This window comes from Magnolia sinica, chromosome 12 (assembly GCF_029962835.1).
Source record: "Magnolia sinica isolate HGM2019 chromosome 12, MsV1, whole genome shotgun sequence".
Taxonomy (NCBI): Eukaryota; Viridiplantae; Streptophyta; class Magnoliopsida; order Magnoliales; family Magnoliaceae; genus Magnolia; species Magnolia sinica.
The window spans coordinates 30,003,040-30,075,128 of NC_080584.1; the positions used below are offsets into that span (position 1 = coordinate 30,003,040).

The 72,089-nt window shown below is 40.3% G+C and overlaps 1 non-coding gene and 1 pseudogene across 1 annotated transcript; one reads left to right on the forward strand and one right to left on the reverse strand.

Annotated features, from left to right (window-relative positions):
• Window positions 1-31,679: 31,679 nt before the first annotated feature.
• LOC131220006 (beta-galactosidase 11-like) lies at window positions 31,680-38,925 on the reverse strand (annotated as a pseudogene).
• Window positions 38,926-45,004: 6,079 nt separating this feature from the next.
• On the forward strand, window positions 45,005-45,111 carry LOC131222161 (small nucleolar RNA R71). The gene has a single exon (XR_009159869.1). It is a non-coding gene; the product is annotated as a small nucleolar RNA R71 (small nucleolar RNA).
• The last annotated feature ends 26,978 nt before the right edge of the window (window positions 45,112-72,089 follow it).

Genomic DNA, 72,089 nt, shown 5'->3' on the forward strand with positions numbered 1-72,089 from the left:
AAATCTCTACATTTGATGTGCTACTATTATTTTTGTTACGAAATCACATTGGTGTTTTGTTACCATGAGGTATAAGGAAACAATATGGTCGACGAGTTAATGCATCATGCAAAACACGAGTATCAGATGCCGAACCATCTTAACCCGCAAGCACGTATACAAATTTCATATCAAAAGTACAGCTGACATTACATTCTGAGACAGATAACTTTTTCGATTTCAAAATGTGGCACTTGCTTCCTTAGGCAAATGTGCAGGTGTATGAGTCTCATTGAGTGCCCCAATACAATCCTACAAAAATGTTGTTATGACTTTTAGGTTGTTATTTACAAATTAGCACATAGTTAATTCCATTCAAATATGTAAATCACTAATTATTTTACCTGAAAATATGATGACCACATAGGATTATCAGATATCTCTTTCGGTGTATGTAAGCCTGAAAACTTCACATATTCAGGATAAAGTCTAATCACAGCATTAAGAACTCTTCAGAAATGATGACTAACGGTCTCACCAGACCTGGAAAAGCGGTGACCAATGACCCAGTTTCTTACATTGTGGCCTATTATATACAGGAATAATATCACTTGTTCCTCTAAACTATATCTCCTTGAATCCGAAAGTAAATTTCAATCTCTTAGTAGAGAGCATATTTTAAAGAACTTATCCCAACCCATCCTTAACTGTGCTAAACAGTCAACATCACTCTTTTTAATGATTCCATTTATGAATCTATTTCTCTCAATATCACTACCTCTAGGCATTGCCTTCATACAATATCGCTGGTAATATTCAACAGCTCCCATAACACACGTAGACGCTGCGATAATGGTTAATGCAGTAGCTATTTCATTTTCATTCCATTCACTACTAGAAGACTGATCTCCGCTGTTTTCCCCAGAATGAGACACCATTTTGTCAAATGGGGGCTTCGCCTATTATTATTCTTAGTTATTTTGTAATATTAATGCATATGACATAACTTGAGTAAATGTACAATGATGAATACAAGTGTACTAAAAAAGAAAAAAGGGAACACAACATACGAGTTCTTAACAGGAAAGGCACATATGAGATATATGTAAATTTGGGGATTAAAAAAATGCAAGCAGTCTTTGCAATTTCGCATGATACAGTGGAAAGAAATGAGTCATTGATTATGGAAATTTTAACAATTGCCGGACAGGAAATTACATATATGAGGAAATAGATGATGGCCTCATACACATGTATTGAATTTAGGCATGATTAGACAGAGTATAGATATAGACCTCTGCTCATTGTTAATCAACTGATTTGTATGACAATCTGCAAGTATGCAAATAGTGGATTTTGCATTAATGGTTGTCAGAAAATTCTGTAAAACAATCTAATTTCAACAAGACATTTGAAAGTAGAATGGAAACAATATTCCGTCTAAAATTAAAAAATTTGCTTACAAAATGCTAGAAATTTGATCTTATAGTCTTTCAGACAGATGTATCATATGCGATGAGTATTTATAGCATTATGGACAACATTATCTATAAACAGTAGGTTTCGACTTGCATTTTCTGGGTTACTATATTGAGACATTGTAACATATTGAGGTTGGAGTATTACCTTCTACATTCAACACAGCACTATACGAAACAAACCCTTGAAAAAGACAATAGAACAGTGGTTTTTGGGTGGAAGGAAATGGGTGAGGGAAGCATCTGATATAGGCAGAAACTTGAAAAAGAGTAAGCATCGGTAGATGGATATCATAAATATTCGCACAATGTATGACATGCAGTGGTCATGTCCCACAAGTCATGAGGTGAATCCATCAATAGGATTCAGTTCAGATACGATTTCACCTCATGTAGATCTAGACATGGCAGAAAATCGGATTGAAAAGTTTCACTGGATAGACCCTCTACGCAGGGTATAGGAGAGAGGTGTATACGGAAGTACTCATCTCCTCCTGTAAAAGAGGGTACATGGAGAGAAATGGTATCCATGAATGAGGGGATGGATACGGTCCTTTTAGAACAAGGATCAGCTGTTGTCCCAGAATGTATAGTGGGAAGAGAAACCCATACCTTCTTTCACTTCTGCCCTTAGGGTAAGATATTTTGAGCATAAGAAAAATCATGTTTGTGGAATGATGGCGCTAAGATGAGCACATCCCATCTTCAATGCAGGTAAAGAAGACGAAGTAAACAACTGCGTCTACGTCTAAGATGTCGCCGGAAACCCATCCATTCCTTTTACAAGAGGGTTGAAAATGACGGAGAAGAAGAAAGATGGCGCAGGAAGAGGAGATGGAACAATGAAGCACACAGCCGATGGAAAGAGTTCTCTGGTGAAAGAGGCGGTGCAGTGCAATGACTTCGCTACATTGCCCGATGTCTTCGTAATGTACGTCCGAACTGCATGTCCACGCAGTTCTGGTTCGGCGTTGTATTCGCGTGCCATGTACAGATGCGGATTTCAAATCCAATTCAAACAACGTATATTGTATTTATTAATAATAAAACAATGCATTACGTCAGGTCCCGGCGATCCAAACACGCCCTTATTATATCCATCAGCTCTCTAAGCCATGAGTGTTTGGCATCATCTAATCGAAATGATTCATCCAAACATGACGTGATCAATGTGAGGCTGAAATGGGACCGGTCCTATTTTTTCTGAATGATTTCAGACCCTTTATTTCATTAATGGTATCAGTGTAAAAATTAAGCTCAAAAGAAGTGTAAACATATATATCTCCAAGTAGAAACATATTGCATGAACAATCAAATAATGTTCACGGAGTGTGTATAAGGTTAGGCCATTAATGTTGCACAATTGCAGGAGAAACATTGATGGTCATAAGAAAATTCCTATGGCCCATGTTTAGGATACACAAGTGGACCATCTTACCAGTTGACAAGCATGAATTTTGGACCAATGGTATGTTCGTGATGATTGTAATAATCTAAATATAAGAAGTTTATATTTAATAAGCCTCTATCTAGCAAACGTACATAGAGATAAATAACTTTATGATAATAAAATAGATTCCAATCCCCACACGTATCCAAGGTTTAAATATCATGGAGAATCAGTACCTATGATACCAGTATCATTCATGAATGATATAGCTATATCAGAGTGCTTCATCCATATTGATGGTGAATGATACAACACACCAAAACTGATTTTTAATCATTGCAAATTCCAATCTTTAAGTTTGTAAGGTGATCAGTTAGAAAAGCATTGCATGTCCATGAAAAAAATGAAGCCCAAAAGAAGTGTGAACATAGCTCCAAGTAGAAATAGATTAATGTGATGTTCAATCAAAGGTTTATGGATATGTGTGCTAAGTTGGGGTCATCCACATTTGGTGGTCCAAAGTGTTGGCTTTACAAAGCCCAATTGATGACAAGTGCAGCTCCACTTGCAAGGAAGAGAAAGAAAATATACTATATTATATTTTTCAAAACCAAGTTAATGCTGTAAAAAGAAAACACTTGCTATTTTTTTGATTTTTCTACACTTCACAACATTGCTATTTATAAGATTAGTTAGTGTTTACAAAAGACATTGCTGCCCCTGTATGATACATTCACCGGGAGTAAATACACTACACATTTCTAAAAATAATAAATAGCATTAGGTAGCCAAACATTTTTCTAGATGAATCTGTATTAAACAGGGAAGATGAATTTGCTAGATGAATCTAAAATTCTAGGGAGAATGCATTTGTTGGATGAATCTGAAATTCCAGGGAGAATGGATCTGGATGAACCTGGAAAATGCTAGGGGAGGATGTATCTGGTTGAATCTAGAAATTAGTAAGAAGCATGTATCTGGATGAATATGAACAGATTGGTTTGGACATTCCAACATTCCCCTTGAAACCATAACTGGCTTCATTCCGAGCATCGACCTTAGTTGCCGAAATTCGATCGAGAGGATCGCAAGAACCTACGGAACCGTATGGAGTAGGATACGGGCCTTACATTTTCTACTTTACTTGATCTCTTAGGAAGTGATATCTAGTATCAATGTGCTTGTTCCTCCCATGTTACATTGGATTTTTGGCAAGTTTAATTGCCAACTTGTTATCCACGTATATAATTGTGGAATCCTCTTATAGATGGTTCAGCTCCTTTAGCATGTTCTTCAACCATATTGCTTCATAGACTGTGGACGATGCTGCCACATACTCTGCTTCACATGTGGACAAAGCGACCACACTTTGTTCCTTTGAGTTCCATGTAAAGGCAGTCGACTCAAGATAGAATACATATCCTGTGGTGCTTTTTCTTTCATCTTGATCACGTCCCCAATCACTGTCTAAGTATCCATATAATATTGCTTCATCATTGTATGGATAGAAGAGACTAAACTCTATGGTTCCTTTGACGTACCTGAGGATTCTTTTTGCAGCAAGCCAGTGTGACTCTATTGGTGCTTCCATGTACCTACTTAGAAGCCCAACACTGTGGAAAATATCTAGCCTAGTTATTGTGAGGTATCTGAGACTTCCAATCAGACTCTTGAATAGATTCGAGTCCACGCTTCTTGCCTCTCATTCCTTTGTCAGCTTTAGGCCCATTGCTACAGGCATATTTACGGCATTATAGTCAGTCATCTTGAACTTTTCAAGAAGTTCCTTTGCATATTTCTTCTGAGATATATAGATGTCATTAGCTTGTTACTTCACCTTAATGTCGAGAAAGAAGGACATAAGTCCTGCATCAATCATTTCGAATTCCTGAAACATGGCATGCTTGAATTCTTGGAACATCTGCTGGCTATTTCTTATGAATAACATATCATCAACATATAGGCATGCTATGAGGATGTCGCCATGAGCATTTTTCTTGATGTAGACTACATGCTCATATGGACATTAGGCGAAGCTATTTTCTTGAAGATAGTTGCTGATGCATGTATTTCAGGCACATGGAGCTTCCTTTAACTCATAGAGAGCTTTCTTCAGCCGATACACCTTGTGTTGCTCCCCTTGCATGACAAAGCCTTCAGACTGTCAACATAGATTTCTTCTTTGAGTATTCCATTTAAGAATATGGATTTCACATCCAGTTGGTAGATCATCCAACTGTGATGAGGTGCAAGGGAGATAATTATCCTCACAATGTCAAGGCGAGCAATTGGGGCAAAAACTTCTTCATAGTCTACCCCATATTTCTATTTGTAGCCCTTTGCTACGAGTCTTGCCTTATATCATTTGATCTTACCATCAACATTTTGCTTGATTTTATACACTCATTTGAGACCAATGGTTATCCAGCCTTTAAGGAGTGAGATCAGCTCTCATGTGCGATTCTTCTCGATAGCATGGATCTCTTCCTCCATAGCCTTTCTCCAACATTCTTCATTCACGGCCTCCTCGAATATGAGAGGCTCATGGTCTGCATACATGCAGAGAAAATTCATTTCCTCAGTTTCTTCATAGATGTCGTTGAGGCTTCTCATTTTGACAGGAGCTAAGGGTGAAGGAAAATTAGATGAAGATGTGCTGACTGAATTCTGATTTGATGAAGTACTTCCAGGGGAGATGGAATGTACTCTGGGACTTTTACGATCTGAAGGAGGTGATGTAGGTGTTTGCTCCTAATTCACTTGCCTCTCTTCTTCATATTCTTCGGCCTCGACTTGATTTTCTTTGGCCGAATATTCCTGGTTCCACTTCCAGGCTTCTTCCTCGCAGAACACCACATCTCTACTTACCACCACTTTATTAGTTAGTGGGTTGTAGAGCTTGTATGCCTTTGACTCTTCGCTGTAGCCGATGAAGATACACTTTTCACCACGATCATCAAATTTTTTCCTTCTTGCTTCTAGAGCTTGAGCATAAGAAACACACCCAAAGATTTTAAGGTGTGCCACGCTCAGCTTGTAGTTGCTCCATGCCTCCTATGGTGTTATGCACCTGATGTTCTTAGTGGGACATTGATTGAGCAGATATGCAGTACGTGAAACTGCCTCTTCCCAGAAGCTCTTCGGTAGGCCTTTTTCCTTCAACATGGTCCTCATCATGTCAAGGATGATGCAGTTCTTCTGTTTCGCAATTTCATTTTGTTGTGGCGTATAAGCTGCAGTGTTTTACTACTTAATGTCATGTTCCCTCCAATATTCTCGAAAAACATTTGAGTTGTACTTCCCACCTCTGTTAGATCTGAGGACCTTGATTTTGTAGCCACCTTCATTTTCAACTCGGGCTTTGAAGTTTTTAAAGATAGAAAAGGCTGCAAACTTTTCTTTAATGTAAAATAACCAGAGTTTTCTATTGCAATGGCTTCTTTACTCTTCAGGATACTCAAACTGGGAAGGAGTTCCTTTGTTGCTTGCCAAGTGTACACGTCTCACATACATGTTCTGGAGCTTCAATAACAAGCAAGCCATACACCATACTTGATGAGGACAAGAGCTTAAGGCCATTAAAGTTTATATATCCAAAGCAAAGATGCCGCTTCCATGATTCGTTATCAACACATCCATAAAGATACTTCTCGAGCCTTGTGTTTATATGGAGTGGGAACATTCGATTTTTCGTCATTTAGACCTGTGCCACATGTTTACCGCATGTATCTTTTAATGACATAACTGAGTTCTCCATGTGTATCACATATCCCTTTTCAAGTAGTTGGCCGATACTGAGGATGTTACTTTTCATGTTAGGTACGTAATATACATTAGAGATGAATTGTGGCTCACTATTTTTCTAGTAAATTTTGATTTTACCTTTACCTTTCACCGGAGTTTTTGATAAGTCTTCGAATGTCATATCGCGATGAACTCCTTTTGTGAGTTCCATAAATAGCTTTTTGTCACCATACATGTGATTGCTTGCACCCGTGTCAAGAAACCACACATCTGACTGATCACGACATTTCTCTTGTACAAGGAAGAGTGTAGTTTTTTCCTCTTCATGGTTTCATGCTTCGGCATAGTTGGATCATTCATCTTGATTTACTGGCTTGCTCCAACAATCTGATACATAATGGTCGAACTTGTTGCAATTTTGGCACTAAATATTTTTCATATTTCCTCTACCATTTCCTCTACCACGGAAATTGATAAAATTTTGTTGATTTTGTAGATTAATTGGATTATATCCACACCCTCTTCCTCTTGCATGATCGCTATTGGTGTGACCACCTCGAAAATGGGAGCTTTCATGACCATGACCGGTCTTTTGTTCATTTAGAGTCAATCTTGACTTCAATGCTTGTTCTAGCATCATAGCTCTGACATTCTTTTGCATTCATTGCTCATGAACTTGCAATGATCCCATCAATTCTTCAATGGAGAGATTTTTCAGATATTTGGATTCTTCAATGGCCACAACCACATGTTCAAACTTGGCTGTGGGGGATCGAAAAACCTTTTTAACCACACGAATGTCTTCTATCTTTTCTCCATTTCTTTTCAAGTTATTAACAATAATGAATAGTCATGAAAAATAGTCTAAGATACTCTCACCTTCCTTTATGTGAGCGGCCTCGAACTCAGCTCTAAGTGTCTGTAGCCGGATTCTATTTACACGATCAACACCCTTGAAGATGGTACTTAGTGTCTCCTATGCTTGCTTGCTTGATGTCGCTTCAGTGATCCTTTCAAAGGTGGATTCATCCAACCCTTGATAGACAAGAAACAATGCTTTCTTATCCTTCTTTCTTTGATCTTTGAGGGTGGTCTTTTGTTCGCCGGAGTAGGTGGCTTCTAACTCCGTTGTGGGCTCTACGTACCCGTTGATGACGATCTCCCATAGATCTTGTGACCCGAACAGAGCCTTCATCTAGATGCACCAATTTCCATAGTTGTCCTTAGACAACTTTGAAATTCGTGGATGGATTGTGGTGGCCATCTTAACATGAGCAAGTTCTTGATGGATAAAACAAATTTGCTTTGCTAAGCCTTAAGATGACCCAAAACAATCTGATTTTTGGAGAAGGAAAAATAGATTTTTTTTTTTTTTTAAAATCTTCAACAGGCTGAAAACTGTTGCCAACTTTAACCAGAAACCTGACGCTTTGATACGAGTTTGTTGGCTTTACAAACCCAATTGGTGACAAGTGCAGCTCCACTTGCAAGGGAGAGAAAGAAAATATACTATATTATATTTTTCAAAACCAAGCTACTACTGTAAAAAGAAAAACACTTGCTATTTTTTTGATTTTTCTACACTTCACAACACAGCTATTTATAAGATTTGCTGGTGTTTACAAAAGACATTGCTGCCCCTATATGATACATTCACCAGGAGTAAATACACTACACATTTCTCAAAATAATAAATAACAATAGGCAGCCAAACATTTTTCTGGATGAATCTGTATTAAACAGGGAAGATGAATTTGCCGGATGAATCTGAAATTCCAAGGAGAATGCATCTGGATGAACCTGGAAAATGCTAGGGGAGGATGTATCCGGTTGAGTCTAGAAATTAGTAAGAAGCATGTATGTGGATGAATATGAACAGATTGGTTTGGACGTTCCAACACAAAGTGCAAGAGAAAAATGGATGGTCATAAGAAAAAAACCAACGGTACATATTCAGGATGCATACGTGGCCTATTTTATCAATCGATAAGCATGAATTTTGGACCAATGACATGTTCATGGTAATTATAATAATATAGATATAGAAAATTCATATTTGGTAAAGCTTCATACATCTGCAAAACCCTCATAAAGGTAAAGAAACGATAAACAACCCAATAATAATAAAATGGATTCCAAGTTCCACAATCCCAAGGTTTAAAGAATCGTCCAAATTGGTACATATGTTGCTAGTGATATTCAAATTCTTCGATTATCAAATTGATTGTCCATGTTAAATGCTCTTGACAGTTCATTAAACCACATACACCAACAAATTCTTCCACCCTGTGAAATTTCATGAATCTTGAGACTTATTACATTTATTTCATGAATCTTGGACAGTTCCATTCAACCTTCAGACATTTGTTACATCCCATTGATTACACCCCATTGTAGCTCTTGGAGCGAAACAATCAATTCCACTTGAAACAATATTTAAGATGGTCTAATTCTTTTTCCGACCACACCTTGCTTGAACTGCAAGAGTCTTCGAAATCCCCAAGCATGTGTGCCCACTAAACATATCATGCATAATTGGTATAATGCAGCTAGTCTTCCCCAAGCAAGCCTGATTGTAGTCCATAAAAAAAGCAATGTAGTCTTCATGCTGAGTTGCAGACACTTTTGATCTTGAAGAAAACAATAACACCCACCCACCCACCCATGCATATAAGTGCATCAAAGAAAGGAAGAAATACCTTCTCGACCACACTCTTAGCTCCCGGATAATTGCAAGTTCCCATGGTGTAGTTCCCACATATATCGAGCGGATCACCAAAGCTTGCAAATTGTATTGATTTGATGATCTTGTGGTTAGGGCATTTCAAGTGAGCATGTGGTTTCATTATTTCTGCAACCACGTGAATCTTGCCATGCTTCCTTTCGCATGACTTCACATGTGGAGGGTGAAATTCAGAGATGTAGCTGCAGATTGTATCTCTATTTACAGTCACAATGGTTATCTATTCAGGGTTTCCTCTAGTTTCCTCAAAGAGAATGAGAAGGTTTCCGATTGGCTTCAGGAATGCTCTCAGAACGTGATATCTGAAACATACATAGATAATCTTTAGATGAACTTCTTCTGTTTTTCATGGTCATGGAACATGTTGCATTATATGGAAAATTCATGAGATAACATAGTTGAATTGAATTGAATTAAAATTCCCTTGTTTTAGCTTCCTAATGAAACATTTAATTATGCATATTGTTCTCTCTCTCTCTCTCTCTCTCTCTCTCTCTCTCTCTCTCTCTCTCTCTTTTCTTTTTTAAACTCAAGAGTTGGATGTACAGTGTTTAAGAAAGAAAAAAAAAATCAAGTCACTCTTCAAGTTGATTTGAATGACTCTTCAATTCGAGTGACCTGGATGAACATCAAATGGAGTTGGGCTTTTTTAATTTTTAAACAACCACAGAGCTTGTTTACTTGTTTGGACACTAGAGAATCAAAACAAATGCATGTTCTGATCATGGTTAAATCATGCCTTACTGATACTTACATTGATTGAGAAGGCTTCCCCAAAGGACTGAGGTAGGCCTATGTTTTCACCATTGACCCAAGCCTGTCCTTTTCCCATGCTGCTTAGGTCTAGAGCGACAGGTTCATCTCCATGAGGAGCATCAAAGTATCTCTGTAACAAAAAATGTAAATGGAGTTCAGATCATTTAGTGATGCTTTCCAGAGAATGTAGTTAAAATGTACATCTTTGCCAGTGTTTCTGCAATCATGTAGAGATTAAGATTACACAAAAATGATATTCATTAAAATCAAGAGCATTTGGATGTGAGAAATCTTTGGAAGTGTGTACTATAGTTTGAAATATTGAAGTGTTTTGCTTTAGGAAGAATAAGAGATTAATGTAGTATGTTTATGTACCTTGTACCATGTAAGTGGCTTGCCTTCAGATCCCTTGGAGTTTGACCAGCCGACCCTTTGAGATCGATGCTGCTTATAGATACAAAGGGATTCTCCCACCACTCCAACCTGCACAACAGGCATTAGACACAAGGGATTTTTACTGAAAAAATTCATCGAAAAATTGCATTTTACCAAAAATGTCACATCCATCAAGTCAAGTACTTTACCCATACCCCATGCCACCTCACCCTATCCTAAGTACAAATGACCACTCCCTCTTTTCCCATAAGTCAAACTCTCTCTCTCCCTACCCATCACTCTTTTACCAAAATTCAAACAAGCCCATACCATCCATATCCTTTTCTTACAACACCCATTCCACCCACCATTTTCATCCCATCCCTCTCTCTCTCTCTCTCTCTCTCTCTCTCTCTCTCTCTCCATCTCATTCCATTCCAAGCTTCCATGAGAGGAAATCTCTAAGGAGAGAAGAATACAAGAGAGGGCCCATTGTCCTAACCCCTCATCCAACCATCCAACCCTTCAAAATTCATCTCACTCCCTTAAAGAAGGAGCTTAGGAGCCAAGGAGTCCAACGAGCTAAAGAAGGAGGCCATAGGTGAGTGATTTTCTACCGTTGTTTTTATGATTTGAGGGCCCACATATGGTGGGACCCATCTCGATGTATTTGATTGTAAGCTAGAGGGGCCCATAGTGGCGGGGTCCCTCGTACTCCCTCCGATCTCTCTCTTTTTCTCTATTTCTCTCTCTTTATCTCTTTTGATATGTGTGGTCCACCCTGATGCAATCCCATCATGATGTATGTATTAGACCCATGCCATCCAACTAGTGGGCCACCTTGATCTCGGTTGGGGCCTACATGATTGGATGGTTACATAGGCCCAGATGAGAGGGAAAGTGGAATATCTGCTTGACCGAAATCCCATGGCCCACTACGTGGGACCACCATGATGAAGTGCATCATCCAGCCAACGCTGGATACTTACCTGATATAAATATGTATGTACATATGTAGTATATAATATTATATTATATTATATTATAATATCATGTAATATTATATATATATATATATATATATATATATATATATATATCTATTCATGCATATGGACGTATGTACGTCCGTACGTGTGGGCCCCAGGTGGGACCCACCTGTTTTGGAAAGCAGGTTGGCTAGTGCAGCTAGCCACACGGCTGCTGTATGCAACAGTTGCAGTGGGCCTGGTGCATGCGCCTCATCTCAGCCATCCATCCATTCTAATGGTGGAAACCACCAGGTACAGGTGCCTCATCCCAGCCGTCCATTCATTCTGACGGTGGGATCACCTGGTGACACGCTGAGATCCACCGTCCATGGCACCATCCAGCAAGGGACGGTGCTGGATCACCAAGATGTATCTGTTTCATCCCCCTCCCCGCCAGATGGGATGGTGGGGCCCCTACTTTGATGAATGTGTTGATCATCACCGTCCATTGCTTGGATGGTGGGACCCACCCTGCACGTGGGCATGTGTGAGGTGTGGGGCCTGCCATGATGGATGTGTTTGTACCCTCACCGTCCAGGGAAAGGACGGTGAAAAGCAGATTGGCTGGTGTACTTCGCACCAGCAGAATAGCTGTCGTTGACGTCACTAAGTTATGTGGGACCCACCTCACTGTGTATCCACACCGTCCATTTGGACGGTGTGCTGTGAGCTGCACCGTGCTCTGCAGCCACACCGTCCATCTGATGTGTGTTGGGTGGGCCACCATGATGTGTGGGTTTGATCCAACCGTCCAGTTTATTGGATGCTGGGACCCACCTTTGATGTATATGTCTTACATCCAACCGTCCATCTGGACGTGGGCTACCTCGATGTATATCTCCACCGCCCACTGCTGTATAAAGTCCAGCATGATACAATTGTTTCAGCTAGATCATCCCTCTTAGGCCCTGCACGTGTTGCAATTCGCACCGCCTACTGTTTGGGACGGTGGGACCCACTGTAGTGTGTGTTTTATCCTCACTATCTGTCAAGTCAGTGGGACTCCACCATGATGGTTGTGTTGCATAGCATCCATCTATGGGGTCAGCTGTGATGTATTTGTTATCCATGCCGTCCAACTATGTGGACCCCACTGGTAATTCAGTTGCTTTGTCAACGTCAGCAAGTTCCATGGGTCTGATCATGGGTATGTGTTATGTCCCAACCTTCCAGCCCATTGGACATGGACCTCGCTTTGGCGTGGTATTCTATCCACCGTCCAGTCCATTGGACATGGACCCCACCTTAATGAGATGTATCTATGGCCCATGGGCAAGGCCTTTGTGGTGTAATTGTGGCCTATTTGGTGTGGCCCATTGATGCGGCCGACTGGATGTATATGAGACCAATTGATGCGGCCCACTTGATGTGTATGAGGCCCATTAGTGCGGTCCATTGGTGCATCTCACTTGACGTGTATATAACCCTTACATGCGGCCACGAGCTCATTAAATGTTTTGGCTTTATATGTAGGCCACTCCTTAGGAGCAATGATGGTTAAATGTCCACATTGATGGGCAATGATGGTTGAATGTCACATCATGACTTTTCCTTAGGTCTTATTAGGCACATTCTCACTGATTCTGATTATCAAGGCCGATTACCGAAGCTGATTCCGATTGTCGAGGCCAATTGTTGAGGTCGATTCTAATTGTCGAGGCCGATTCTGATTGTCAATATCGATTCTGATTGTCGAGGCCGATTGTTGAGGCCGATTCTGATTGTCGAGGCTGATTTCGATTCGATTGTCGTGACCGATTTGTCGACTCGATTATCGATCGATCCCGATTGTCGTGACCGATTTGCCGACTACGATTATCGATCGATCCGATTGTCGTGACCAATTTACCGACTTTGATTATCGATTGATCCGATTGCGTGACCGATTTGCCGACTCGATTATCGATCGATCCGATTGTCGTGACCGATTTACCGACTGATTATCGATCGATCCCGATTGTCGTGACCGATTTACCGACTCGATTATCGATCGATCCCGATTGTCGTGACCGATTTGCCGACTCGATTATCGATTGATCCCGATTGTCGTGACCGATTTGCCGACTACGATTATCGATCGACCGATTGTCGTGACCGATTTTCGACTCTAATTATCGATCGATCCCGATTGTCGTGATCGATTTGCCGACTTTGATTATAGATCGACCCGATTGTCGTGACCAATTTACGATTACGATTATCGATCGATTCCGATTGTTATGACCGATTTGCCGACTGATTATCGATCGATCCGATTGTCGTGACCGATTTACCGACTCGATTATCGATCGATCCCGATTGTCGTGACCGATTTGCCGACTACGATTATCGATCGACCCGATTGTCGTGACCGATTTGCCGACACGATTATCGATCGATCCGATTGTCGTGATCGATTTGCCGACTCTAATTATCGATCGACCCGATTGTCGTGGCCGATTGCCGATACTGATTATCGATTGATCCGATTGTCGTGGACCGATTTGCCGACTCGATTATCGATCGATCCCAATTGTCGTGGTCGATTGCAGTAGTCTGCGTCTCCCACTATGTCGTTGTCGGTTGGGAGGGGTGTGGCCTTACCCGCTCGAGGGTAGGGGGCATTACTAGGTGAGTTTGACCGGCTCGTGAATGGGTCCGCTATCGACATGCCGGATAGGTATTGACGACTATTGGCCGGGCGGATAGTGAGGTTTCTTACGCTTACTTGAACTGTTGCTGTTGGGAGAGAGACAGTGCCATTTGAAGTGTACTAAACCCTGATGATATCCCAGAGATGAACTGTACCGATATGTGGATTTAGTGAGCGGGAGTTGCATACTCATTCATACATTCATTTCATTCACTATCCACTCGGTGGTGGTGCGCAACTAATTCTGTGTACCTTCGCATGGCCAGGATTTCGGTTGGGCGCGCGACTAACTGAGATCAGGAGTCTACCACATTGAGTCTAACTATCTAAATTTAGGTATGGGACTGGTTTGGATAAAAGTCCTTTGTGATAGACCTTGTAGCCTGCGATACTACGTACTATCATCTAGACTTCACACTCCAGCATGGTCATTCCATTCGCACTGTATATTGCATTACATCCATGGCATATGACATTTTAGATTATCATGTTTCTGCATTTATATGGTCTAGGTATAGCTGACGCTATTTGTGAACTCATCAGGAATTGCATATTGCATCTTATCCTCGACATCTGATATTTGACTCTTTATGACTCCTCATTTGCATTGCTGTCCTATATTGCGTATTCTGATATTGATTAACTCATGGACTTGTCTGTATTTTCGCTTACTTTGTTATCATATGATTTATGATCTTGTTAGTATTTCTATTTACTCTGATAATTTCTGCTATTGTCAGTATTTCTGCTTACTTTGATAATTCATGATCTTGTCCGTATATCTGTTTATTCCGATATTGTACGATTTATGGATTACTAGTATTTCCGGACTGTATGATGATGACATTGTATTGAATACTTGGCACTTATCTTGTGCACACACTTACACGAGCCTCTAAGCTTTCTATAAGCTTATGCACGATAAATGCATGCAGGAGATGTTAGGTTGCAGCATTGTTGAGCTTGAAGCGTGCAGCTATCTTCTGGAGCTTTGATTTTTGATATATGTATCTCCCTTTCAGCATTGTATTCAAATGTTTATATTAGTGGATATATGATGATGATGTTGCCTTTATGATTTGGGTATACTTGTGATTATGCTTATTACGAGATAAATGTATAAAAAAAGTAATCCTCCTTGTAGGATCCTAGGATTGGAATCTAGCGTATGGACGCTAGGAGCCGAGAATGGGGTACTACGGAGGTTGTCGGCACCGGATCGGTGATCGGGATTCATTGAAGTGTTTTGCTTTAGGAAGAATAAGAGATTAATGTAGTATGTTTATGTACCTTGTACCATGTAAGTGGCTTGCCTTCAGATCCCTTGGAGTTTGACCAGCCGACCCTTTGAGATCGATGCTGCTTATAGATACAAAGGGATTCTCCCACCACTCCAACCTGCACAACAGGCATTAGACACAAGGGATTTTTACTGAAAAAATTCATCGAAAAATTGCATTTTACCAAAAATGAGGGTATTTAGGTAATTTCTCTCTTAGGTAAGCATTGGTGAGTAATATGGGTTGGTGGAGTCATTTTTGTTAAAATTGTACTTTCTGACGAATTTTGTGGTTGTTCTCTAAACACCGTATCTTTTTATTTTTTTGTTGTCTTTTGTTTGTGTTTTTTTATCTTTTAAATGGGTTCCACTCATGACTAGAAATAGGATTAGAGCTAGAAAATGGAATAAGAAATCACTTTCCTAATTTCTATTTGGTTGTTATGATCATTACCTTATGTTTTACGCTCCAGACTTGGTGACTGGACTCATAAGGAACCCGATAGCTAGTTCTGGCCGCAACAGCCTCCGTGGTGCCCCATTCTCGGCTCTTGACACTCATTCACCAGGTTCCGATTCTAGAATTCCACAAGGAGGGTTTCCATGACATAAATCTAATCTATAAGAGCATACCCAAGATCATAACATAGTAACCACAGATAATAACTATAGAAACACATCTCAAAATCCACTAAGAATTAAAACTTTTATACAAGGTATAGGGCTCAAAAGGAAATACATAATTTGAACAATAGGCAACCCTAAAAAGGTCTTCGACACACTCCTCGCACCTCAGCTACTGCGGCTGCCTAGAATCACCTGCACGCATCAATCGTGCATAAGCTTATAGAAATCTTAGATGGCGGTGTAAGTGTGTGTAATACCAGTGCCAGAAAGAAATATCAGAGAATGCAGAAACTCGGCATGAGCTATGATCACTATCAATGCCACTAGCCATACTAAGGCTAAGCTATGATAATCATGAATATAGTAAGCCGTGCCGAGGCTATGCAATGCAACATTTGAGTACTGGGTGCCATACGAAGGCGATGCACAAGAGGCCTATATAGCTAATGCCAGTGTAAACGAGCTATTAGGCTTTGATACCACTTGAAAAGGCCAAGCTATATGTCCTAGAGGGGGTGAATAGGACAATGCCAAATTAAAAACTTATAACAGCGGAATAATAAAGAAAATGATAGCCAAATTAAATAACAATGCAGGAAAGAAAAACAACCTCAAAATTCAGATCTTGAGAGGTTGATACAAACGTTATTCTAAGGACAACCTTACACCAAAACGAGTTTATGGTAGGACAACCTTATTTCTAGAAAGGTCTTTGTATCAAGTCTCAAATCGAAGAGGAATACAAAAACAAATATGAACGGAATTGAAATAACTTGTAATTAAAGATGTATTGTTCGAGGGCCAGCCCTACACCATAACACTGGCAGGGCAACCTTGCTGGCACAACTTTCAAAATGAAATTGAAAAACAAACTTATAAAGGAATAGCAAAAGTAAATTCTAAGCTATTACAACATTCTCACAAAGCTTGAAATAATTACAACATTCACCACCATACATACATCCCACAAAAAGAATAAAAACAATTAAAAGAATAAATCAATCAACCACAACTCAAAGGATTTATAGTGGTTCGCTTGTGTGTTCACCAACTGTTATACAACAGCCACACAAAAGCTACTCCACTCCTAATATCCTCACACAGGGGATATTAGCGTTCACTAAAGATAGGTTTTCCCGAGGTTCACCCAAAACCCTTACAATTGTGTCTTTGTATGTGGGCTTACACAATTAAAAACCCCCACTTCTGAGTTTTCCTGGCTTTCCTCGGATAACCAATATAACAAGATTTTTGCAAATCTTGAAAGAAACCAAAATAATAGAAAGGAATTTACAATATGTAAAATACCTGAATATCTTCTTCGTTGTAGCAGCCCGGTAGAACCAAGTCAGAGTAGATGATTGAATGTCCAAGTTCAATGTCCAGTACTCGATTACAATGGTTCTAATTCTAATAGATTTTAAATTAAACCAAATAGGGCTTGCCTTAATTGATTTTGATTCCAAAGAAAGGGAATAACAATTCCTCTTTATCAAATCAGATTGGAATATAAGAAACAAAATCAATTAAAATAAAGCTAAGGAAAGAAGATATTAAATAAGCACACTTAGCTTAGATGGAGCACAAAATTATCTCTCAGAAGTTCGACGAAGATTGGCTTGAATACTATAATTAAATCGATGATTTCTTCTGAGATTCGTGCTCTATTTATAAGTGAAAAGATCAGGTCTTCGACTGGTCTAGAGTGCTCTACGACTAGTCGAAGCTCTAACAGATATTTGAAAAATCCGGCGGGATATGCTTTGACCGTTCTACGACTGGTCGTAGCCCTCCTACGACTGGTCGTAGGTCACCTACGACTGGTCGTAGGTCCTGCAAAGACCCGCTGGACTTCGAGTCGTAGATTCTACGACTGGTCGAAGATCAGTCGACACTGTTCCTACGATCGGTCGAGCAGTCTCCGGGAAGTCGAAGGCTAACAGATTTTATCCGTAATTTGTAACAAACTTACGATCGATCCAGGAATTTCTTAGATCGGTCGAAGCAAGTCTAGGACTAGTCGAAGCAGACCTAAGACTGGTCGAAGAACAGACCAATCACATGTAAAATAACATTCGACTTATGTATCCGAAATGACCTACTTTCTAAGGTCATCCTATGGTCAAACAAACCTCAATCATGAAGTATGGACATTGAAACAAGAGACCATGAAGAATGAGCCTTGAAGTCTTGATGTAGACTAAACCTTGAAGTAGCTCAATCATGAAAGTGGCTTGAGTTTCAGCTTGAGTCTTGAGTTCAGCTTGAGTCTTGCCTTGTACTTTCTTGAGTTTCAGCAGTTCTTGCATTCAAGAGTCTTGTCTTGTACTTGAGAGCTTTGCTTGATGTGAGCTTAGCTTGTTCATGTATGTTGATCCTTGAGAGAGCTTCACTTAAGCAGGTTATATATAACATAACAGTGATTTTGGCAACACAAATTTGACAACTTACAGTGATTTTGGCACTACAAATTTGACAACACACAGGGATAAAAACTATAGCACTTACAATCTCCCCCTTTGTCAAATTAGTGACAAAACACATAACCATAATAAACAAAAGTAAAACAACTAGTTAGTACATGCAAATCAATATTCAACATTCAACCAGTTTCAACATTCAACAAGATCAAATATATCAACATTCAACAAGATCAAACATATATTCTCCTTGACACCCCACTCCCCCTGAGTAACATAACCAATGCTACTCCTCTCACAATCACATTAACAACAAACCATTCTCCCCCTTTTTGTCACAATATGACAAAGGAGAACTAAATAAAGGAATGAGAGTAAACATGAGGAGGAAATAGAGTATAGCAAAAGAGTCATAGAGATACTCAAGATAGCATCACAGATATCCAGCATAAATATTACATTAAGAACAAATATCCAGCATAGAATCCAACTCAAACTCAATCAAACAAGAGCAAAGTAATAAAGTTATTACATACCAAAAGTCTCATAGAAACTAGTCAGAATTAGAACTTGAAGATGGAGCAGGAATAGAAGGATCAAGTTGGTGCATGCCTTTGTTCAAGCGCCTTAGGTATTTGCGCATGTATTTGAATTGCAAATCATGAGCAACAGACATGTTCTCCAACTTAACATTAATATTCTCAACTTTATCTTCTAATGCACTCAAACGTGCATCAACATCAGATGGTATAAAATCTGAATCATTAGCAGAGTCAGAATCCAGTTCCTCAAAAATATCATCCATATTAATATCAACACCGCTTCTTCAGGACCACCACCACCACCACCTTGTTCGGGAAGGAGATCCAACTTCATCTTATTAATATTTGTATTGTTGAAGATCGATGATGGATTGGTGCTTCATCAACGGCATATCGACTAACATATGAGTAGCCAATACGGTCATAAAGTATGCAAATGGAATGTCACTATGACCAGGATGGAGTCGAAATCGAATGATAAAATGACAGATTAAGGAAGGCAAACAAATCGAGTACCATTTGAGATAGCATGGATAACACGAACCATAAATGAAGTTAAATCGGATTTATTACCCGATCGAGGATATAAATTAGACACAAAGATTCTGTGAAGAATTCGTATTTGGGTAACAAATACCTTGCGGGAGCGCATTCCCTTTTGAGTCCATTGAACATCCATATTACACAAGTCTCTAGTGAGCATGCGTTTTTCAGCCATTGAGGGTTTATCGGTTAAATTATGAATTGGAATACCCTCATCATTCACGGAATTTCCATAAGGGCTGAAATTAAATGACGATCAACGTCAAATGGCCATTCTCTAGTAGAAATTTGAAAAGTTAAATTATCCTGTGAAAATGCACTAATACATGAAAACATGGATTGGGCAATGGACCGGTATGCAGGCCCACCCCAATGCAATAAGTTAGTCCAACCTACAGCTTCAAGCATAGGAAGGATGTCAAATGGAGCAATGTGATTGACATCAACAGCATGTTCAACGATAACCTTACGAGATCTAATGTCCCTAACAAATGATAGATCATCATTGGGAACAAGAAGATGACGTTTAGATAAAGGGGTAGATCTGGAGGAAGAAGAAGGACCACGTGAAGTAGTTTTCTTACCTCTAGAAGCCATTTGCAACAAGGATTTAAAGGAATAAAGAAGTTGCAAAGGATTGAGAAGAGGGTTTGCTCAAAACAGATTTTTCAAAATCTCAACCCCAAATCTCAATGATTTTCAAGATAGAAAGCTTCAAGAGAGAAAAGGAAGCAATCTTGACACAAATATGCAAGAAAAATGGATTTGGAACACTAACCTTGAAGAACTTGAAAGATGGGTTCGACGAGTCGAAGTTCGGCTCCAAGGAGAAGAAAGAAGAAATGAGGAAAAAAGTGAAAAATCCCCAATATGAAGTGAAATCCGTGCTCCACGACTGGTCGTGGGTATCTACGGTCGTGTATACTCACGACTGGTCGTACATACCCCAAAAATTCAATATCTTGCAATTTACACAAAAATTGAAATTTAATCTAGCAAATATATAACAATAATATACAAGAAGGCATAAATTATCAATTTATACTGCACTTGCCAAGATCTATTTTCATCCTTTTGTACATGCTTTTATGAAGAGTTTTTGTGAAAATGTCAGCTCGTTGAACTTCGTAGGAATATATTCTAGAGATATAACTTTTTCTTCTACTAATTCCCTTATATAATGAAATCTAATGTCAATATGCTTAGTACGAGAATGTTGAATAGGATTTTTGAAATATTTATCGCACTGGAATTATCACAATGTAATAACATAGAATCTGTTTAATTCCATAATCACTTAGCATTCGTTGCATCCAAACAAGTGTGTACATGCATTACCAGCTGCGATATACTTCAGTTGTTGAAAGTGATATAGAATTTTGTTTCTTACTAAACCAGGAAACTAGACAATTTCCAATGAAAAACAACCACCACCGGTTGATTTTCTATCATCTAGATTACCCGCCCAGTCAGAGTACCCAACTAATTGAACATTGGTTTCATGAGGATACCGAGACCGAGATTAACGATTCTTGCGACATATCTAATAATCCGCTTGACAGATCAAATGAGATTCTTTTGGATCGATTGATATCTTGCGCAAATACCAACACTTAGAGAAATATCGGTCTACTAGCAGAGTTAGATATAACAAACTACCAATCATACTCCGATAAAGTTTTGAGTCAACATTTTTACCATTAGAGTCTTTTGATAGTTTCGGGTAGTACTCATAGGAGTATCGAAATTCTTGCCATTCTCAAATCCAAATCTCTTAATTAGATTCAAGGCATACTTAGATTGAGAAATGAATATTCCTTGATTGTTGCTTTATTTGCAATCCAAGGAAATAAGTCAATTCCCCAACCATGCTCATTTCAAACTGTGATTTCATCAAATCTGCAAACTCAGTAGTCAAGTTAGTACAAGTTGATCCATAAATGATATCATCAACATAAATCTGTACTATTAAGATATGATCATTTTGTTTTTTAACAAACAGAGTTTTATCAACAGATCCCATTTGAAAATTATGAGTTAAAAGAAATTTCGTTAGTTTCTCATACCATGCCCTAGGTGCTTGTTTTAATCCATAAAGTGCCTTTTAAGCCGATACACATAATCAGTATTTTTGGAATCTTCAAAACCCATTAGCTGTTCAACATAGACTTCTTCATGTAAATCGCCATTTAGAAAAGCACTTTTCACATCCATCGATAGATCTTTATCTTTTTAAAACATGCAATGGATATAAATAGTCCGATAGATTCAAGACGTGCTACCTGGTGCAAAGGTTTCATCGAAATCAATTCCTTCAATTTGAGTATAACCTTGTACCACCAGTCTAGCCTTGTTTCTAATTATATTTCCACGTTCATCGGACTTATTTTTGAAAATCCATTTTGTTCCAATGATGTGTTTATCTTTAGGTCTTGGTATGAGATACCAAACATCATTTCTTATGAATTGGTTGAGTTCATCTTGCATCGCAACAATCCGGTTCTTCATTAGTAAGCGCTTCTTTTACGTTAGATGGTTCAATTTGGGATGTAAAACATACATAATTACATATATCCTCAAGTTGTCTACGGGTGTGAACACCGGTGAGAGGGTTTCCAAGAATTTGTGTGGTTGGATGATCTTTAACAGTCCTCAATTCAGAATCAGTTTGATTTGATGAAGTATCAAGTTTATCAATGATTAGTACTTCATCATTATCTGAATTAGAAGTTGGTGTGTTTAAATGATCATCAATGACAACATTAATGGATTCTTGAATCACACCAGTCCTTTTGTTCAGACCCTATAAGCTCGATTGTTTAAAGAGTATCCTAGAAAAATACCTTCATCACTCTTCGTATCGAACTTTCCCAAATTTTCACGATCACGTAAAATATAGCACTTCCTGCCAAAAACTCGAAAGTATTTAACAGTAGGCTTTTTATTGAACCACAATTCGTAAGCCGTCTTATTATTATCTTTTTGTGTGTAGACTCGGTTAATAATATAGCAAGTGTGTTGACTCTTTGACCCAAAGATTTTTAGAGAGCTTCATGCTATTCAACATGACATTAGCCATTTCTTGAAGCACCCTATTCTTCCTTTCTACAATTCCATTTTGTTGAGGAGTTTTGGGAGCAGAGAATTCATGTAATATTCCTTGGTGGTGCAGAACTTCTCAAAATTGCTATTCTCAAATTCGATCCATGATCACTACGAATCTTACTGATTTGAGAAGGATTTTTCAGTTTGAATCCTTTTGAGAACTTTTCTTACTTCTTCAAGGGTTTGATTTATCCCTTAAGAAGACTACCCAAGTGAATCGGTAAAGTCATCAACTATTACCAAGATGTACTTTTTCCCACCACGACTTTCCGTTCTGGTAGGACCTATCAGGTCCATGTGGAGAAGTTCGAGTGGTCTTGATGTGGTATTTGAATTCACCTTTTTGTGTGAGTTCTTTGTTTGTTTGCCTATCTGGCACTCACCACATATTTTATCTAATTTCTAAAGTTTGGGTAAACCTCTTACAAGTTCTCGTTTGCTCAATCGATATAAATTTCGATAATGTACATGTCCAAGACGTTTGTGCCATAAGTCGGTCTCATCTGTATGGACCATGTAACATGTTTGATTAGATGAGCTGGATTCACTAATAATATAGCAATTTTCAGACGTTCTATGTCCAGTTAATATTACAGAACCCTTATTGTTTAGTATTTCACAGCTTTGATTAGAAAACCGAACATTGTGGTTATTATCACATATTTGTGATATACTAAGCAAGTTGTGCTTTAGGCCTTCAACGTATAAAACATTTTTAAACACCGGAAGATTAAAAAGTTGAACCATACCTTAGCCTAAAATCTTGCAGTTGCTTCCATCACCAAATGTGACTGAACCATTAGTCATATCTTTCAGATCGGTGAATAAAGCTTTGTCACCTGTCATATGCCTGGAGCATCCACTGTCTAGGTACCACTTTGAATGACTTGTTGCTTTGAAAGCAGTGTGATCAACCAAGCAGGTGACTTTAGGAACCCATTTCATAACTGTTTTGGGTTTAGTTTGATTCTTTGTATTCTTTTGTGTATTTTTGTAGGAATGTCCTATATAGTTTGATTTTAATAGCTCCTTGAGTAAATCAACTATCTTTTCAGCTAGTGGATTTCGATTCGGATTAAAGTTGACATGGCTGTTTCTAGGTTTTGAAAAGTTTTTGAATTTTTAGAAAAATCTTGATAAGTACTTTTCCCTTTTGAGTTTGAGGACTCTCCTTTAACAAACAGAGGAGGAGTATACTTTTGTTTAGGAGGTTGATTTTTATCATAGCCCAACCCGGATCGATCGCCACATTTTCTTTATGCGGATAACAATTTTTCTAACTTTGGATCACCTTGGGCATATTTCCATGTGTCCTTTAAACTCGAAGAGAGGAAACTTCAGCTTTAAGTTTCTCAATTTCAGATTTTAAATCAACAATTTGAGAGTTTTTAAATTCCAAATCGCATTTTGATTTTTCAAAATTATCGAAATTTATGATTTTTCTAAGACAAGTGATTCAAAACAATTTTTGAGTTTAGAAAACTTTTCTTTTTGAAGTTTAAGTTTGACAAATTTTACAACTTTCCTTATATAGGGCATTGTAAGCATCTTGAAGATCATCTTCATTTTCACATTCACTATTGAGATTTTCTTCACTTGTAGAGTCATTATTTGAAAATGTGAATTTGGCTAGAGTCATAAGAGCTTTGACCTCATTGCCCGACTCGGTTTCAGAATCTCCGATTCAGAAGAACCTTCAGAATCGGATGATTCATCCCATGTAGCCAACATACCCTTCTTCTTGGGTTTGTCCCTTTTAGGACATCTATTTGCTAAGTGCCCATATTCTAGACGGTTGTAACATTGACTATCTTTCAAAGATTTTCGAGATTTGGGTCTAAACTTCTTTTGTCATTTGATTTTTGAAAATCAACTCTTTTCTTGCTTTTGAAAATTTTGTAAAATTTTTAGCTAAAAGAGCCATGTCATCTTCTGAATCAGAATTTCTTTTGAACTACATTTAGAAGATTTTAGAGCGATAGATTTACCTTTAGGAGCTTTAAAGTTTAACTCGTAGGTTTGTAGAGAACCAACTAGTTCTTCAACCCTCATATTATCCGTATCACGAAGTTCTTGGATTGCGGTTACTTTAGAATTGAACCGTTCAGGAAGTGAGCGTAATATTTTTGCACATACTTTACTTTCCGGGATTTTATCGCCAAGACCCCACATTGAGTTTACAATGTCATTCAATCTAGTGTAAAAGTCCATAAACATCTCATTTTCCTCCATATGAATTTCTTCAAATCTGGTTGTGAGGAGTTGGACTTTAGATTTTTGACAATTGTAGTACCCTCGTGTGTCATTTCTAATGTATCCCAAGCTTGCTTTGCGGTATCACAAGAAATGATTCTTTTGAACTCATCCGGTGATAGTGCGCAAGTAATTGCATTTAGTGCTTTAGCATTTGCACTACTCTCACTTTTCTCGAAGGGTGGTCCATTGGTAATATGGTGTGGTTTTCATAGACTTTGAACCATCAACCCCAGGAACTTCCATGATAGGAGGATTCCATTCGGTTCACCGTGGCTTGCCACACATTTTCATCCATTGATTTGAGGAAGATCCTCATTCGGCTTTCCAATAAGCATAGTTGGAGCCATCAAAGGGTGGAGGCCTAGTGATGAAAGGCTATCAAAATTTGACATCTTAAATAGCTTAAATCGTTAGCTCAGAATTAAATCCAAGAATTAAAAGGAGCTATTAGGCTCGATACCACTTGAAAAGGCCAAGCTATATGTCCTAGAGGGGGTGAATAGGACAATGCCAAATAAAAACTTATAACAGCGGAATAATAAAGAAAATGATACCAAATTAAATAATAATGCAAGAAAGAAAAACAACCTCAAAATTCAGATCTTGAGAGGTTGATACAAACGTTATTCTAAGGACAACCTTACACCAAAAACGAGTTTATGGTAGGACAACCTTATTTCTAGAAAGGTCTTTGTATCAAGTCTCAAATCGAAGAGGAATACAAAAACAAATATGAACTGAATTGAAATAACTTGTAATTAAAGATGTATTGTTCTAGGGACAGCCATACACCATAAAAATGGCGGGGCAACCTTGTTGGAACAACTTTCAAAATGAAATTGAAAAACAAACTTATAAAGGAATAGCAGAAAGTAAATTCTAAGCTATTACAACATTCTCACAAAGCTTGAAATAATTACAACATTCACCACCATACATACATCCCACAAAAAGAATAAAAACAATTAAAAGAATAAATCAATCAACCACAACTCAAAGGATTTATAGTGGTTCGCTTGTGTGTTCACCAACTGTTATCCAACAGCCACAAAAGCTACTCCACTCCTAATATCCTCACACAAGGGATATTAGCGTTCACTAAAGATAGGTTTTCCCAGGTTCACCCAAAACCCTTACAATTGTGTCTTTGTATGTGGCCTTACACAATTAAAAAACCCCACTTCTGAGTTTTCTGGCTCTCCTCAGATAACCAAAATAACAAGATTTTTTCGGCAAATCTTGAAAGAAACCAAAATAATAGAAAGGAATTTACAATATGTAAAATACCTGAATATCTTCTTCGTTGTAGCAGCCCGGTAGAACCAAATCAAAGTAGATGATTGAATGTCCAAGTTCAATGTCCAATACTCGATTACAATGGTTCTAGTTCTAATAGATTTTAAATTAAACCAAATAGGGCTTGCCTTAATTGATTTTGATTCCAAAGAAAGGGAATAACAATTCCTCTTTTCAAATCGGATTGAATATACGAAACAAAATCAATTAAAATAAAGCTAAGGAAAGAAGATATTAAATAAGCACACTTAGCTTAGATGGAGCACAAAATTATCTCTCGAAGTTCGACGAAGATTGGCTTGAATACTATAATTAAATCAATGATTTCTTCGAGATTCGTGCTCTATTTATAAGTGAAAGATCGGGTCTTGATTGGTCTAGAGTGCTCTACGACTAGTCGAAGCTCTAAAGATATTTGAAAAATCCGGCGGGATATGCTTTGACCGTTCTACGATAGGTCAAAGGTTCCTACGACTCGTCGTAGGTCACCTACGACCGGTCGTAGGTTTCCTTCGACCGGTCGTAGGTCTGCAAAGACCCGTTGGACTTCGAGTCGTAGATTCTACGACGGTCGAAGATGCGTAAACACTGTTCCTACGTGGTCGAAGCATTCCGGACTAGTCGAAGGCTAGCATTTTATCCGGAATTTGTAACAAACTTACGATCGATCCAGGAAATTTCTTAGACCGGTCGAAGCAAGTCTAGGACTAGTCGAGAAGACCTAAGACTGGTCGAAGAACAGACCAATCACATGTAAAATAACATTCGACTTATGTATCCGAAATGACCTACTTCTAAGGTCATCCTATGGTCAAACAAACCTCAATCATGAAGTATGGACATTGAAACAAGAGACCATGAAGAATGAGCCTTGAAGTCTTGATGTAGACTAAACCTTGAAGTAGCTCAATCATGAAAGTGGCTTGAGTTTCAGCTTGAGTCTTGAGTTCAGCTTGAGTCTTGCCTTGTACTTTCTTTTCGGCTTGAGTCTTGTACTTGAGAGCTTTGCTTGATGTGAGCTTAGTTTGTTCATGTATGTTGATCCTTGAGAGAGCTTCACTTAAGCAGGTTATATATAACATAACAGTGATTTTGGCACCACAAATTTGACAACAAACAGGGATATAAACTACAACAAATGCAATCATGTCAGTCCTCATATCCAGTCCACATATCTATACAGTTCCACTCTAGGGAAACCACTGGGGTCAAATAAACTGCCAGCCGACTGCCGCTATCTTAGTCGCACAACCCAACGAGTGTAAGAGACCTCACTACCCGCCTGTGGACAACCAATTACCAGCAAGGCTCGACGGTAGCAGATCCATTTATGAGCTGGTCAAACTCAGCCTAGCTATTGCCCTCTCACTCAGGCTGGTAAGGCTACACCCCATCTCAACCGACTACGCTACAGAGGGAGACGCAGCCTAAAGGTATAAGGCACTCGGGCGCTCATGATTCCACTTGGTCTCGGCATTAAGGCGTCTCCTGGTACTATGAAGGTTTAGGGGCTTTCACCTAAGGACATCCTACGTGCCCTAAATGCTCAAGAGGTATTTCCAGTGTCCAATAACAGCCATCCACGACATACTAGTGGAGGCATCAGCCCTAGTGAAGCAAGGGCGAATAATATCATGCAATGTAATACTAGATGCATGAATCACACATATCAATCATGCATCATCCCCAAGCATCCAACATGTTCAAGAGGGGAACTCAAGGACACAACCATGACCACACATACAATGTCAACCAAGTATACAATGATGTACATGGGTCATGAAGATGAATCTAGACGTGTCATGTGGTGATGTACAATGTAGTACACTCCTATCAAAGAAGGGGCCAAGCCCAGGTACTTAGACAATTTCTCCAAGGAATCAACCTCTATTGGGGGCCCAATAGTCTGGGGTAGCCCACAAGACTAAGGAGAATAATGATATGGGCCTAAATAGATGAAACAGGCCTAGCAAGGGTCTATGGTGGGCCTTTAACCACCCATAGAAGCCCATGAGCCTACCTTAAGGCCACCAATGTGGACATCCAACTACAATTGGCCCCTAAGAGGTATCCCATCTCTAATCGATCGCGGATTAAGGCTTAAGGCCCACACAACAACATAAGAATGAGAAGTCACATCAAGCCACATACATATCATGTTGGTCCTCTAATAAATGGCCCAAGGCCTACCCAAAACATGGGTCCAAGGGCAACACACATAGCCCAACCTATATATAACACTATGGGCCCATAGAGAAAGTTAGGGACCAACACAAGGGTCACCAATTCCATATATTGTGGTGGGCCTAGTGGGCAGCCCACTATTCAAACCATATGGGCAATGTCATGATCTAGGCAAGAAGGTGGGGCCTACAACCTGGCATAAGTATAGAGTTGATTTGGTGGGCAACCAAGGGCCCAACCACTTGTGTAATCCAGCCCACTAATTCCAACATAATATCATGGGGAAAAATAACCCAAGGGTCCATTTGGCCTAACAAAAGGTTCTAGTCCATCTAGGTCTAAAAGGTCCAATAATCTAGCCACATAAATAGACTCAAATAAACCCAACTATAATGGGCCTGAAAAGTGCACTAATTAAGCCTAAGATTTAGGGGTTTAAGACATGTTTTATCCCAGCAAGGTTGTTATAATACAGTGGCCCCCCCACTCCTTAAAATCTCAGCCCAAAAGAAATGTAAAGTTACAATATGTTGCTGGAATTTCTATTCTACCAGTTTCTAGGTCTGCTGGAGCCCAATAAGATGATTATCTAATTTGCACAAGGACTCAAGGTGGTCCAACACTAAATATAGGGGCCCTATCACATTGGGAATACACCAAATTCATCAAGAAAAGGTGGGCCACACTGTTGGACTAAAGGTCCAGCAACAGTCCACATGGGGCATCCCACATGGGCCTGGGCATCCCAAATGGCTAGACGCCGAGCCCTATGCAATGGCTAAAGGTGGGCCTCACCTTGGGTACTCCACACCAAGTGGACCACACACATGTAGGTCTTAAAAAATGGATGGTTACATGGATAAAACACACATCATGGTGGGCCACAAAAGAGGTGGGGATGACCAGCCTTGCTGAACGTCCCTACCATGGGCGTCCAGCCAGGTGGGCCAGTCCAACCCCCGGCATAAAATCTCCAATGGCCCGTTTTTTCTGAAACTTAGTAGGTGGGTTCTAGCAAGGGTGGGCCACCTCCAGATTAAATTTTAGAATTTTCTGAGTATGGAAAGTATTTTTACGAATTAGGAAATCATAATCTATCCAGAAATCTGGTTGTTGCTGGAATTTTGGCTGTCCCTATGTTTTGGACCACATGGAGTGGGCATAGACCCACCCAAACCCTTAGAAAATTAGGAAAAAATGTGGCCCTACATCTAGACAATAAATGGGATCCACTGGGGTGGCCCACTTCTTCCAGAAAGTTAGGTGAATATAGTGATTTCTATCATACTGTATTACTGAATTGTTCAGAAAATTCTGGACAGTTAGCCATCTTTGGCCCAACCCATGGGCCTAAATCATGGGAGGTAGGGTGTGGGCCCCATACCACATCAAATTGGGGTCCACACACTACAAAACCTTTATATAAATTTGGGGAAAAGGGGTCTAGAAATAGATCTAAACATCAACCCAAAACACATACTCCAATTGGGCTGAAATCCGGACAGCAATATATGTTGTCCATATTTTGGCTCATGCAATATAATTAAAGGGCCCATAGCCTTGATTCAACTTGTGGGGTCCACCTTGACATGTCAACAAAATTCCAGGCCCTTGGGTTCATTCAACCCTCCATGAAAAGGGTGGTTTGGAGGTCACCCAAACCATGCATACATGGTTGGGCCTGGACGTCCATTCAAGTGGGCTTGGATGTCCACCTTGCTTGGGGCTTGAGAGGTTGCTGACCTACCTTGGTGGGCCTCACCTTATCAGCAAACATAGAAGAAAATTATAGAGGAAGGAGAGGGAGGAGTAAGAACCGGCCATAGGTGGGTGGTCTCTCCACTAATGGGCCACCCACACACAAATCCACACCATCACTATATCATACACTTACATGCAAGCCAAGATACATCAAAATAAGTTGCTGGATGGTAGGGATCCCTTCCCTGCATGCATGCAAAGCCTAGATGGCTCTTGATATACAAGAAATGAGAAAGAGAGGGCATCATGGTGGGTCTATGGAGAATGGCCCACCATGGTTAGAATCATGGATGATCTAGGCCCTTAGCCTTATCTAGGAGCCATGTGGGGCCTCCACCATGGATTGGTGGGCCCTGCGTGCTTCCATTTATGTAGCAAAAGAGAAAGGAAGAAAGGGAAGAAGAAGGAGAGAAGGAGGCAAGAAGAACACCCACCTTAAGATTACTCCTTCCTTCTTCAATATTGGGACTCTCCAAGCTTCAAGGAAGAAGATTCTATGGTGAGGATGAGATTTAGAGGGTTGGGATGGGAGAGATGGAGCATGCAATGGGCTGAAATGGGGTGGAAGCCATAAACGTTTGGAGGGCTCTAGCTTGCTAGAAATGAGAAGAAAGAAGGGAAGGAGAGAGAGGGTAGGTTATGATGAGTTGTAGGGACTAGGTATGATTGCTTTGTAAGAGCCTAGGCATGATTACTTATGGGGAAGAAATACAATGATTACTTGTAAGGTGTAAGAGGCTAGGGAGTAGGCTTCTTGGAACTTGCAACTAGGTGGGGCCCACCATGGAAAAACATGTAGGTCCTAGCAAGTGGGTCCCACACATGATGAAGGGCCAAGAAATGCTTGGGTCAATATCACAAGATGCACATGTCGGATTTATGCACGAGACGCGGCGTTGGAACTGCGGCGTTGATGTGGTTGCAATGGCATAGGTTTTGAGTCGATCCGATTCGGGTCTACGTGACCGGACTTGAGGATGACTGCAAATGCTATCGCCGGGATTTGACTGGTAAGACCGCGAGACCTAGAGAAATGAAATGCACACTCAGGGTATGGTCTTACATTATGTCCCCACTCATTCGTCGACAGATCTAACGTTCCAGTGTCCAGACCTTTAATTATTACAGAATGAACACCTGCCATTCTACACTTTAAGTATACTCCACTATCCTTCAATAAGAAAGAGAAACATACATGTACGTGTTAGAAAGAAAGAAAGAAAAAATTCAAAAGGCACAACTCTCTATTGGATGTTCAAATTCTCTATCGGTAGTCCAACCGTCAGGCCTAGAAGGGAAATTTGATTAGTTCAAGCTTTTAGATTTATCGCTTTCTTAAATGCAAAGCTTTTTCCTATATTATCTCCGTGCCCTGATCCTGAAATCCAACACCCAAATGCGCATAACATGAGCTTTAACCAATCAATGCAACAATTATAAATACATATGTCCAAGTTCTTAAAATCTCAAAAATTAACCCATATGGAATGTTAACAATTTTTATTAATGCAGTAATTCATGAAAAATGATCAAGGATTTCAGCTTCTACCATGATTTACAAACCTAATGAGTCCAAAAAAAGAAAGAGATAGAAAAAGAGAATACATCCAACATAAATATTATTTATAAATGCGTGCATCACATGTCCAAGTGATGAAACCTCAATTACTGGACTAATGTCATGCCACATGGGTAAATTATCTCTCTCTGGCTCCAAACTGCAAATATGTGCCAACACATCATAAGATGGAGAAGGCCAAATGAGTTTATCATCGCAGTGTCCTAATGAGAAACCATCTTATAAATAATCCTAAAACTATTCGAGTTTTTGAGATATGTTTGTCGATGCAAGTTCCATTTATAGGGTTTGTCAAGGCAAGTTCCAATTATAGGGTTTATGAACTCATGTTGTACAACCATTTCTCGATCTTTGGTTCCCAAGCATTAATAATACAACGTGCTTACCTTGTGGTATACCATAGGTAATCTGTTCTATCCCTAGTGAAGTTCATGAGTTCTAATGGGGCCATTGATATAATATAAGTGTCGTTGATTGTTGGGATCTTCTCTTGATGCATTTTCCACTCCCTATCCTTATGAGATTCCTTCACTGGATGATAGCCCCTTGCATTGTGTTGTGAAGTTACCTGTTTGGATATATACAACCAATAGGGTTGCCATATGTTAAATTGAGACAATATGCCATAGTTGTAGCTTGTATGCTAATAATTTAAGTGTTGGACATGGTAAAAGACCCATTGAGGTCTCTAGTAAAAGCGGGTTTCATCTCGGCAAGCGTAAATGAATGAGGGCATTTGATGAAATTAATAGAATGTGTCAGGCAATTAGTAGGCCATGAGCTATTGTATACCCCACAATTCCAGTGTTTTCCTGAATCTGACACATTTTTCTATAATGTTGTTTAATAGTGTTTGAGAAAACAAGTGATAGAGATTGCAAATTACCCTTTGAGTGTTGAAGACCAGAGTCTTACAATCAGGGAGAATACTGATTGAACGAGGGGGTAGATAAAATTCAACACCTCTGAAGGTTGCAGTTGCAGCTACTCTAGTATCATTGTTAGTGAGGAAGGCAGCAAACACACTAGTTCCTTGCTTCTCATAAACACGGGCCTCTAGATCCTTCCCCATTGTGTGAACAGTGGGAAGCCCCCAAAGCAAAGCCTTCCTGCAAAGTCTCAGAGTAGAGTGCAAGTCCCTGAGGTGACCCCACTTGGGTTCCTTCTGAAAACCATATTCGTCGAGAGGAGTTTCATCGTAATAGCGAGTTGTTACAAATGAGGAAGTTGTTCTGCCACAGTTCCTTCCACCATGATACATGTAGTAGTTTATGAGTGTTCCATTCTTGGAGAAGAAGCGAGCAACTGAGAATGCAAGATCTTCAGCTAATCTCTGAGATGGTGGGTCACCAAATACTCTATACCTACAAAAGCAAAGCAGTGAATGTAATTAGTCTCTTTCAAAGCTAGGCCATATCAAAAAAAAAAAGAAAAAGAAAAAGAAAAAGAAAAAAGCAAGAACCTTCCCGAATTTAAAAACAACCACATTATGAATTTTATAGTGACAGTTATCCATTAAGACATGCTTCTTTTTTTAAAAAATTTAAAATTTTTTATTTTTTACACACGCACACACACCACCGCACACTCACGCTGTGGTGGGATTTCACCACCTATGGATACTCAAACCCTTGACCGGGTGTTAAAACTCATGAGAGTCTACCACCCGAGCAAGAGCAAGGATCCATTAAGACATGCTTAACAATCTTTACTCTTGTCACAATAACAATGTTGTTTTTAATTCTTTTTTTGGTTTATCCTATTAGAATAAATCCAATCCATTAATTATTTTAAGTTCATCCTTAGGATTACACTTATTGAGGAGTCCAGTTCTCAGTCCATAACATAGGCTTGCATGGTCGATTCGGGCCAACAAAAGTATCTCCACAGTTCCTTCCATTGCATGAGTTGATCTTCACACACATAAACACACACAAAGGAAAAAAAAACATTTTTAGGCCATAAAACGCTCTGATTGTTGTACCTTGTAAGAAAGAAGGCGAAGATAGTAAACTGACCACTGGATCAAGGGCATCTCTTTGCTTACACATCACCCATGGCACTCCTGTCTTTAGCCCAACTACCATGTTTTCGGCCCATTAAACATAAGATACCCCCTTCTCCTTAAATGCAAGCTCGATAATGTTATATTCATTTTCGATCTGGACCCAAAACTATTAAGGTAAGATTAACAGGATTAAGCAAGACCATACTTTTAATTTCGAGGATGGAAGTTACAAAGGAATTAAACCTGTGATAGGATAATAGGACTGCCTTGAGATGCGTATAACTTCTCTCTCTTCATCATGTTCACAATCATCTTTGTAAACTTCTCCATATGATACTGAATATTGAAAATTTTCAATAAGAGGTCATTGAATGTGCATGTAAGCTTATGTATTCATTTCATATCAATAACGGAAAATAAGAATCATGAGGAAGAAAACCACCTTGAATGGTGTATTATCTGTATGGAAGGTAATGTTCTCAACCTCTTTTAGCCAGTAAGGGAATCCATTGGTGTGCATCTGACAATATTAGAACAATTTAAGAAAGTAAGCTTTTTTTCTTGAAAGTCAACTGATTTGAAGAGAAAACAATCATGGAATTAGAAGGAAAATAATGGATACCCAAAGTTCCATTCAGCCTCGATGAAGGGACCAATCCTAAGGGTCACATACAAGCCTTGCTGCCATACCATCTTGATGAATTTCACCAAATCATTCCTTCCAACAAAATTGAACTGCAATTTTAATAATTTAGATCAATCACTCCTGATACTATACATTGGTTGTGTTTGGAGGTGCCAAGAATCTAATTTCAGTTACATATATCAGTTGGGTGATTTCAGTTTCAAGCTAAACACACATATGGTTGTATATTTCTTTTATTAGAATACTATCAAAATCCTTTTCAATCACGTCGAGCTATACCTGGCCTTGATCGAACAGGCTCATTCATAACATGGTCTTCTGCACACATAGCAATCCCTCATCGTTATTTGCTATGGACCTCCTTTCTGCAACATACTTAGCACAAGTCTTACCCCTTGGGATCTCTTCAAGGTTCCTAAAGATTTCCACAGAATTAAGCAAATTTTAGTGACATGAGATTTCAATTCAATGCAAGAACATGTAAAATGAAGAAACTATAGAGATATAAGCCACCATCAGATCAGCTAGGCTAAGTCCAGTTGGATCATCCAACTTAGCCCATTGATAACTTATAGGGGTAGGACAAGTTGACTAGGGCTCAATCAAGCCCAACCCATTTACTTAAAATTGTTAAGTCCACATAATTAGCAAAACTATGTATCCCGCAAAAAAAACAAGATGAATGGATGAGATGAATTCAATCAGCAGTTGACGGTGATTAAACAGGAGAACTAAGCAGCATTTTCAATTATTTCAATTCATTTCAACATAGTAGCCTTGTTTGACATTTCTCCCACACATTCCAAACCACTCAATACGCTTCAACTCAAACTTGCCCAATTTCACCCAAAGAAAAAAGAAAAAGACCAAAGTGATCAAATATAAGGTGGGATACATATGTATCAGAAAATGAACAGTCATGTTGGATGCAGATATACTGTAATCAGAATGCTCTCCAACCAAAAAAGTAAGAGCCGCTAATAGCTTAACAACCAAAATCCCATTACTTCCCAATCAAGCTACAACCATTTAATCTTTAAAGCCTTGCCTCAACAAGTAAACATGAAACAACAAATGTTACTGGATCATATGAATCATCCAATTACTTGAAAAGGTTAGTTATAATAAATTTTCCAGGTCAAACTAATGGGGCATCACTCATTTTTGGTCATCCCATGTGCTAATAACCTACAACATCCAATAAATATTCAGTAACAAAAGCTAAAATAAACCAAATGCATTAAGACCCCAAAAATCTTCAATCCAGTGATGGGGACATCACACGCACACGCGCATGCATACCGCCCCCTGCGCACGTACGCTAGAAGAAGGAGGACCCCACCGTCGATCTAGATCGATGATGACGTCCAAGGAGGGCCTCCTAGTTAGAAAATGAAGTTTTGATTCAAAAGAGTGAGCCCGACAATTAAGAAAAGCCCACCATGGGATCTCATGATCATCGCCCACTAGTTGGATTGATTTCATATTTTAGGTTTTACTTATTTATGCTATTTAGAACATCGTGAATACTTTAGATTTCTTTGTTTAGTTTTTATTTTAGTTTACTTCATCGTTAAGTAGCAGGTTGCGCACATGGTGTGAGTTTTGGGATATACATTTTTCCTTATAAGTAGGCACCCCTTGTAATTCTTTTGATTCATTGAAGATTAATAAAAATTCTACTTTTTGATACTCTCTGAGTTGTGATGCCTAATTGGGTGCGAAGCCCTCCTTCTTAGAAGGGTTAACTACTGTGGTGTAAAGCCACATCTATCCTGATTCGTCTCCACCTTCTTCCATCCATATTTCTCTTATCCTAAATGCATTTCATCTTCAAATCCATCAATAGCTACAACCGTTTTTCTCTCTACAGCAGATTTCCAGAATCTTGCCCTACAGGAGGGCTGAAACTTTGGCGGAGCACCACGCACAAACTGTGTATCGGATCGAGTTAAGATTTGAAGGTTTTGGAGTCCATCCCTGGCCGACTAGGGCCAAGGTGGCCTTTTCTCTGAATAGTGGGCCCCACACACGTGCGGTTGGGATCACACGCAAGTGCGTCTGGGCCATTGTTGTCGTCCACACATGTAGTACTTCTCTGGTTCACCTCTCCTCTCTTTCACTCTTCTCTCATCTGATTTCTCTAACCCTAACCCTATATTGTCCTAAATTCTAAAATTCTATCCCCATTCTCATCCTAGGATTCTCTGAATTGAAATTGGTAAATCCCTTGGATTAGGGGCTGATCACTATGCATGTGTGGATGATTATTTCTTATCTTTGAGCATCATTTGGTCTATAATTTTTATTGATCTAGCCCTAACATGTGTAGGCTTAGATCCCCTTTACTTGAATGTTTGAACTTCTGTGTAGGATGTGAAATTATTATGTGATCGTTCTGCATTAGTCTAATCTAAGCCTGAATTCTTGCATATCATATTTAAATTTCATGTCCTGCATTATCCATCCAAAAGGCAGAGGCATTAAGTAAATCAACCAGCATTATGATCTTATCTTCAAACTCCGGTGAAAAAAATCAAACTCTTCACTTCAATAATACTTGCATTCTTCAAAGAAGATTTGGGGTTACTTCTTAGCAATGGAATCTAGCAGTTATATGTCCTTGGCTACCTGCTCATCAACAGTGCAGGTGAACATGGATTTTGTATTAAATTGACAATGACATTAGCAAGTTAAAATCAAAGATACAAAAAACTGGGAGTGGGTTGTTCCTAAAAGGCAGACCTGCATAAAATCATTCACCAAAGAAATGAATATTTTACACCACCTTCAAGTAATTGATGAATGAAAAAAAATATCCTTCTATGCACTTCAATTACGCCCTACAAAAACCAAAACAAGCTTAACTTAACCAAAATAAGTATATTGTGCAGTTCACTACTGCCAAGTCACAATCCCAAGATTAGATTGGTTGAACAATCCTAATCTCTGATTCACAGACATTTGTTTGCCAAAGTAGGATAGTTGGAGATTTTCCATTTTCACACCAATACTCCTTGGTCTGTCACCAATCTTTGTTTGAATTTCTTTTTCTTTATTTATTTACATCACCATCATCATCCTAGCCTCATCCCACCATTTTGGGGTTAGCTGTATGATCATGCTTTGTCAATCATATACCAAATAGAAATTCTCATGATTTCATAGCTAAAGTTTTATGTCTGTGGTCTCCTTGTGTAATCGTGCTCTGGTCCATGGTGCAGGCATAGCGATGTGCTCCATGCCTCCTCACCTGTAGCAGGTCCTGAAGAGCCTTAGCCCCCTATAGTTGCTGGCCTGATTATTTCTCCTCAATGGGGCAAGTGTTTTCAACACGATGGAAGAATAAAGGAGATGCATGTTTGTACTGTACAAGTACAGATAAACAAAACATGAAAACAAAACCATTAAAAAAAGACCTACCAAACCATTAAAAAAAAAACCTACCAAACCATTAAGAAAAACAAACATAAAAATTACACACATTTGTTTCAGGAATTTCGTCAAACATGTGACATGCTTATAACACAAATTCTATACAAGCATGCTTTGTGTAAGAAATAAGTGGCCTGTAAAAATCCCAAATCCAGTGAAGTAAAAAAAAATAAATCCATTAGTGATTAAAAGAGAGAGGAAAAAAACCACCTGACCAGTCTCTTCGGTTCAGGCAGCTGCAGAGTTGGAATGTGAATAAGGTTTTAGAAGATTTAGAGAAATCAACTAAAATCTCTAGGGTTTTGGGAGATTTGGAGAAATCGGGAGATGCATGAGAGGAATGAGGTGCAGAGCGAGAGAGAGAGAGAGAGAGAGAGAGAGAGAGTATCGAGTGCAGTGGCATCGAGCGACGTTTTTAGGGGTAGCGATCACAGATCACCAGATCTGAAGGCGTTCCTTCTTTTCAAACAAAAAGAAAGGTAGAGAAGAGAGAGAGAGAGAGAGAGAGAGAGAGAGAGAGAGAGAGAGAGAGAGAGGGGATCGGGGAGGAGAAAGGGAGGGAGGGAGGGGGGAGGGAGGAGACAGAGAGAAGGATAGGGTGCCGAGAGAGGGACGGGATCAAGGATGTAGAATACGATAGATTAGGGATTTGTGAGTTATAAGTAACTGACTTTAACCAGCGCTATGTCGTGGGCATTGGTAAAATTGCATTTAAAATGCGTTGGCTATGCCCAGAATTGTTGTAGTGTGAATAGGCTCATGAACATTCTAGAAGACATAGTTCTGGATGACGTTGAGCCGTCCATGCTTTGCTTTTGCAATGAGTTGTGGCCATGTCTAACAAAAATCTAACCCCCCATCCTTAGTAATCAAATTCATATGTGTAAAGAAAATAAAGATTGAAAATAGCTCAATTATCCAATTCAATACCTCAAGGGTGCTACGTGGATAATGAATAGAACCTGAGAAGAGAAGCTCCCTTCGTCCGTTGATGATTAATGACCTTCCATCACAAGTCACGCCCTTAATCACTTTCTTGTGGGCCAAGGTAGTCGTAGAAAGAACTACCAAGTAAAGGAACTTGAGAAGAAGTGCGCCACATCGTGACCCCAACATTGCTAAAAGAACTGAAAATTGTGAAATGGGGGCTTTCTTTTTGCAATTTCTATTTGATTTTGAAGTGCTTTTTCAATGATGAAATGATCAAAGACAATGAAGACGTGGTTGTTATAGATCCTATTGGAGAGAGAGAGAGAGAGAGAGAGAGAGAGGGCGGTTTGTACGGGTGGTAGGGGGAGGAAACTTGAGACGGGTGGAGAAGACGGCGGGTTTATGGGCTTTTATAGTCATGCATGTCATGAAGAGTGAGGAAGGATAGTTACGTAGGTAGAGAGAGTTTCGGTGTTGTTTCTGTCTCTCTCTCTCTATGCTTTGTTGGCATGAGGCTGGTTGAACGGGGCATGAGTGGGAATGGCTGGATTTCCTAACCGCACCACAGCCATGTTGGGCTGTAGCGATCGGAAGTGGTTTGGGTCCTATCCCTGCCCGAACGGACTAAGCTAGCAGGAGAGATTTCAGGTAGATCGTGATGTATGGGTTTTATCCATGTCGTCAATCCATATTTTCTAATCGTTTTAGGTTATGAGGCCAAAAATGAGGTAGATCCAACGCTCACGTGGACCACCCCACAAGAAGTAGTGATGATGACCCCCCACTATTGAAATCTTCCTAGGGCCCACCATGATGATTATTTGCCATAACCTGTTCATAGGGTCACATATAAGGGAAAACATAAATATCTGCTTGATCGAAACTTCTACCCCCTCTCCAAGAAATTTTTAATGGTAGACGTTCAACTCCCACCGTCTAGTCCACTAGATCCATGAATATGCCTCATTTTTCGGGTCATATACCAAAACGATCAGAAAAATGGATGGATGGCGTGGGTAAAACCATTAAGGTGGGGTCCATAGAGCCCTATATAGGACTTGGTTGTGACTCCAACCAGCAATGTGGGTGAGACCCTGATGTATGCATGTATATCCACACTGTTCATTAGTTTTTTCAACTTATTTTAAGTCATGGTCCCAAAACTCAAGTAGATGAAATTTGTGGACCACACCTCAGGAAAATGTGGTTATTGACCATTAAAAACTTTTGGTGAGCCTCAAAAGTTTTGAGTCAAGCTGATATTTGAATTTTTTTTTTTTTTTCTTTCATCCAAGCCTGTTTGACCTTACCAACATATTGAATGGTCAATAAACATTAGTAGAGGCTAGCAAGTTTTCAACGACGAGCTTTCAATAACTATTGTTTTCTGTGGGGCCCATATTGTCAGGGTAACATCTACTAACCCGGTTACCACCCAATCTGCCAGAGCTTTCAAGATTTTTGCCCCCATAAGAGGCGGATTGCTTAATCACAGCAGCTAAGTGGTCACTTGACAGTGCTATGTGGACCCATGATGAGAAATGTGTTTTATATATCCACGCCGTTCTTTTATTTCTCCACTTATTTTAGGACGTAAGCCCAAAAAAGTGAAACGATCCAAACCTCAAGCGGACTACATCACAAGAATACAGCACCTACAGTAGAAGCTTCCCAGGGCCCACTGTAATTTTTATTTACCATCAACCTATTGAGGTCACATGGACCTGGATGAACAAAAGCACAAAAATCAGTTTCAACCAAAACTTTTGTGGGCCTGGGAATATTTTAATGGTGGGTGTCCAATCACCATTGGTTCCTATGGTTTTGTCTGATTTGATTTTTTTAATTTTTTTTTGTTTATGTACTGACATTATATGAAAAAATGAATTGACGGAATGGATAAAACACAAATGGGTTCACAAAGAACCATGTAATTGCTATTGGCTACTGAAAGCATTAATAAGCAATCCAGACCATTGGTCCCTTGGCCCCCATATTTCACGTCCTCTACTCCAAAGAATTGTCCCATCTTGCTATGTGTTGTGTTGTGGGGGAAATACACCGACCGATAAGAAAAGGTCAGGTCGGGACCTTGTGTGTTTCGTGAAGTCGGACAACGACGGATACAATTGTAGATTCAGAATCTAAACTCCAAAACCGAGCAGAAAATGAGGTCGAGCTTGGTGTCCTGTCGACAGGTTGGAAGACCCACAAACCTGCCCAACACCGAGCTTGACCACTCACCAAAGAAGACAGGATTAGCATAATCCTAGCTTGACATAATCCTAGGTCATCAGAACAACCCATTTGACTCCAACAGCATCTACCCCATATCGAAGATCTAGGAAATTGACCAATATATGGATTCGCCTGAGATCCTAGCCGAGAATCTCTGGAGAACCTTGCGATACATACTAAATATGAATCCTACTACAGCACATCCCTAATAAATAGGGAGATCTCTCCTACACCACCGCCTGTCCTCACCCATAAATAGGAGCATCTCCAATGGTGAAAGGTACGCAAAATCTCTCCCCCAAAACCCCTCGATACTACTAGACCCAGATTCTTATCCTCACTTTGGCATCGGAGGGTCCCCTGCTCTAGACAGGGTCTCCTTTATCTTCTTCCTATGCAGGTACTCGATGGTCTAAAAAGGGTGGACCAAATTTTTGCATCTACAGTTGGGCGCCGTATGTGGGAACGATGTTGAAAGCCGTTCTCATAATCCATCAAAGCTTGATAATGGCGAAAGGGAAAAAGAAAGTTCTAACCTCCACCACTGCACCCAAGTTCACACCACCGGAGCAGTCCTCTAGCCATCGGGACTCTTCCAATGAATCAATTGAGGTTTAGCATCTTTTTTTAGAAATTAGATATTTCATTGCTACATGATATGAGAATACTATAACTATTAATCCTATGAGATACGACCTGAATTTTTCTAGAGAAAATACCGCAACCAACAATTCTTTTTCAGTGGTAGAGTAATTAAGTTAAGCATCATTTAAAGTCCTACTAGCATAATAAATGACATGAGGTATTTTGTTCAATATTTATCCTAAGATGGCTCCAACAACATAATCAGAAGAATCATACTTGAGCTCAAAAGAATAACTCTAATTCGGTAGTTAGATGACTGTATTAAAAGTTAATAAATGCTTTAGCTTATCAAAAGCTTTCAAATAATCATCATTAAGAATAAATGTGATATCTTTAGCTAGTAAATTGCTTAAGGGTCAAGAAATTTTGCTAAAATCCTTAATGAATCTCTTGTAGAATCCCGCATGCCCCAAGAAAGATCTAATCTCCTTCACCGTTCTGGGTGGAGGAAGACTAGAAATTAAATCAATGTTGACTTTATCAACTTTAATGCCTTTACTTGAAATAACATGCCTGAGTACAATCCCTTTTTTAACCATAAAATGACACTTTTCTCAATTCAATACCAGGTTCGTATTTTATTTTTATTTATTTTTTATTTTTTTAATCTTTCTAAGATAAGAGATAGTATAAACATTCATCAAATGAAGAGCCGAAATTGAAAAATATCCATGAAAACCTCAAGGAAACGCTCAACCATGTCAAAAAAAAATATTCATCATGCATCGCTGAAAAGTAACAGGTGCATTACATAACCCAAATGGCATACACCGATGGGCATATGTACTAAAAGGACATGTAAATGTAGTTTTCTCTTGATCCTCAGGAGTAATGGGAATATGGTTGTACCCAGAATAGCCATCCAGGAAACAATAGCAGCGATGCCCTGCCAATCTCTTAAGCATCTGATCTATGAAAGGAAGAAGAAAGTGATCCTTCCTTGTGACTAGGTTCAGTTTACAATAATCAATACAAACTCTTCAGCCTGTGGTCATGTAAGTTAGCACTAACTCATTATTGTCATTTTTTCTCATTATAATCCTAGACTGTTCAGGAACAACTTGAACTGGGCTGACCCACATGCTATCCGAAATGGGATAAATGATACCAACATCCAACAACTTAAGTACCTCCGCCCAGATGACCTCTTTCATGTTAGGGTTAACCCTCATTTGCATTTGACATGATGTTTTTTCATTTTCTTCAAGATGAAAACAATGCATACACACAGTGGGGCTTATTCCCTTTATGTCTGTTATTGTTCACCCAATAGCTGCCTTATGTTTTCTAAGAACATTAAGCAACTTACCGTCCTATTCCTTATTAGGGTTAGACGCGATGATGACATGCAGGGTCTCAGAAGACCTAAAAATGCATATTTGAGAGTTTTAGGTAATTGTTTAAGGTCAAGTTCGGGTGGTTTCTCAATATACAGGACCAGTTTAAACTTAGATAGTGGAAGAAGTTCCACTTTGGCTTTCCATTTAATAGTATCCATTACAGGAGTAGAGTCAAGTAATGCATTAGCTTCTTGGATGGAACTGCCTATGTCAAAATCTATGCCAAATTGTGTTAAACAAGTCTCAAGGGCGTCTTCGGAATATTTCAGGAACGAGTCATGCACCAAACTCTTAATCATGTTCACTTCAAATATATCATCCGAGTTCGACAGTTGTTGTCCAGCATTAAAGACATTGAGTTTAATCTTCATGTTACCAAAAGACAACTTCATAACCCCATTCCTGCAATTTATGATAACATTAGATGTGGCAAAAAATGGACGTCCCAGGATAACCGGAATATGACTAGTAGGATTATGGATAGGTTGAGTATTTAGAACGATGAAATCTATTGGAAAATAAAACTTATCAATCTTGATTAGCACATCCTCAATAACACCATGGGGCACCTTGATAGATCTATTAGCTAGTTGTAGTGTTATTTTAGTTGATTTCAGCTCACCAAGTCTCGATTACTCACATACATAATATGACAATAAATTAATGCTCGCCCCTAAATCAAGTAATGTCTTCTCAATCCTATGATCTCTTATGACGCAAGAAATGGTAGGGGCTCTTCGATCCCAAAACTTGGGCAGGGTGTTTTGTTGAATCATGGAACTGAGTTTCTCCGCAAGGAAGACCTTCTTGTGAATATTCAGCTTACGCTTCTGAGTGCATAGATCTTTAAGAAACTTAGCATAAATAGGGACTTGCTTGATAGCATCAAGCAATGGAATGTTGATTTACACCTGTTTAAACATGTCCAATATGTTGTTAAAGTTGTTTCCTTTCTTAATTGGTGCGAGACATTGAGGAAGAGGAGATTTAGGCACATAGGAGGGCACATGAGTGGTTCCTGGAGAATTAGAGAGCTTTTAGACTTTGGATTCACTAGTGTGTCTCTCCTCTTCATTTTGGTCTTCTAATTTGGAATTCGGTTCTTCCCGAGGCATCTCTACTTGGTTCTTGATATGTTTGTTAGACCTAAGGGTAGTGATTGATTTGTCTTGTTTATGATATTGTTCCTGGTTAGAATTAAAGCCAATCTCACACCGTCCTTTTGGATTTTCCATAGGTGGGCTAGGGAACTTACCCTTCTCTCTCTCACTCGATGTGGTAGCAAGATGACTCAACTGTACTTCCAACTCAGTAATGGTTATGCATTTTCATATAAGCTTTGCTGGTTAGCTTGTAAAGTTCGTTGGGTATCTTTTTGAAATTGAAGGGAACTCTGCATAAAAAGATTAAGCATATCTTCAAGAGTTGGTTTCCTTGGTTGTGTGGGAAGTTGTTGATACTTTGGAACTATTGAAGTTGTTGACAACCATCTTAAGGATAAGACTGCATAGGGGGGTTACTAGATGGTCCTCCCTATTGTGGTCCTTTTGCCTAAGAAAAATTTGGATGTCTAGTCAACCCTGGGTTGTAGGTGTCTGTGTAAGGATCATTCCCAGGTCTCCAAAAAGTGTTCATAGCATGAACTTGTTCAGAAAGAAATTCTGAAAATGTTACACCAGTGGAAAAGACTACATAGGATGGGTGGGACTGGAACATATGGCACATGACTCGATTTGAGTTGTTTTTGGAGGTCCATTATTTAACATCAAAGCATCAACTTTCTTTGTCAGGCTATCAATCTTGGCATAAAGCTCTGGTGTGACTCCTATCTCATATATACCACCTTTCTTCTATGGCTGGGGACTTCTTTTACCTCTATTTGAATAGTCCCATTATTGAAAGTTTTCACACAAGGTTTCAAAGAAATTCCAAGCTTTGACATCACATTTGGTCATGATGACCCTCCACTGGTGGCATCAACCATGCAACAATTTTGGGGTGTCAAACTATCATAGAAGTATTGAACATATTGCCACTTCTCAAAAACATGGTGAAGACATTTAAGAAGTAAATCCTTCCATCTTTCCCAACATTCGTGAAAGTTCTCACCCTCTTTTTGTGTGAAAGTTGTAATTTCTCTGTGGAGAGCATTAGTTTTGTGAATGGGGAAGAACTTGTTCAAGAACTTCTTAGACAGTTGATCCTATATAGTGATAGACCCAACTTCTAGAGAATTCAACCATACTTTTGTCTTATCCTTTAGAGAAAGAGGAAAAAAGGCATAAACAGATCAAATTATCTGAAAAGTTTTAAAACCTAAATGTAGAGCAGATGTCTAGGAATTCCTTCACATGATGATATGGGTCCTCCTTATCTAAACCATAGAAGGAAGGCAACAATTGTATGACCCTAGGTTTAAGTTCAAAGTGTGCTGCCATGGTGGCTAGCAACACTATGCATGAAGACGCATTTACTTGGATAAGAGTTGAATAGTCCTTAAGAGCTTTAATTCCATTCTTGTCCCCCCATTTCAAATAAAATGTTTCTAAATCTTTTACCAAATATTCTTTCTATTTCAGGATCAATAGGTGCTAGTTACATGTTTAGAGATCTACGTCCTAGCATAAACTGAGTCAAGTTATACTAAGATGCAACCTAGGAGAAATAAAACTAGAACTAAAAATCATGAATTCCTAAAAGCAAGATGAAACTAATATGCAAAAGCAAGATAAAACTATGTAAACAAAAATTGGAGGAAAGAACCTGGAAAAGGAGATGATTGATTTCCAAAGACTTGGGAGCACCTCTTTCACTTTGAAGACCTTTTTCTTCCAGCTTCCTTCCCTAATTCCTATAGAAAAGAAAAACAAAAATAAAGTAAGTTTCCTAAAAATTGTGAAATGATGCAAGTAAAATAAAAAATTAAAACTACGAATTATGATAAGTGAGAATCATTAATCCTATTAGACCAAAATAGTCCCCAGCAACAACGCCAGAACTTATTGTTCTCTTTAAACCAACCTGATTTAAATTAATTTTAAACTCACAAGTATACAAATCAGGTGTAGCCATGTTTACGAGATTGTCCCACAATGATTGGTTGTCACAATTTAAATTTTAGGATTCTTCTTAACTAATCCGACAAATAGTTTAGCTAATTATTAGGTAAAATAACATAAATCAATGAAAAATAACTAAAAATGAGAGGGGAAATTCACTCCGGAAGAACACTAGAACTTTTGAATCCAACCCTAATTATCCTAACCCTTGTTTTAGTTGTTGATTCACCCTATTTAAGATTGATGTAAATTTAATAAATAAAGCATCTATCTAAAGAAATAAATGAAAAAAGAAAAGGATAAATGCCTTATTCATCTATCGAAAAAAATGATCAAGGCAGGTGGTCGATAAGATGTGACCAGATGGGTCTGATCAACTAAATCAAAAGTTATTTGATCATGATCCTACTACTTAAGAATGTGGATATTTAATCTACTCCTAAGGTACCGCAGCCAAAGCGGATAGGTAGTAATGATCTATGTTAGAACCAAGCTAGGATATGCTAAGATAAAATCAAAATAACTAGATGTGTTTGGCCTATGGCCCCAAGCACTTCTTCATATGCTCCTTTATAACTCATCGAGGTAGCAAAGACCCTCGTTGGGTTTTCTTGTTGATCTTAGATCTTTCGTGCTTTTCAGATAGGAGAATCTCATAGACAGATCTGTAACTGTTGGCTTTTCAGATCTTCTTCTTGTAATTGATCTTGTTATGGAGATCTTAATGACCCATTAAAGATTAGGCTTGGGAACATCAAGATCCCTCTAATGAAGACAACTAGGCCAAGACCAGGGAACCTCAAGGGTTGATTCTGGACCTGAATCGATCATGGCCACTCATCTGATGGCCCACCTCCTGCTCTTTCGCTTCAAGGTATTGGATGGTCCCGATGGTCTGGTATGTCGGAGGGATTTGACACCTAATACTGATATGCTATCAGACCAGACCAGAACTAGTTCTCCAATTCTATTAATTCTGATTAGTGTACAACTTGGGACCCGATTTGGCTGATGTGTCTGTCTCTTTTGACTTGGGTCCGAACCAAAGTTGGGTTTGCTTGGATATCAGTTCAATCTCTTAATATTTGGAACCTTCTTGAACACTATAGAGTCTCCGAATGTCTCTAGGAAGATCTTCCATTTTGGAAGGACTATGAGAGATGGCTTCACTAAGGGTATCATAGCCATATATGTGATAAGATCCGTTCTCTCGACGGGTCTCTTATAAATGTGAGCAAAATGCCTCATTAATTAGCATGATAAATGTGGTCACATGGCATTTGCCAAATTTCCCTCCTAATGGCAGGTGTAAGGGTCTATGCCTCCACTTTAATAACGGAATGCGTAACACTGAAGGAAGATAAAAAAAAGATACTATTGAATGTGAGTAGGATTTCTACAAGCACCAGCCCCATAGTATTAACACATGGCAACCTTTCATTACTCTATGTCAGGGCACCGAAAATGGGTGTAAATAAGAGCCATTAAGCTAAAGTTATTACTTAGTGATTTTGTTTGCCTATTTTTATACTCATGTGAAAGAAGAGCTATCGATGTCCTGGAGGGGGGTGAATAGGACAATACCTAATTCTTCGAGATAATGCGGAATGAAGAAACAAATAATCTCAATTACATAAAGAATTGAAACCTTGATTCTAAATAATTCATAGGACAACCTTTGTCATGCCCCAAACTCGAAAACTGGGCTCACAAAATTCTCGACCACCGAATCCAGCGCTGACAGCCTCCGTAGTACCCCATTCTCTGCTCCCGGCACCCATACACCAAATTCTGATCCTGGGATCCTATAGGAGGATTTTTAACATCAATTTTATTTGTAATGAGTATAACCATAAGTATAACTCACCAAACAATAACCACAAAAACACCATCACAAAATCCACTATGATAAAAAAATTTAGGTACAAAGCGTATGAAGGAAAATACAAGATAATAATAATAGAAACTCCTAAAACTCGACTGCGCGCTCTTGTTGCGACTAAGCTACAGCTGTGTCCTGACGTCACCTGCATGCATCAATCGTGTATAAGGTTATAGGAAGCTTAGAGGGTGGTGTAAGTGTGTGCACAATATGAGCGTACTTAGAATGCAATATCAAAGTAATGCGGAAATGCCTGTAAGTCCATGAATGTAATCAGCCGTACCAAGGCTATGCGATGCAAGACATGAATGCTATCGAGTACATCAAGACCATGCGATGCAAGCAGTGAATGATGTCGGCCATACCAAGGCTATGCGATGCGAGATGCAACTCAAGCATGCCAGTCCTCGTCCGAATCCACATATCAATACAACTCATCACTAGAGCATCAAATATCAGTACAGTTCTCACACTGGACAATCACCGGGGTTTAGTATACTCTACACCAACTTGCTGCCCTCATCTGAGCGCACAACTAGGTAAGTGGAAGAGACCTCACTATCCACCTACCAATATTGGGCTCGGCTCATCGAGAGGGGACCCATTCCTCAAGCTGGTCAAACTAAACCTAGATATTGCCCCCTCACTCATGCGGGTAAGGTTACACCCCTTTCCAAATGACCACAACATAATGGTAGACGTGGCCTACTAGTATACGATCCTCGTGCGCTCATGTATCCACTCGGTCTAGATGCTAGAGCCATCCTTTGGTACCATCAAGTTTAGGGATTTTCACTCAGGGACATCTGTGGCACCCCGATGCTAGTAACATTATTTTTGGTGTCCGATCCTACCATCTACAATATGCCTACGGAGGCCACAACCCTGATGTCATTAGGGCGTACGGTAATCATGTCATAGAAATGCGAGGTGCATGAATCACACTATCAGTCATACAACAATCCTTCGCGTACCGTACGCTCATGTGGGGCAACTCCGCCTATCAGGGATCCCTATAGACAATCTGCCTAAAGGCATATGCTATGATTAGTCACTCCTCATATCAAGCATACATATGATGCGTATGAGCATGAATCATGGAGCTATACTAAGCATGTTATATGGTAATGAACTCTATTCATAACGAAGATGGGCCTAGACGGCCTACACACTACAAGTATGGGCCTAACAATGGGCCCAAGCGAGAGTTACAATGCAGACATTTAACCATCATTGCTCTTACAATGTGGACGTCAAACCATCATTGCTCTCAAGGCATGGCCGCCATAAACATCACTACATACATCATGGTGGAATCTCACATCGCAATGGGCCTCATATACAACACATTTAGCCCCACACAAAAGCCTGACATACATCTCATCGGGCCTCACTCGTGGTCCTCATATACATTACATTGGGCCTCAACCCATGGGCCTTAAATACATCTCAATGTGCCTCATATACATAAAGTGGGCCACATCATATGGGCCGCACCAATGGGCCAACATACATCAAATGGGCCGCACCAATGGGGCAATATACATCAAATGGACCGCATTGTTTGGGCCCCACCAATGGGCAAATATACATCAAGTGGGCCGCATTAATGGGCCACACCATCAACACCTATTCACCTATTTTTAGATATCATCTAGAGCATTATCCAAAAATAAATCACATCAGAAGACCATCTGGACCATACCACAAATAGCAGTGGAGATAATGATTTCCGCCGTTTAAAATTCCCAGGGCCCACCATAACATTTATTTTCCATCCAATTTGTTCATATGGTCACAAAGACCTGAATCAAGAGGAAAAACAAATATCGTATTAATCTAAAATTTTTGTGATCCCTAAAAGATTTCAATGGTAGGCGTTCAACTCTCCACTATTTTCTGAAGTGTGGTCCACCTGATAGGTCTGCCTCATTTTTAATCTCAAGCCTTAAGACGAGCTCACCGTTTGGATGGACGGTTTGTATGTAACACATAGATCAAGGTGGCCACTCGATAGATGGTGTGAATGTAATATATACATCAGCGGTGGGTCCCACTGTCCAACCACCTAGATAGTGTGGATAAGACCCATACATTAGGTGGGATTCCCACCGTCCTAAGCAGTGGACGGTGCGGATGCACCACATACAAAGGGTCTCACATGGCACCATCCAGATGGATGGTGCAGGATATAGAATACAAGCATTAAAGGTGGGTCCCACGTGGGCCCACCAGATATACATATATCTATATATATAATATTATATTATTATAATTTTCTTTTGTTTTAAAAATGCCTAGCATCCAGATAGATGGACGGCTGGATAGAATATATGTGTTGAAGTGGCCCACCGTCCAAGCAATGGACGGTGCGGATCCACGCACTACACGTGCACTGTTTAGATGGACGGTGCGTAGATAAAACCGTACATTATGGTGAGTTTCCACCATCCAGATTACTGGACGCTGCAGATGCAAGGCATATACATCACGGTCGGCCCCACACAGCCCGTCCATTGGACGGTGCTTATATAATACATTTAAGCTGGGCACCACCCTGCACGTGCAACACGTGTGGGGTGGGTTCCAACCCAACAATGGAAGGACAGTGGAGATATACCCTTACATTATGGTGCAGCTCAAACAGCACCATCCCTATGGATGGTGTAGATATAGATTACATACATCACGATGGGTCCCACCCGTCCAGAGTGCTGGACAGTGTGGATGGAACCCTTACATCACGGTGGGGCCACCAAAACTTGCTGACGTCATTTACAATAGCTACTTGCTGGTGTGAGGTACACCAGCCAATTCGTTTCAACGGTGGATGAGTACCACGTGGGGCCCATAGTAATATATATATATATATATATATATATATTGTTGCTGTTGTGCAGTCCAACATCCAGTAGACTGGACAGTGTGGACTGCCACACATGCAGTAGGCCCCACTGTCCACGATCCCATGGACGGTATGGATACAATGTACACGCATCACGATAGGATTTCCACCATCCACGGTGTTGATCTAGTCCATTCATCAAGGTGGGCTGCAATAGGAAAATAGAGGGAAAGAGAGACACTTGGTGTGATGGAGGGACCTTGCCACTATGGGCCCCTCTTAGATTACAACACATACATCAAAATGGGTCCCACTACAAGTGGGCCCTCAAAAAAAAATCAATGGTGTATCACCCACTAATTGCAAATCTTCTTGGCTCCTTGGCTTCCTTAGCTCCTATGCTCAACTTTTGATGGTGGATGATGAAGATTGATGGTGGAGATAAGAGATTGGGTGGTAGAGAAGTGGGCCATACTTGGCTCTCTCTTGGAAGGCTTGGACGTTGCTCTCTCTTGGGAGTTGCTTGGAATGAGAGAGAAATGAGAGAGAGAGGAGTGATGTAAGGAGAGAGGGATGGGTGTGTAAGAAGAGGGATGAGTTGAATTTTGGGTGAGAGAGGGATGGGTAGAGAGAGAGAGAGAGTTGACTTTGGGTAAGGTTGTGTAAGAGAGGGATGGGTTGGGTTGCATGTACTTGATTTATTTGATTGATCGATTGATTTGATGGGTGGTAAAGATTCTCTCAGCATTTTTTCCTCGAAATAAACCGAGCCCACAACTCCTGGCCTGGGTATTGGAATGGTGCACGAGTCACAGCGTTTGAACTGCATTGGCGAAGCAGTTGCTAGGATACAAGTTTCGAGTCGAGCCAATATAGATCTTCGGGATGTGACTTAGGGTCACGTGCAAACGCCAATTACAGGTCGAGGGTTACTGGAATTCGACCGAGAGGACCGAGGAAGCCTACGGAATGGTGCAGTTTAGGATATGGGTCTTATAACTCTCCCCTCTAAATAAAAAAAATTCATCATCGAAATTTACACAATTATTGCAACTAGACATAACTCATAAAGGAAGAGGAAACATAACATCGTCATATAAAATCGGAGACAACATACAAGATACAACATATAATCAATCATCAAAGAGATGGGGATAACGCTCTCGAATCTCAGCCTTGCGCTCCCAAGATGCCTCATTAATAGAATGGTGACCCCATTACACCTTCACCAAAGGAATGACCATGGTCGAAGGACCTGCTCCTTCCAATCAAGGATACGAACTGGCTGCTCAATGTAAGAAGCGTCCTCACGAACCTCCAGCCGTTACTAATCAATAACAGAACTATATCTGACCCACACTTCCTTAGCATAGAGACATGAAAAATGTTGTGGACGCCAGACAACTAAGATGTCAAGGCAAGCCGATAAGCTACAGCGCCAACACGCTCAATGATCTCGAAAGGTCCAATGAATCTCGGGGCAAGTTTGCCCTTCGCTCTAAATTGAACCATGCCCTTCATGGGTGAGACCTTAAGATACACTCTGTCCCTAACAGCGAACTCCAAGGGACGATGCCAGCAATCAGTAAAACTCTTTTGCTGGCTCTGAGCTGTGCACATCCTCTGCCTGATATATCGATAGCCTCTAACATCTGCTACACAAACTCAGGACCTAAGAGATGCCACTCATCGACCTCGTTCCAACAACTCAGAGATCTGCACGGTCTGCCATACAGTGCCTCAAAAGGATTCATGCCAATGGTTGCCTGATAGCTGTTGTTGTATGCGAACTCAGCCAATCGCAGATGCTCATCCCAGCTACTCCCGAAGTCAATCACGCAGGCTTAAAGCATATCCTCAAGGATCTGATTGACCCTCTTGGTCTAGCCATCGGTCTGCGGATGGTACGCGGTGTTGAGCTACAAAACAGAACACACCACTCTTTGAAAGCTTTCCCAAAACTGAGACGTGAACCTCGGGTCTCGGTCAGAAATGTTCGAGACTGGAATGCCATGCAGTCTCACAATCTCCTCGATGAATAACCTCGCAAGTGGGTCCATAGACCAAATCGCATGAATTGCAAGAAAATGTGTCGACTTCGTTAGACGATCCACAACAACCCATATGACATCATGACCACACTGACTCCTTGACAAGCCCATAATGAAATCTATCGATACGTGCTCCCACTTCCATGTTGGGATGCTTAACGGCTGCAATGGACCAAGGGGTCTCTGATGATCGGCTTTGCTATGCTGGCATGTGTCACATTCGGCCACAAAACTGGCGATCTAACGCTTTATCCCAGCTCAAAAATACTATTGCCTCATGTCACGGAACATCTTGGTCGAGCCAAGGTGGATAGAAAACTGTGATCGATGTGCCTCGGCCATAAGATCCCTATGCAACTTAGGAATATCCAGGACATATAATCGACATCTGAAGTGAAGTCTACCATTTAAACCAATCTGCCAATCTGACTGACTCTCAGATGCTGCCTTAGCCTTATAACTCTATAATGACTCATCAGCCTACTGAGCCTCGATCACCCTTACGATAAGAGAGGGTTGAATCGATAGGCTCGATAACTACACGATAGAAGACTGCAGACCAAACTCAAAATCATATGTTGCCACATCCTTAAGCATCCTCCACTCATGAATCATCAAGTGTGCCACCAGGCCTCGTGGCTGACTGTTGAGGGCATCCGCCACCACGTTTGCCTTACCTGGGTGATACTAGACATCAAAATCATAATCCTTCAGGAGCTCCATCCAATGCGTCTGCCTCATGTTCAGATCGAACTGAGAGAATAGGTACTTTAAACTCTTGTGGTAAGAGAAGAGCTCGAACTTAACCCCATAGAGATAGTGCCTCCACACATTCAGTGCGAAGATAACTGCTGCCAGCTTTAAATCGTGCGTGATATAATTCAGCTCATGGACCTTGAGTTGGCGAGATGCATAAGCTATTGGTCTCTCGTGTTGCATCAGGACAACACCCAAGCCAATACGTGAAGCATCAAAAAATATAACAAATTCATCACTCCAAGAGGGAAGAGTGAGGACAGGAGTGGACGTGAGGTGGTCCTTCAGCTCCATAAGTGCTCGCTCACAGGCGTTACTCCAAATAAACTCTACGCCCTTCCGAGTCAACCTGGTAAATGGGGCTACGATACGGGAGAAGCCCTCAATGAAATGCCGGTAGTAGCCCATCAAACTAAGAAAACTGCGGATCTCAGATGCGCTCGTGGGCTGGTCCCACTGAAGCACTGCTTCAACCTTCAAGGGGTTCACTGCAACACCCTCCGTCGTCACCATGTGACCGAAGAACTTCACCTCCTCCTGTCAGAACTCGCACTTCTCCAGCTTTGCATACTGCTGGTGGGCATGGAGGGTCTGCAACGCAATCTCTAAATGCTGCAAATGCTCCTCACGGGTCCTCGAATGTATCAGAATATCGTCGATGAATACCATAACAAAATGATCAAGATACAGATGGAAGACTTGTTCATCAACTGCATGAATACTGTGGGTGCATTGGTCAGTCCGAAGGATATGACCTGAAACTCAAAATGACCATGACGCGTCTTAAAAGCTGACTTTGGGATGTCCTCATCTCGAACCTGAATCTGATGATAACCAGAACACAGGTCAATATTAAAAAAGAACTGTGTACCCTGCAGCTGATCAAATAAGTCATTGATCCTCAGAAGCAGATACTTATTCTTGATCGTGACCGGTTGAGCTCGTGTAATCCACGTAGAGCCTCAACGAGCCATCCTTCTTCCTGACGAAGAGCACCGGCATTCCCTAAGGCGAACTGCTCGGACGAATGAATCCTAACTCATGGAATTCGTCCAAATATTGCTGCAGCTCCCTCAACTCCATCGGTGTCATATGATACGGAGCCTTCGAAATAGGCATGGTATCGGGCACGAGATCAATCTGGAACTCAATATGCCGGCATGACGATAATCCCAGAATCTCCTGAAACACATCAAAAGAATCACAGACCACTGGCAACTGATCGATACACAAGGTAACAGGCTCCTCAACTGTACAGGACATCGAACAAGATAACGGTTCTGTACTGGGCTCGACAACGAACTGGAACTACGGAAAGCCTAGTATACAGAATGTGACTGTCCTCTCAGAGCACTCCAAGATGGCATAGTACTCAGCAAGCCAATCGATGCCTAGGATAACATCAAAATCTGACATTGGTAACACAAACAAGTCGACATGCAAAAAAATCTCTCCCACCAACACGGGGTAAGACAAACAGAAAAGGCCCAACACTGTAGACTTCCCTAAGGGCTTCGATACAGTCAATCCCTCACTAGCAGACTCTATTAGCAATCCAGTCAAATGATAAAAATCCTCGGACATGAACGAATGCGAAACTCTAAAATCAAATAAAACTCGTGCAGTGCATGCAGAGATGGGAAGAATACCCTCCACGACTCCTCCAGATGATTGTAGATCCTGCTGAGTGGCGTAGAACCTAGTCTGAGCTGGCTGAGGAGGTGCATATGCCCTCTGAGGGTGCTGTTGCTATTGCTGCTACTGGTGTCGCTGAGGTGGTTGAAATTGTTGCCTTTGCTGCTGAGGTCTCGGTGGTTGGTGCTGATGATGCTGCTGAGGGGGCCTCAATAGTGGGATCTGCTGTCGCTGCAGTTGCGAAGGCTGCTGTGGTGCTCTCAACTGCTGTTGTGGAGGCTGCTGCGATGCTTTCAGCTGCTGCTACTGTGGTCGGGGACACTCTCACCTATGGTGTCCTATCCCGCCTCATCCATAACAAACACCGAGAAGCTGCCTCTGAGGTAGTGCCGGAGGTGCCACTGGTACTATTGGTGCCCTGGCGACTGGGTGGCCTATGCGCCTCTGTTGCTGACAACGCTGCTGCTGATGGGAGCTACCAGAGGGGGTCTACCTCTTCCGGTCTCTCCTTAGATCACGGTCACTGTGCGTGCTAGCCCACTCAGTCTCGTAAATCTGAGCCCTCCGTACTACCGCCTAAAAAGTCAGGAGCTCATGCCCAATAACACATTCTCCTAGACCATAACGCAAGCCGTTCTTGAAATGGCGGGCCTTCCTCCCCTCATCATCAACCAAATACGGTGCAAACCTCGATAACACCACAAAACGAGTCGTGTACTATGCCACAGACATGTCTCCTTGCACCAAGGTCTCGAACTCTAACACTCATTGCTGACGAATGTGGTTGAAGAAGTACTGCTGATCGAATCGGTATACGAAATCAGGTCCTGAAACACGGGTAGCGGAGGTCCACTAATGCTCGGTCTCACCCTGCAGAAGAAATACTGCTAACCGGACCTGCTGTTGGGTCGTACATGGCATCATATCAAAAATCTTCTCCACCTCAGAGCACCATCTCTCAGTTACTGTAGGATCTGGCTCACCCTGAAAATGCGGGGGATCGAGCTGTCAGAACTCTTTAAGAAGGGCGCTCGCGCGCTCCTACTCTACTTGGGTAGGCAAAATAATGGGGTGCCTCCCCTGCCCTTGAAGGGTAAACTTCACAGCTTACAACATCTTCTGTAACTGGGAGGCACTCACGGGTACGGTCGGATCCGCACCGGTCTCAAGTGGAGGAATGACATCCTCGGGTTGGGGAGCAGGAATCTTTGGCAGTGGAGTGGAAGTCGTAGGTGGTAGAGCGGGAGCCTCGTGTGATGGAGCAGGAGTCGCTCGGGTCGCTCTCCTGGGAGATATCTCCTATAGGAAACAGCAAGGATGCCTATCAACCTTAAGAATCTCTCGAATACACGTACGTTAGGGAACTAAATCAGAAGGTTGCGCACTCGGGACCAAATTGTCCTGAACTTATAGCAAACATGTGATGTTGTTCTCAGTTATTCCCAAGTTATGCTCTAATACCAATTTACTTCTATCACGCCCCCAAACTCAGAAACCGAGCTCACAAAATTCTCGATCACCGAATCCGGCGCCGATAACCTCTATAGTACACCAGGTTTCGATCCTCGAATCCTACAAGGAGGATTTTCAACATTAATTTGATTCGTAATAAGCATAACCATAAGCATAACCCATAAACAATAACCACAAGAACACTATCATAATATCTACTATGATAAAAAACTTTAAGGTACAATGCATATGAAGGGAAATACAAGATAATGATAAAGGAAACTCCTGAAGCTCGACTGCACACACTTGCTGCAACTAAGCTGCAACTACGTCCTGACATCACCTGCACACATCAATCATGCATAAGCTTATAGGAAGCTTAGAGGGTGGTGTAAGTGTGTGCGCAATATGAGCATGCTCAGAATGCAATATCAGAGTAATACGAAACTGCTGGTAAGTCCATGAATGTAATCAGCCATACTAAGGCTATGCAATGCAAGGCATGAATGCTATCGGCCACATCAAAGCCATATGATGCAAGCAGTGAATGATGTCGGCCATACCAAGGCCATCCAATGTGAGATGCAACTCAAGCATGCCAGTCCTTGTTCGAATCCACATATCAATGCAACTCATCACTAAAGCATCAAATATTAGTACATTTCTCATGCAGGACAATCACCGGGGTCTAGTACACTATGTCAGCTTGTCGCCCCTATCCGAGCGCACAACTAGGTAAGTGGAAGAGGCCTCACTATCCGCAGCCAATATTGGCCCTAGCTCGTTGATAGCGGACCAATTCCTCAAGCTGGTCAAACTCAATCTAGATATTGCCCTCTCACTTAAGAGGATAAGGTTACACCCCTTTCCAACCGACCACAACACAGTGGTATACGCGGCCTACTGGTATACAACCCTCGTCGCTCATGTATCCACTCGGTCTAGACATTAGAGTCATCCTCTGGTACAATCTGGTTTAGGGATTTCTACTCACAGACATCTATGGCGCCCGATTCTAGTAATAGTATTTTCAGTGTCCGATACTACCATCCACGATATGCCTGCAGAGGCCAATGCCCTCATATCGCTAGGGCATACAGTAATCATGTCATACAAATGCAATGTGCATGAATCATACTATCAGTCATACAACAATCCTGCGTGTACCACGCACTCATGTGAGGCAACTCCGCCTATCAGGGATTCCCATAAATAATATGCATGAAGGCATATGCTATGATCAGTCACTCCTCATATCAAGCATACATATGATGCGTATGACCATAAATCATGGAGCTATACTAAGCATGTTATATGGTAATGAACTCTATTTATAACGAAGATGGGCCTAGACGGCCCACACACTACAAGTATGGGCCTAACAATGGGCCCTAGGGAGAGTTATAATGTAGACATTTAACCATCATTGCTCTTATAATGTGGACGTCAAACCATCATTGCTCCCAAGGCATGGCCACCATAAACATCACTACATACATCATGGTGGAATCTCACATCGCAATGGCCCTCATATACAACACATTTAGCCCCACATAAAGGCCTCACCTACGTCTCATTAAGCCTCACTCATGGTCCTCATATACATTAAATTGGGCCTCAACCCATAGGCCTCAAATACATCTCAATGTGCCTCATATACATCAAGTGGGCCGCATCATATGGGTCGCACCAATGGGCCAACATACATTAAATGGGCTGCATCATATGGGTCGCACCAATGGACAAATATACATCAAATGGACCGCATCATATGGGCCGCACCAATGGGCCAATATACATCAAGTGGGCCGCATCAATGGGCCGCACCATCAACACCTATTCACCTATTTTTAGGGATCATTTTAAAGCATTACCCAAAAATAAATCACATTGGAAGACCATCTGGACCATACCACACATAGTAGTGGAGATAATGTTTTTCACCATTTAAAATTCCCAGGGCCCACCATAATGTTTATTTCCATCCAGTCTATTCATACGGTCACAAAGACCTGAGTCAAGAGGAAAAATAAATATCATATTGATCCAAAATTTCTATGATCCTTAAAAGATTTCAATGTTAGGCGTTCAACTCTCCATTGTTTTCTGAAGTGTGGTCCACCTGATAGGTTTGCCTCATTTTTAATCTCAAGCCTTAAGACGAGCTCACCGTTTGGCTGGACGGTTTGGATGTAACACATAGATCAAGGTGGCCACTCGTTAGATGGTGTGAATGTAATATATACATCAGCGGTGGGTCCCACCGTCTAGCCACCTGGACGATGTGGATAAGAGCCATACATCAGGTGGGATTCCCACCATCCCAAGTAGTGGATGGTGCAGATGCACCACATATAAAGAGTCTCACATGGCACCGTTCGGATGGACGGTGCAGGATATAGAATATAAGTATTAAAGGTGGGTCCCACGTGGGCCCACCAGATATACATATATCTATATATATATATATAATATTATATTATTATAAAAAAAATTCTTTTGAAAATGCCTAGTGTCCAGATAGATGGACGGTTGGATAGAATATATGTGTTGAAGTGGCCCACCGTCTAAGCAATGAAGAGTGCGGATCCACATGCTACACATGCACCATCCAGATGGAAGGTGCGCAGATAAAACACGTACATTAAGGTGGGTTTCCATCATCCAGATTACTGGACGGTGCAGATGCAGGGCATTTACATCACAGTCGGCCCCACATAGCCCATCCATTGGACGATGCTGATATAATACATACATTAAGGTGGGCCCCACCCCACACGTGTAACATGTGTGGGGTGGGTTCCAACTTAGAAATGGAAGGATGGTGGGGATATGCCCTTACATCATGGTGCGGCTCAAACAGCACCGTCCCTATGGACGGTGCAGATATAGATTATATACATCAAGGTGGGTCCCACCCATCCAGAGTGCTGGACTGTGTGGATGGAACCCTTACATCATGGTGGGGGCCACCAAAACTTGCTGAGGTCATTTACACTAGCTACTTGCTGGTGTGAAGTACACCAGCCAATCCGTTTCAAAGGTAGATGAGTACCACGTGGGGCCCACAGTAATATATATATATATATTGTTGTTGCTGTGCAGTCCAGCATCTAGTGGACTGGATGGTGTGGACTGCCACACATGCAGCAGGCCCCACCATCCACGATCCCACAGACGGTGTGGATACAATGTACACGCATCACGATGGGATTTCCACCATCCATGGTGTTGATCTAGTCCATTCATCAAGGTGGGCCGCAATAGGAAAATAGAGAGAGAGAGACACACACACACGGTGTGATGGAGGGACCCCACCACCATGGGCCCCTCTTAGATTACAACACATACATCAAAATGGGTCCCACTATAAGTGGGCCCTCAAATAAAAAAATCAACGGTGCATCACCACCGATTGCAAATCTTCTTAGCTCCTTGGCTTCCTTAGCTTCTATGTTCAACCTTTGACGGTGGATGATGAAGATTGGATGGTGGAGATGAGAGATTGGGTGGTACAGAAGTGGGCCACACTTGACTCGCTCTTGGAAGGCTTGGACGTTGCTCTCTCTTGGGAGTTGCTTGGAATAAGAGAGACATGAGAGAGAGAAAGAGGAGTGATGTAAGGAGAGAGGGATGGGTGTGTAAGAAGAGGGATGGGCTTGGTTGAATTTTGGGTGAGTGAGGGATGGGTGGAGAGAGAGAGAGTTGACTATGGGTAAGGTTGTGTAAGAGAGGGATGGGTTGGGTTGCTTGTACTTGATTGATTTGATTGATCGATTGATTTAATGGGTGGTAGAGATTCTCTCGGAATTCGCATGCGCTGTGTTTTTTTCCTTGAAATAAACTCGAGCCCACAACTCTTGGCCTAGGTATCGGATCAGTGCACGAGTCGCGGCATTGGAATCGTGGCAATGACATGGTCGCTAGGATACAAGTTTTAAGTCAAGCCGTGATAGATCTTCAAGATGCGACTTAAGATCATGCGCAAACACCGATTACAGGTCGAGGGTTGCCAGAATTCGATTGAGAGTACCGCGAAAGCCTACGGCATAGTACGGTCTATGATACAAGTCTTACAACCTTCACCTAAAATTTTAGGCAGGACAACCTTATTTCACAACATCTTTAAAATCAAACTTTCAAATAAGAAAAACAAATGATCAACTAAAACAATCATAACCAATGCACAAGGCGTTGTAGTGTAGTTTGGTGCTTAAACCCACACCTACTCTACTTCCAAAATTATTACCTTTGTAATTTTAACTTTCACTATTTCAAGGTTTCTACAAGTTCACCTTAACAACCTTATACAGTTCTTGTAATTTTCATGGGCTCACCACAATAAAATGCCCTTTGTGATTTTCACATGCTATCATAAATCAACCCAAAGAGATTTTTGGGCTATCTCTGAAAAACCCAAATAAAATAATAATAATTACAACAAACTTATCTTCAAATACCGATTCAAAGATGTAACTGAAGCTTGATGCAGCGATCTTCTTTCTTGGGATTTGATGAAGCAGTATATGTTCAACTAGAAAGAGTATAGGGATCTAATGTATTTTCAAATAATAAAAGAAACCCTAATTGCTACAGATTCAATTATCTAAATCCCAAGTAGAGTTTAAATTAATCTCTTAAATACGTTTAAAGCTAATTGAAGAAAGAGAATAGAAGAAGCTAAACAAGAATAAGAATTACAATAAAAATAACTCGAGAAGGGCATGAATTTCTCTCTGACTTTGAGAAGAATTTTCTCTAATTTTCATTATAGAAATGAATGAGAGAAGGCCTCTATTTATAGCTAAAAGATTTAAAATTTTGGTTAGCTTAAAATTCGGTTCGGCTGGAAGGATTCCAACAATAGCATTCTAACGACTCTCGAATTTCACGGAATAAGATAAATAAAAAATTTGGCTAGACAAATCTCTAGTTCGGTTGGCCAAATACAGGGTTCGGTAAGCCAAATCCCACAGAATTTCGAAGAAATCCATTGCTAGAAACTTAACCGAAAAATCCTTCGAGCTAGCCCAATGTGAAGCTGGGTTGGTCGAACTCGTAACTAATTTTCTGAATGTTGCTGTATGCTTGGCCGAATTTTGCCAAGTTGGCTAAATTTGGTTAGGATGGCCAAAGTTGAAGTTGGGCTGGCCTTACTACAGTGATTTAACATTATACATATTATATTTACAGTCATGATTCAAAAAGCAACTCCTAACCTGGGGTCTTTCTAGGGTCATATCACCTGATGGTTGACATATACATAGATCTTAATCTTAAAATCATGTGATGTCTTTATGTCTTGAGATGTTAAGTTGATCTTGAGCTGATCTTTATGAGATACTGAAGAAGACTAAAGTATACTTACGATCAATCCGGTACTTTGTCTATGAAATTTGACAACTCTAAGTGTGCTTCAAATACAAGCACTTACATCATGCTTTTTTGAGTGTCTTAGTAATTTATAATCCTACTTTAATATTTAAAATATCTAAGTTAAATTGATCCAAGTCTTCAAGGCAACCCCATCCGAGTAGATATGAGTAGAGTTTTCAAGTTTTTAACTATGCAGCTGACACCAACCACACCTAGGGGGGTCAACGAGTAGGGTTAGGGTTAGGCCAAGTTTTGTCCAAGCCCAGCCCACATGTTTCATTCCAAGCCTAAACCTAGCCCAAGCCCACCATAGGCCAAAATAGTCTAACCCGAACCTGGCTCAAACATTTTGTACAAGGCTCGACCTGAGCTCAAGCCTGATCTTTAAAACAACGAGAGAGAGAGAGAGGAAGAGATAGAGAGATAGAGAGAGAGGAAGAGAGAGAGAGAGAGAGAGAGAGAGAGAGAGAGAGAGAGAGAGAGAGAGAGATTACCAATATAATAGAGATTTCACTATTTCTTCCTCCTCTTCGTCTATAATGGCCGACGGCTCACTATTGCTATAATGGAGGCAAGGGCATGTGGGGATGGTGTCATGGGCATATCTAGGTTTGTCAGATGGAGCAAAGAGAGATGATAAGAAGAAAAATAAAAGGGTATAGTGAAAAGAGAGAAATGGATGGGGGTTTCAATGCAAATGGGGTTTTTTTTGAAAAGAGAGGAAGATTAACCTATATTTCTCCCTCCAGTAGGAAATGATTATTTGGAGAAAAGATTTATTGGGAACCATGAAAGCACACAAAGTAGAATCAAGCAAAGTACATGTAATCATACAAACAAAGCCAAACAAGAATAATCTGATTTTTACATAGAAAAACCCTTGTAGGAAAAAACCATGACACAAAGTGATAAGTAATGCACTATGAAAGTAAAATTACAAGTGACAGATGATCTTATTAATTCGAATAAGCCTCGAATCTCCTTCAAACACTAGTTATGCCCTTGAAGTCTTAGGAATGTTTTAGAAAGACCTAATACGTCTTAATCCCTCCTTAATCCTGATTACACCTGATATATATACTATCACAAGTGAAATAGTAAACAAATTGCGCACTTATGTAATTTTGTACTCAACTTCAATGGGACCTTCGATGGCATCGACATCCCTCGAAGACCCGTCGATGGCATTGAAGCCTCCTTCGATGCCATCAAGAAACTATCTAAAGTCCAACAAGCATTATGGATTTATTCTGATTTTTTCAATGAGATCGAGCATTTGTCGATGGCATCGACATCTGCTCAATAACATCGAATGATCTATCAATGGCATCAACAAACCCTATTACTAACAGATTTAAGACATTAACAACAATCTCCACCATCTCTTCAATCTTCAATGTCCATAGCTTCTTATCCTTCACCATCTCTAATTTACCTTCCATCATAAATTCATCACTCCATCCTATATTAAGCCTTTAACAAGCCCAGAGAAGTTGCACAGAACTTGAACTTCTCGATAGGAACACCTTAGTAAGCATGTCAGCTGGATTCACACTTGTATGGATCTTCTTTAAAGTCACCTGTCATATAAAATAATGATGCACATTAATATGTTTAGTACGTGAGTGATAAACATAATTCTTAGCCAAATTGATCGCACTTTCATTGTCACAATTTTATGGTACGACCTTTTACTAAAGCCTCAACTGATTTATCATTCCTCTCAATGAAAACCTTCCTTAAATGCTTTTATTACCTTTATATACTCAACTTCAGTTGTGGAAAGAGCCACCACAGACTAAAGATTTGACATCCAACTGATAGCTCTACCCGCTAGCACAAACGAGTAACCGAAAGTTGATCTTTTGTTATCCATACTGCCCACATAATCTGAATTCACAAAGCCTACTAACTTAGACCTTTAATTTTCAAATGTCAAGTCGTAGTCCTACGTACCTTGAATATATCGAGGTAGCCATTTTACTACCTCCCGGTGTTGTTTGTTGGTGTTAGACATATATCTGCTAACTACACTCATAGCATGTGAAATTTCTAGTCTCATATAGACCATGGCATACATCAATTTCTCAATTGCACTCGAATAATGCACACAAGACATATCCTTCTTTTCTTCATCTATTTCAGGACATTGTTCAGAAGAAAGCTTAAAATGAGCCGCGTGGGGAACACAAACCAGATTTGCTTTATCTATCCTAATGTCACCAATACCTTCTTAAGGTATTCAACCTGAGATAACCATAGCTTGCTCCTCTTCATGTCTTTGTTTATGTCAATGTTGAAAACCTTCTTTACAGCCCACAGATCCTTCATCTTAAATTTCCCGGATAGTTGAGTATTCAGTATGTTGATCTCAGACATGATATAACTAGTGATAAGCATGTCATTAACATATAATACCAAGATAATGAACTTTCTATCACTTAGTATCTTATAATAGACATAATGATCATACTCACTCCTAGTAAACTTTCGACACATCATGAAAGAATTAAATTTCATGTACCATTGCTTAGGTGATTGTTTCAGGCCATATAACAACCTCTTCAACTTCCAAACCTTGTTCTTTGCCGCTTGTATTTTGAAATCTTTTGGTTGCTTCATGTAAATCTGCTCTTTCAATTCTCCATGCAGGAGTGAATATCTCAGTGAAATCAACACGTTCTCTTTAAAAATGTCCCTTATCTACCAACATTGCCATGTACCTATCATGTTTCTTCTTTAAGATCCACTTGCACCCAATTGCTTTACTGCTGACGGGAAGCTCTACCAGCTCCTACATCTCATTCTTGTTCAAGGAGTCCATCTCATCATGCATCATTACTTTTCAGTTTTTAGAATCTACATTGTCAAGAGCCTTCTAAAAATAGACAAATCTCCTTCATCTGTAATGAGGAAAAATGATACATTTGAGTTATCCCTGTATCTCGCCGGTAATCTATGATCCCTTGGCTGATTCCTTCTCACATATGGCATCTTCACTTGCTTTTGTACCTCTGTCTATATCTCAATATTAAGTTGCGCCTCATCTGTGTCTATCTGAACATCTACAACTAACTTTTCTTCCTCGTGTTCATTCTTATGGAATAAGGATCCTTTATCAAATTCGATATCAAGCATAAGGATGATCTTCAATGTGACCTAGTCATATAGCTTGTAACCCTTCACACCATGACCATAGCTGACAAAGATGTATTTTTTTGCCCTTTGGTCTAACTTGTCTCTCTCAACTGATGGTACATGAGAGTAAGCATCACAACCAAATATTTATTGCCCTGACTATTCTACCTACTAATCACTCCACTCTTCTTTTAAAATTTTACATTCAAGGCCATAAAAGGGGACCGATTCACCAAATAACAAGCCATGTTAACGGCCTCAGTCCACATGTCCTTACCCAATCCAGCATTACTCATCATAGATCGGGCCCTCTCCATGAGAGTCTGATTCATCCCCTCAGCCACACCATTCTACCCATGTGTTTAACGTCCCAGATTTTTACCGACTTGGGAGTTGGACGACCTTAGGCGTTACCTTTGATTTTTTGACTTGAGTGTATATCCATATATATATTCGCAAGTGTTTGGAACCAAAAGGAGTGACCTTGGATCCACCAAAACTGCCTGACCGAGTGAAATTTGAGAATTTTGAAGAACATGGACAGCAAGGTTTGGTTGAACTGAGTGAGATTCGGTTGTAATGAGCAAACTGGGAATGAAATTCTCGATTGCACCAAGTAAACATCGAACAACCAAGTAAATCTGGACCACAAGGTTCAGTTGCACCGAGTGGGGCTCGGTTGAACCGAGTAGCCCTGTACAACAATATTCTGCATGTTTAGATTTAAACTGTTTTAGCGCACTGACTTCAAAAATTCGTATATATTTTTATAAAACTCTGATTGAGGTGATTCAAAAGCCGGATTAAAGGTTAATGAGTCTAGTTTTGTATAAAAATAAAAATAAAACTTAAAGAAGGTTAAATTTAGAATATTTTAGAAACTGTACGAAAATTATTGGTTTCAAGCAGCTAGTACTTCTGAAATTTTAAATTTTTTTCTAGAAGTTAAGGGGATGAAATAAATGGTAGCAGATTATGGAATTAAGCAAAATACAATGACCATATATGGTGATAACTTGAGTGTGATAAATACTTTTAAAAATCTAATTCAGCATTCTCGTACAAAACATATTAACATAAGATATCATTACATACGAGAATTAGTTGAAGATAAGTCTATCAAGTTGAAATACATTCAAACTAAGAAGCAGCTTACAGATATTTTGACTAAACCGCTTGACAGTGTTAAATTGTCAAATTTGAAGCATGATATTGGATTATATATTGTTAAATAATTATTCTGTCTTTATTTTTTTCTTTACATTTTTTTATTTATTTGAAAATAGGACATGCACGAAAAGAAAATTGAATAATAATAATAAATGATGAAAAATAAAAAAATTATAATTTTTAGGGATTTTTCGGCTAGCCAAGCATGTGCTTGGGCTAGCCGAATTGTGCGTGGATCAAAAAAATGAGGGGAAACCCCAAATTGTTCATTTTGCCCTTCTTCTTCTTTGGTCTGTCAGTGTTTCATTCAGCCAACCCATCATTTCAACTCTCTTGTAGGTGGATTTTTATCGCTTTTCTTTAAGATTTAGTTTATCAAGTTTTTGTGGTCTTTTATACATCTTGAAACCCTTTTCTTGGTGGGTTTTCTTCCAAATCTAATTTACATTTTACTTGCAATTTTCTTGTGATTTTTTTTGTGCAATCTAATAGAACCAAGAGATAGAAGGGTTGTACGTAAGGTACAAGCTAGTTCATCTTCCCGATCGGCTCCTCTTGATGTGTGAAGACCTTATGCTCACTAGAGGATGACCCAAAAAATGTTCAAGATTTTCGCAAAAGAAGCATAATCATAGAAAGATCAATAAATGTAGATCATATTGCTCAATTCGGTCTCATTGAAATTCTTTCCGAGGTAGGATGGGAAAAGATTTTGCACTAGGTCGAGACGGCTTATTGGTCCATCGTGCAAGGCATATATGCCTCAATTATTGAAGTTTATCTTGATGAATTATTTTTTAAAATTAAATTTTTAGAAGAGACTATCACAATAACGCCTTCCACCATATCTGTCTTAATGGAAATTGAAACGGTAGAAGATAGAATATTAATTGCAACTCTTTCAAAAAAATTACTAATTCTAACAAAACAGTCGATTGCAATAGTGTTATGTGGATTGAATGTTGCATGATGGTCTGGTAATGCCTTGCCCTCAAACAAATTATTTCCTAAATACTATGTCTTACATCATATTTGTACTTCCAATGTGTATCCCATGGCAGGGAATAAGACTAATCATACTCCATTTATGCTTCGTGTTATCCAGGTTGTTGTCACTGGTGTGCTCATTTGTCTGCCTTCCTTGATTTGTTACGTAATTATTCAATTTCGATTGCATCATAAGTATGGTTTGATTTCGTTTAGACACTTTATGTCCTCTATTGCATTTCAATGTCATGTCCAAATTTCTTCGTTTGAGGCATTGAAATTTGAACTCCCCTTTAACAATGCTAATGTGAATACGATAAACCTTACTCTCCTACATGAACAAAGAGAAGTTCAGGAAGAACCTAAGGAGGCAGATATCAACATGGATGACATCTTCAATGACCTAGAATTATCAGAAGATGCTACTGACTCTGACTATCTATAAGACCCGTATCCTAAACCGTACCATTTTGTAGGTTTTCGCGGTTGTCCCAGTTGAATTCCGACAACCCTCGACCTGAAATCAGCATTTGCGCATAACCTTAAGTTGCAGCCCGTAGATCTAAGTCAGCTCGACTCGAAACTTGTATCATAGCGACTGCACCGTCGCCGCAGTTCCAATGCCGCATCTCGAGTGCCGATGCGATACTTAGACCAGAAGATGTGGGTCCGCATTCATTTTGAGGAAAACATTGTGCGTGTAAATTCTGAGAGAATCTCTACAACCTATCCCATCAATCAATCAATCAAGTCATGTAAACACCATACCACAAGTACAAGCAACCCATCCTTTTCCTATTACCAAAGTCAACTCTCTCTCTCTACCCATCCCTTTCTTACAACTCCATCACTCCACCCATCACCCATCACCCATCACCCATCACTCCATCTCTTTTCATCCCATCACTTCCCTCTCCCTCATTCTCTCTCTTCACTCCCAAGCAACAAGAAAATCCAACGTCCAAGCCTCCCAAGAGAGAGCCAAGTGTGGTCCACTTCTCTACCACCCAAAAGCTCTCATCTCCACCATCAAAACTTCATCATCCACTATCAAAAGTTGAGCATAGGAGCTAAGGAAACTAAGGGACCAAGAAGGAGTGCGATAAGTGGGTGATCCACTGTTGATTTCCATTTAAGGGCCCACTTATGTTGGGACCCATTTTGATGTATGTGTATGATCAAAGAGGGGCCCATAGTGGTGGGGTCCCTTTGCTACACCGATCTCTCTCTCTCTCTTTCTCTCTCTCATTTTTGTATGGTAATGATGATGAGGTGTGTGGCCCACCGGATGTGTGTGTGTATGTTGCCCACCATGAAGTATGTATTATATCCATGCCATCCATATGTTGGGCCCACCTTGCTGGACTATCCAGTGGCAGGCCCGCTAGCCTTTCCATCTGGACAGTCCCAGATGAAGAGAAAATACAAAAATCTGCTTGATTTAATGCAGCCGGTGGGTCCCATACGTGTGGATCCACCTGGAAGTGGATTGGTTAGAGTACCACACATAGTTTACTGTACTTAAAAATTGACGTAAGCCAGCTTCGTGGGTCCCACTACTGCATCACGTCAGCAGAGCAGTGGCTCACCGTGATGCAGTGTTGCAATTGCGCATCCGTGTAATGGCCCACCTTGATGATTGTGTTTATCACACCATCCATCCAGACAGTGGGACCCTAACATCATCCAGCTACTGTAATGACGCAACAAGTTATGTGGTTCCGGCCTGAGGTATGGGTTATATCCCAACCGTTCATTTGTCATGGACGTGGCCCACCCCACACGTGTGACACATGTGGGTGGGACCCTCCTTGATGTATCTATTCTATAATCCACGTCATCCATCTATCCAGCATCCAGGTCTGAACGCTGGAACTTTTTCAAATAAAAAAATAAAAAAAGAAGAAAGTATGATAAAGTAATATTATATATATATATATATATATATATATATATGTACATGGTGGGCCTCATGTGGGAACCACCTGCTGGATGTTTTATAATATTATATTATAAATATATATATATATAAATATATATACTTATATTGCATATATATATATATATATATATATATATATATATATGAACATGGTGGGTCCCATGTGGGACCCACCTGTTGGACGGTTTGGCTAGGGGACCTCACACCAGCTATATAGCTGAGTTGACGTCAGCAAGTGTTATAGGGCCCACAGCGATCCAACGGGTCAATTGATGTCAGCAAGCTCTGTGGGTCCCGTTTGATGTATGTGATCTCCATGCCGTCGACCTATTTACATCTAAACCATCCATCCGGATGGTGAGTTCATCTTAAGGCTCGAGACAGAAAAATAAATAAGACAGATTTGATTATCAAGTGGACCACACCGCTAAAAACAGTGGGGAATGAATGTGTACCATTGAAACTCCTTTGGGGCCACAGAAGTTTTGGACCAATATAGAATTTGTTTTCCCTCTTAATTTAGGTATTTGTGACCATATGAGCAGATTGGATGGAAAATAAACATTATAGTGGGCCCCTTGGAAATTTTAAGGGCAGAAATCATTATCTCCACTTTTATTTGCAGTATGGTCCAAATGATCTTCCGTTATGATTCATTTGGGTAATGCTCTAAAAATGATCTCTAAAATAGATGAATGGTGTAGATGGTGTGGCCCACTGATACGGCTCACTTGATGTATATGAGGCCCATTGGTGCGGCCCATTGATATAGCCCACTTGATGTATATGAGGCCCATTGGTGCTGCCCATTGATATAGCCCACTTGACGTATATAAGGCCCATTGGTGCAGCCCATTAATACGACCCACTTGATGTATATGAGGCCCATTGGTGCAGCCCATTGATACGGCCCACTTGATGTATACGAGGCCCATTGGTGCGACCCATTGATACGGCCCACTTGATGTATATGAGGCCCATTGGTGCGGCCCATTGATATGGCTCACTTGTTGTATATGATGTCCTTTGCGATGTGTGATTCCACCATGATATATGTAATGATGTTTATAACGAGCCATGCCTTGGGAGCAATGATGGTTTGACGTCCACATTGTAAGAGCAATGATGGTTAAATGTCCGTATTGTAACTCTCCATAGGGTCCATTGTTAGGTTCATACTTGTTATGAGTAGGCCGACTACGCCCATCTTCGTTATGAATAGAGTTCATCACCATATAACATGCTTAGTATAGTTCCATGATTCATGCTCATATGCATCATATGTATGCTTGATATGAGGAGTGACTGATCATAGCATATGCCTTCGACCAGATTGTTTATGGGGTTCCCTGATAGGCGGAGTTGCCCCACATGAGCACGCAGTACGCGCATGATTGCTGCATGACTGATAGTGTGATTCATACACCTCAGATTTATTGACATGATTACTGTACACCCTAGCGATATCAGAGCCGTGGCCTCCACAGACATATCGTGGATGGTAGGATCGGAACCGGAAATACTATTACTAGCATCTGGGTGCCATAGTTGTCCCTAGGTAAAAATTCATAAACCCGATGGTACTAGAGGATGACTCCAATGTCGAGACTGAGTGGATACATGAGCACATGAGGGCCGTATACCCGTAGGCCGCATCTCCCACTGTGTCGTGGTCAGTTGGAAAGGTGTGTGACCTTACCCGTCGGAGTGAAGGGGTAATATCTAGGTTGAATTTGACTAGCTTGAGGAATGGGTCCGCTATCGACAAGCCGGGCCCAATATTGGTAGGCGAATAATATGGTCTCTTTCACTTACCTAGTTGTGCACTCAGATAGGGGCGGCAAGCTGGCATAGAGTGAACTAGACCCTGGTGATTGTCTAGCATGAGAACTATACTAATTTTGATGCTCTAGTGATGAGTTGCATTGATATGTAGATTTAAATGAGGACTAGTATGCTTGAGTTGCATTTTGCATCGCATGACCTTGGTATGGCTGACATCATTCACTCCTTACATTGTATGGCCTTGATGTGGCTGATAGCATTCATGCCTTGCATCGCATAGCTTTAGTACGGCTAATTGCATTCATACCCATCAGTATAATATCGCTTTACTCTGATATTGCATTCTGAGTACGCTCATATTGTACACACACTTACACCACCCTCTAAGCTGTCTATAAGCTTATGCATGATTGATACGTGCAGGTGACGCCAAGACACAGCCGTAACTTAGTTGCAGCAGGAGTGCGCAGTCAAGCTTCAGGTGTTTCCGTTATTATTATCTTGTATTTCCCTTCACATGCATCGAACCTTAATAATCATAGTGAATTTTGTGGTGGTGTTCTTGTGGGTTATGCTTATGGTTATGCTCATTACGAATCAAATTGATGTTGAAAATCCTCCTTGGATCGGAACCTGGTAAATGGGTACTAGGAGTCGAGAATGGGGTTTTACGGATGCCGTTGGCGCCCGGATTTGGTGATCGAAAATTTTGTGAGCCCGGTTTCTGAGTTTGGGGCATGACACTATCACCCTTCTCAATTTGTTAAGAGGTTATTTGCTCTTGAAGAGAAAGTAGATGCTCTGTAAGTGTCCCAAGCATCATTGGCCTAAACTCAAAAATCAACTATTAAGTATGTAAAAATTTACTTTCATCGATTCAATAGGAGTTTGCGGATTAATGATCCTTCGATGCCCATACCATCCTTATCAAAGTCGGAGTGAGTTGGTTTATTTTTATTCTTACTTTGCCTGGGTTTGTATTAAATATACTGATGGTTTGCTTGGATCCTTCTTTTATTTGATATGGGTTATATGGATATTATATACAA